The 71802-nt window shown below is 34.6% G+C and overlaps 6 protein-coding genes across 14 annotated transcripts; 3 read left to right on the forward strand and 3 right to left on the reverse strand.

The window, feature by feature from the left end:
- On the reverse strand, window positions 2664-5686 carry LOC105164315 (protein NRT1/ PTR FAMILY 5.7). The gene is made up of 4 exons (XM_011082935.2): window positions 5455-5686; window positions 5160-5374; window positions 3744-4201; window positions 2664-3670 (listed from the first exon to the last, which is right to left on the reverse strand). Exons 1-4 carry the CDS (start codon window positions 5567-5569, stop codon window positions 2818-2820), a joined length of 1641 nt encoding a protein of 546 aa, XP_011081237.1. The 5' UTR covers window positions 5570-5686; the 3' UTR covers window positions 2664-2817.
- Window positions 14780-22787, forward strand: LOC105164316. 8 transcript variants are annotated; one of them, XM_020695130.1, is made up of 16 exons: window positions 14780-15014; window positions 15102-15258; window positions 16166-16217; window positions 16330-16369; window positions 17067-17171; window positions 18225-18337; window positions 18431-18496; window positions 18573-18712; window positions 18851-18959; window positions 19026-19084; window positions 19555-19659; window positions 20197-20272; window positions 20358-20399; window positions 21851-21963; window positions 22223-22282; window positions 22373-22787. In XM_020695130.1, exons 1-16 carry the CDS (start codon window positions 14927-14929, stop codon window positions 22479-22481), a joined length of 1434 nt encoding a protein of 477 aa, XP_020550789.1. In that variant the 5' UTR covers window positions 14780-14926; the 3' UTR covers window positions 22482-22787. The 8 variants fall into 8 exon arrangements, 5 of the variants coding, with proteins under 5 accessions (XP_020550789.1, XP_020550791.1, XP_020550788.1 ...); XM_020695129.1 differs by having other exon boundaries at window positions 14783-15014; window positions 18570-18712; XM_020695131.1 differs by having other exon boundaries at window positions 14783-15014; window positions 18570-18712; window positions 18851-18944.
- On the forward strand, window positions 24585-27674 carry LOC105164317 (leukocyte receptor cluster member 1 homolog). Of its 2 annotated transcripts, none has more exons than XM_011082940.2 (2): window positions 24585-25481; window positions 27657-27674. In XM_011082940.2, the coding sequence occupies exon 1, from the start codon at window positions 24773-24775 to the stop codon at window positions 25478-25480; it is 708 nt and encodes a 235-aa protein (XP_011081242.1). In that variant the 5' UTR covers window positions 24585-24772; the 3' UTR covers window position 25481; window positions 27657-27674. The 2 variants fall into 2 exon arrangements, with proteins under 2 accessions (XP_011081242.1, XP_011081241.1); XM_011082939.2 differs by lacking the exon at window positions 27657-27674 and adding an exon at window positions 26042-26431 and having other exon boundaries at window positions 24586-25481.
- LOC105164439 lies at window positions 27730-28936 on the forward strand. The gene is made up of 3 exons (XM_011083091.2): window positions 27730-27800; window positions 27901-27982; window positions 28305-28936. The coding sequence occupies exons 1-3, from the start codon at window positions 27738-27740 to the stop codon at window positions 28511-28513; spliced, it is 354 nt and encodes a 117-aa protein (XP_011081393.1). The 5' UTR covers window positions 27730-27737; the 3' UTR covers window positions 28514-28936.
- On the reverse strand, window positions 29441-37109 carry LOC105164440 (vesicle-associated protein 1-1). The gene is made up of 8 exons (XM_020694491.1): window positions 36945-37109; window positions 36656-36699; window positions 36418-36488; window positions 36249-36330; window positions 33615-33727; window positions 31981-32130; window positions 30953-31065; window positions 29441-30241 (listed from the first exon to the last, which is right to left on the reverse strand). Exons 4-8 carry the CDS (start codon window positions 36325-36327, stop codon window positions 30079-30081), a joined length of 618 nt encoding a protein of 205 aa, XP_020550150.1. The 5' UTR covers window positions 36328-36330; window positions 36418-36488; window positions 36656-36699; window positions 36945-37109; the 3' UTR covers window positions 29441-30078.
- On the reverse strand, window positions 38385-39832 carry LOC105164318 (protein yippee-like At4g27740). The gene is made up of 5 exons (XM_011082941.2): window positions 39510-39832; window positions 39208-39254; window positions 38975-39080; window positions 38827-38882; window positions 38385-38728 (listed from the first exon to the last, which is right to left on the reverse strand). The coding sequence occupies exons 1-5, from the start codon at window positions 39618-39620 to the stop codon at window positions 38653-38655; spliced, it is 396 nt and encodes a 131-aa protein (XP_011081243.1). The 5' UTR covers window positions 39621-39832; the 3' UTR covers window positions 38385-38652.

Raw genomic sequence — 71802 nt, forward strand, 5'->3', positions numbered from 1 at the left:
GTTGATTTTGGTATTTCTTGCGACTAGTGATCTGGCATAGAAAAAGTAAGCTAAACTCTGCAAGAGAACGAACTAATCCAGCTGGGAGCTGGTCCAAGTACTACAAGGCAGATTCAGTTAGTGCATTAAGAAATAAACAACATATAATAGCATCAGTATACTTGTGCAACAGGGTTGCATTCTTAAACTCACGGATGTGCTCAACGGGACCCTGGTGTTATTGTAAGCAGGTAGATGTTAAGGCGCCCTGAAGTGAGTAAGGAGTTTTTTTGCCATGGTGTCTACACTAAAGGGAATAACACGCTCCAGTAGTGGAGCCTAGCGGAGTTCTAGCACTTCTTTCAAGATAAAACGCTAGATTCTCAAAGTTTCCTAGTTGCTCCCCTCATTGCTGGTGAGATTAGTTAATGTAGGATCATCCTATTGGAATACAACGGGAGTTGGCCCGCCAGTTCCTTGATCTCCTTGAGTGTTGAGCTTCTCCTATTGGGATGATTATCCTGCTCCATTGATAAGAAAGCCTCTAAGGGTTGAGTTGATGGTATCCAAAATAAACGCTGCTCACAAAAGATCATGTTGGCAACAACAGATTGAATTGCCAAGTCAAGAGTGGGAATGGGGTAATTGAGATCCCCTAGTGTCTCCTTTGGAGGTGGAACTATAGAACCTGCTACAGTAGGGAAGTGTTGCCCTTCACCTCTATTTTCTGAGTTGACAATCTCTCACATCTCTAGCTCAAGTTCCCCAAAGACGACGTCAATTATGTGTACCAAAATCTAGTGAGCACCACAATCGTCAAAGGATTTTCATAAAAATTATAAGATCAATGGAGAACTAACTCACAAAACAATGGTTAGTACGTTGATGTTTAAATCACTAACAGATTTACTAAAAGGATAATCCAAAAAATTGAGACAATGCAAGAGTAATGATAAATAATTGAAGTGACTCGAAAAAAGTATCAAGATATAATGAAAATAATGGCGTAGAGTGCAAAACAGTGCAAGAAACTTGCTGAAAATAGAGAAAAAAGAGTGAAAGTGAGTGAATAAGACTTGATGTCTTATTACTGTACAATAACCTCTATTTATAGGTCAATGGAGAGCAAAATCGGAAAGTGGTTGCAACTTGTGAAACACTGTTGGTTAATTGCATGAGTTAAGTAACTAAAAGAAAAAAAAGATTGCGATTTGGACTTATCTTCTTCGGTTATGACTGTTTGAAAGAATCATATTAGTCGAGCAGAGTTTTGCGGAGTCTGTTTTATCCATTGCAGCCAAGTTGGCTGCCATTAATATAACAAGAATATGTTGGAAATTATGATATGTCCCACGCAGGGGCGTAAATGAGTCGAGCTCGACAAAAAAATTCTGGCTCGAGTTCGAGTTTTTTTTTTAATTTTAAAATTTTATCATTAAAATAGAAATTATTTTAGAATTTTATTTATTATATTAAGTGACAAAATCAAACTATTTTTAACAAAAATATATTCTTAATTTTCAACTATTAGATAACTTAAAAACTCAATAATTAATATAAAATAAAATATACTATGAACTTACTAACTTGTTGATTAAGCTTAATTTTGTAGAAAGACTAGATGTATAAATAAAACTATCATATTTTATCATTAGCTAAATTAAAAATATGTGATATTACTTAATAATTATAATATTTGAGTTAAATATATTAAAAAAAATAAAAATAAGTCGCGAGCTTCTGAACAGAGTATTTTGGGCTCGAGCTCCACTCGAGCTCCAAATCGAGTCGACTCGTGACCTATACAATCAATTGTGAGCAGGGATTTAAGCGAATTTGGAGGAGTAGAAATTATCGTCTTAGCTGAGAGTTTGCCATGGCTTGACTCGTCTGCCACCCCTAGTGTCACGGTGGCAAAAGTACGTATGACGTATCATCCCCATTATCAACTTAGTCATTTTGCTGTACTGGATTTGCTTTTGAACCTACCAAGTTAGTATAAATAGATGAACTAAGCCTTGCTGGACTGTTTGGTGGTCTACCACTTTAGCTTTGAGCTTAAGAAAAATTATTTGACAGGGTATCAATATTGATTGTTGATTATTGATTTAAAATATAATTTCAACCAATTTACTCCAAAAAAAAAAAAAGAAAATCATTATTGCACACAATTATATTTCAAAAGAATCGCTAGTAATTTTTTAATTGATGTGGGAACAACTTAATTCATTCATGTGTAATTCATTTCCTAAATGTATTGGTACTACTAAATAGAAGTGGAAAATAAATTAAAAGAAAAACAAATAAACTAAAATTTGTAATTTGAAGATGTAAAAGAAAAAACAATCACAACGTTAACATTATCAACACCCTTTATAATATTTAAATATTGCATATACTTCCCATATGATCAAGGGTAAAATAGTCTTTTGAAAAACGAGGATAAGAGTTATATGATATTTCCTCATCCCCATTTAAGTGTTATATAACCATATCAAATATCAAGAAAAAATTAATAATTTTTCAAATAACAAGATTGTAATTTTAATTAATTAAAACTGTCAAAGATCTATAAACACTCATCATTTACTTTTTTTTTTCCTTCTATTTTTATTATTAATTTTTTTCTATTATAAACTATATTAATTTGGTACGAACAAGGAGCGTACTATTTACGAGTCGCCTTGAACATATTTGAAATCAACTTATAAAGAATCATAATTCATAAAGCATGTAGTAGAAAGCCATTAGGAATACAATCATGTGATGAGTACAAGTGACAAGCAGAAAAGAAATTGCTGGGATTGGAATAGGCAATCTCCTTATAGCCCTTCAAGTTTATTCAGCCAGCTGATGATCAGTAGCTTCATGGCTGTCCAAATTCTGGATTTGCTCTAGTTCTTGCTCAACAGGTGATTCGTCTTTCTCATAATAGGATTCCTTCACATAATAGGTTGCAACACCGCAGTAAAACAGGAAATTCACAAAGCATATGTAAGCTAACAACGCATAATACGTCGCCAATCCACTCGTGTCTAAGTTGTCGTTGAACAAGCCGTGGAAGATTAAGATAAAAACTAAGCTGACGAAATTCCCGATGTTGAGAGCGAATTGAGTGAAAGACGGCCCGTATTTCCTGAATGATTCAGGAACATGCCCATCAAACACTTCTTCCATCCCATCAAACACTAGCCCTTCCATGAATCCCAGTAAGAAGAACTGTGGGACTAGCCAGAAAGCACTGATGGAAATGTCGTGGTTCACATACTTGTGCAGCCTGTACTTCTCGATCCTCCAAGCAACTATGCAACATAACGGTGAAATTGCCATTCCAGCTCCAATCCTTGTAAGCATAACTTGCCGTGGAACTTTCTGACTCCAATAAGACGGAAGTAGTGAATCACAAAGACGCGAGACTATGAAGCTAGTTGAACTCTTCACTATCACAAAAATAACTATGGGAACTCTGGAAATTCGACCCAGACGACTGTCCATGTAACCGACTTGTTCATAAAAGAAAGTGTTTCCGGTGGCCTGCAGTAGACCGTAAGCGAGGAATGTCGTCCACAGAGGGACCATAGAGAGCAGAATCTTCACTTCCTGTACATCTTCAGGACTCCAAAGTCTTCCTATCCTCACTTGTTCTGCCCGACTAGGTGAAGGTTCCTCAACTGAAGCTTTATCTAACCACCTGCTCAAATCATTAGTTCTAGTTACATCCTACATGAACTTGATCAAACAAAAGAGGAAAAAGAACTGTTTACCTTAATATTGGAATGACATTTCCGGAAGGAGTACTATTGCTAAGACGTCTCTTTGATATTGCTGCACGCAGGATTTGCAGCATGTTGTTTAGCTTGCTTTGGGAGGCAGGTGGCTTGTACTTATACTTAAATGCTATGCCTCCTAAGAACAACACAAAGCCTACCCCCATAGCAATTGCCGCAATCCTTGAGAGCTCGATCCATGTAGCATTTGCAAACACATAAACAGATGCACAGATACCTAAAATATAAGGCGGACGCCACCATATCTTTCTACGACTCTCTAATTGTTCCTCGTCTACATGTGACCCCTCTTCTCTAAATTGATAGGCAAGAAACTCCTTGAGTGGGATATCACGGCCTGCTCGGCCTAAAGCTACCAGTAACAATGCCACGTACAGTAATTGTAGCTCAATACTTATTAGACGCCAAGCCGCGAAAAACAATAGGGTTAATCCCTGTCGTAAGAGGAAACATCTCAGTTGAATCAAATCATAATAGCAATAACAACACCTGCAACATGGCTGCACTGTGGTACATAATCCCTAAGTTGAGTATTTTTCATGTATGTTTGATAAGTACAAAATTAAGTTGGATGGAGTTAATTCTATCGTCAATCTATTCCAACTCTGGAACTTATCTGTTACGAAGTATCTTTTTCAGCCAAAACTTAAGACGACATTGCCCAACTTAGTCAACGTTGCTCGAGTACCAACGCACTAGAAACTAAGTGTTAGAATATGGTGGGTTCAATTGTATTCTAAATTGTGCCCTTCTATTCACTTGGATAACATCAGATTACAGGTCATGCCTAAACATCAGCTGATAAGCATAGAATTCTGACGTAGAATAAATGCAAAAACAAAATTCTAAACATCATTCTCTGTTTCTGCCAACCCTCGTTAAAACAGTCATAACTTTCTACAGAAATTTCAAATGGACTTGAAACCTGGACCATTTGAAACTAAACTCACATGCTTTAATTATGTATAAGATCCACTCGTTTGCATTCTGAAAACACATCTGTAAGTCCGCTGAAGAACTATGACCAGCTGAAAATGAGAAGACAAGTTCAATTCTCTTGGGAATTCTAAACAATAAGCTTGTCCACCATCAAAATCAACATTACCAACCGACTACCTATAACCTCTAATAAGTCCACGTAGAGTGACGAGCTCTAGATTCTAGTAAAATTCAAACTCAGTGATATGCTAGTAAAAAACTACTGATTTAACCATTAAAACCACCGTATCGCTGGCTACTATATACATTGATTTGAACAGAAACGTTTAGAAAGCCTGCCAGAGAAAAGCTTTATACTTGAACAAAGTGTAAACATTCACACAAAGACATGTTTAAACAAAAGGTAGCATATATCATCTGAGTTTGACATAGACAAAAGCTAGCAGCACTCACAATGATATAAGCAACAGTTGAGCAGACTACTGCTAGAAACGGACCCACATAAGCATCGGACACATAAGCAACAACCAGCGCTAGAACCGCTGTTACCCCATCTTGAACATTCACAATCGAAGCAGCTCTCGGCAAATGCAACCACTCGTCGGTCAGATGCGTGATCAGGATCGCAATCAATGCATACTCAACCCAAGCATGAACAAATACCAAACCTGCAGACCAAAAACAAAACCCATCATCTACAAGTTTAAATTGTTGAGAGAGAGAGAGATGGCGTAGGTCATATACATACCTGAGATGAAAGGAACAGCCTTGTTCCAAACAACGTAGTATTTGAACCACCTGGTTGCATCTGCTTGCAGTTCTAGCAGCATTCCAGGGATTTTCTCCAATCTTATGGCAACCATATTCTCTAATCAGGTTCCAATTTGAGAGACATCTGCTGCTAGTGATCTTGAAGGGAAATTAGCAGCGTTGGATGTTGGAGGACTCGTCCAATAATGTATATTGACTGTGAGGGTTGACTGGATGATTGGTTTAAAGTCTTGAATAACGTGAAGAAAATAATTAATTTATTGATTTGTAATATGACAAGAGATGCTTATATTTTTTTCCCGAAAAAGAAGTACATGATCAGTTATTTTAATCTCCCATCTTTCTTTTTCCTTGAGTAGGTTTTTTTTTTGCATTATTCAACAAGGCATGTAGACTTATGTACTAATATACTCTAATCTGTTAACCATGAGTTAGGACACAGTAATGATTCAAGAGGAACAACATAGGAATAGGATAAGGATACCCACAGCATTTTTCAGGGCAGCCTGGAAATTCCACATAGGAAAAACCCTTATGTGTTGTTTCTCCCGTGTCCTATTCCCTGTTCTTACCTTTAACTGAACGTTGTTCAAAATATCAGTCATCTTAGTGGCAGAAGAGCGAAAGAAAAATGACAAGAACGTAAATAAAAGGAAAAGTTAAAACGGGTGGGCCTTCCTTTCTGTCTCCTCTTGGTAGTTGGTACAGTACATTCTTGTCATTTTACTTCAGTGTTGCACAATTCATAAATCAGATCAATCATTCAGAGTACAGGAAAATAATTTGGAAAACTAGAAATACATACTAATTCACACACCCACACAAAACACAAACTCACTAATTATATTTTAATTTATTATAAATAAAAGATATTTTTTCAATTAAGAAAATTTTAATTAAACTTAAAGTGAAAAATTACCAAAAAAAAAATCATTCAACTAAATATTATATAGGAATAATATAAGGACAATATTGTTTAAAAATTTAATTGTGGGAGGTAAGTGTTACATTTGTTAGTTTAAGGGAGTAATTATTACATGACTAATAGTTTAGGAGGGCAAAGTGTAGTTTATCCTAAAAATTATGACAAATATTTTATCATAGATAAAACAAAATCATGACAAATTTTGGTTGATCGTGGTTAAAATTTAAGTTCTTGTATCGATTTTGTATTATCATTGATAGTCAGTATTGATTTAACGTTATTTTGATTCATGATGATTTATGGTGTATGGATCTTTTTTCCTAATATTATAAGAAAAAGTACTTTGGTCACATAAACATTTTCCTTTTTCTGCAAATATTAATTTAGAGAAAGTTCATTTTACCATCATGTATTCTAATTTCACTCCTCTGTACCATCAAATTCATCACTTGACCATTTTATTTTTCATCTACTTTTTTTACCAAAAAAAAAAAAAAACAACAACAAAAGAGGTCATGCTCTCCGACGGCTATCTCTGAGCTCCAAAAACTCTGTCCTCGTTGTTCGATGTATGCATTGGTGGATAAATCGGCGTAATCTTTATTAGGAATGGCAATTGAATTTTGATGGAGTTTACTAAATTACCTAAATACTCCTGTTATTTTAAAGGTATTTAAATTCCCATAGTTGACTATTTTGATCATCTTGACTAATTTTGATCAGGGAATAAATAAAGGCCATAGGATCATGATGACGTGGCAGCATCTCAAAGAGGACACGTGGCGCTCTCCTCGACGGTATTTATGATTATTCAAATTACGTTTTATCTCATCATTTTACCGCCATTTCGTGATCTCATTCGATCTTATTTTTATCTTTTCGACCCCGCCTTTCTAACTTAAGCACCGAAGGGCCATCGCCGAGGGCTACTCGGCTAGTCTCACGTTTATTTTGTTCTCAGGATCACTAACAGGTAGTTTAAAAGAAGGATTCAACAACCCGACTTAGCGATCCGACTCCGCGATCCCAATTTCGCGCGACCTACATCAAATTCATAACTGAGAAAAATCATCTAGGATTTGTTCTTAATAAAGTAGGTCCAAATCTAAAAAATGGAGATCAAAGCAGATAGGGTGTTCTCAAATTTAATTAGGACTTGTTCGAATTATAAGCGAGTCTCGACTTATATATCCACCTACACCCTATTGCTTCTTTGTTGTTGGGCAAAGAGATAAACTCCATCAATCTTTGTGAGCACGACCGTCCTCCATTCTTCTTGCTTCCCGCATGTTAGATGAGGAGGCTACAAAATTGATGTATATATTGTTAATACACATTCAGTTATAAGGGCAAAAAAATAATTTCTATATATATAAATCATACAATAAAAACATACACCCTACCATACTGCATAAATTCTAACACCACTATAAATACCAATAATATAATTTTTTAAAAGGGGGACTATTCATTGATTTGATCCCCCACACATAGTAAAAAAATCTTTTCGTAAATCGTATTTTTACCTAGTGTGCAGTTGTGTGTAGGTAAAATTTTCATTTTATCCTTTCACTAAAATCACAACCACATCAAAAACGATTATACTTATTATCTATATATGCAAGTAAACATTAGAATTGCATGTTCTATGGATGAGAAAGTGCAAATAAAATCTTGCATCCATGCAGGTTTGGTAACAACAGACAACTTTGGAGCTCCTCTTTAAGTTGTTTGTAGGAGCACTTAAAACTTCAGTAACTGAGGGATCTGCATTTAATTAATCAGCATGATCTGAATTAATTTTCTATATGGACAGTATATCCTGACTACAATCAGATACAAGTAGGGGGCAAGCAATGGGATCATATCATGTTTCCTGAATGAAAAGTATTTTCATGAAACACCACATCTATAGATATTATAACTTTGTGTTTATGTAGATCAAAAGTTCATATCTCTTTTGGCCATGTGCATGGCCAAGTAAACACATTTTATAGTTCTTGTGTCAAATTTAGATTTAGGATTAAATGCATTTTTCATCCTCTAACTATAGGCACATCCCGTTTTAGTCTTTTATCTATCTAGGGTTTGATTTTGGTCCTCTTTGTAATTAAATTGCTCAATTTTAGTCCTATTTTGACCGAAAAATTAGCCAAACCGTCGGAAAATTCCACGTGGAGCCTATGTGGACATTTAAATTGGGGTTGAAACCTCATTGGTTTATATTTTTATGATTTGACAATTTTTCAAATTTTTTAATGACATGGCAGATGTGGAAAAAGAGGGAAAAGGGAAGGCTCTTGTTGTGCTGGCGGCGGTCGAAGACTCCGATCTCGTAAAAAATCTGATGAAAATTGATGGGTGAGGTCTCGTTGAAAACGCCTTGGCGAGGGGAGTCCAATGGTGGTGGTCCGAGACGGTGATTCGTTTGGACGGCGGAGATTCGGCAGTTCAAAGATGGCGTCGTGAAACTTTAAAAGAACTGATCTCGTCGAGGAGTTGATGAAAATGGATGGGAGAGGTGTCATTCGACTCGTCTTGATGAGAGGAATCCAACGGTGGTGGTGCGCAACAGTCATTCATTCGGACGGCGGTTCAAAGGTGGCGGCGTCGCAAAATTTTAAAAGAACTGATCTCGTCGAGCAGTTGATGAAAATGGCTGGGAGAGGTGTCGTTCGACTCGCCTTGATGAGAGGAATCCAACGGTGGTGGTGCGAAATGGTAATTCGTTCGGACGGCGGCGTATTGACGGTGGAAAGTCGTGTCGGTCACCTCTTGAGCCCAGCGTCAAATCGCAATGAAACTTCAAATTGATGGAGGGGAAAAGTTCGCCTGATGATGGGGAGTCGACTGATATAGGTGGTATCCGGTGATTCATCGAAAATTGGTCGGAAATTTAGAGAGAAGATGCGGCGAGAAGAGGGGAGAAAAAGTGGCCATGTCATTTTTTTTTTAAATTCGAAAAATTGCCTAGTCAGCTAAAACTGACCAATTATATCTCAGCCCTAATTTAAATGTCCACATAGACTCCACATGGAATTTTCCGGCGATTTGGGTAATTTTTCGGCCAAAATAGGACTAAAATTGAGCAATTTAATTAAATAAAGGACCAAAATCAAACCCTAGATAGATAAAGGACTAAAATGGGATGTGGCTATAGTTAGAGGACAAAAATTGCATTTAATTCTTAGATTTATGTGGTAAAAGGGTTGAATTCATTTTGCCCTCTGTGTTATGCCAAAATATCAAAAAAACCCCTATGAAAAAACAAATACTAATTTCACCCCCTTTGTTATAAAAAAAAAAAATCACACTGCCCCCTGGTCAATGACAGTCTAATTTTTTAGGGGTAAAGACTAAAATACCCCTTCATATATATGAAAAAGTTGTTGACCCGTTCAGACCAGAAATCCCCACTTCGTCGACTGATTGAGAGAAAACCCTAATCCTTCCCTTCGTTAAAACTTATTCGATTTCTTTGCAAAAAATCTCTAAAACTGACCGTTAAATTCGAAGAAAACTCTACATAATCAACAAAAAGAGGTTAAAGAAGGTGAGTTGTCTACTTTTCGCTATTTTTTTTTCATTTTTTGTGGTGTTTTATGTTGCATTAGGGTTTTATAGTTTACGATTTTTATAGTTATGTTATGATTTAGGATTTTTATAGTTTTTTTTATTAAATTTCTAAACATAAAAGTTTGAATTTTTTCTATTTAGGTGTTCTTTTTTTTGTTTCGGCTGAAGAGAAATGAACGAGATTTCAGCAATATATCAGGTTAGTTTTCAGATCTACTACTTCAAGGTATTTTTTCTGATTTTTAAAAATAAATTCTCGCTACAAGAACTGATCTAGGGTTTTTCGCTATATAGGATTTTTTCTTTTGTGGTTTCTGATGGAGAGAAATAAAAGAGACTCAACCAGTATATGAAGTCAGTTTTCCATATTACTTTAATGTATTTTTTATTTTTTTAAAAAATCTCGATTAAAGAATTGATTCTTAGTTATGTTATTTTATTGTAGATTTATATAAAGACAAAAGAAAAAGGAGATTAAGACTTGGTGAACTCTGCAAGAAAATGACGGTATGTTTGTTTTATGTGTATTATTATATATTTGTGGTCCCTATTTGACACTTGTGTAATATTCACTTCTAATAGTTACTTGAGGTTTCAAATGTTGCAAAAATTGATACACGTCCATGGTTAAAGCATATAGAGGAGTTATGAAAGTGAAAATGCTGAAAATAAGATCTTTTCCTGATGCACAGAAAATCCACATTTTTATGAATCTAATTGTATAGACAGAGATATAAAACTATGGTTTATCAATCAACATCTATAACATTAATTTAGAACATCAATCCCCAACCAAAGAGGATTTTAATTTCAAATTAAAACATTTAGTTTGAAAAAATTAAATAGTAGGACATTAATCTATTATGCCATCATGAATAACTTTTCGTTTATTTAATAAATGAAACTAGAAAAGATACAACAGATATTGCATGATAAATTTCTGGAGTCACCAAATTTTCTGTTTGTTGAGTTCTTTTTGTCAGTTAATTTATTATATTGTATGTGGTTCCTATTTGAGAGTTATTATATTGCAGCTATTACCATGTTCATGATCTATTTTAAAATTTTTATAATAGTATGTGGTCCCTATTTGAGAGTTATTATATTGCTGCTATTACCATGTTCATGATCTATTTTAGACTTTTTATGATAGTATGTGGTCCCCATTTGAGAATTATTATATTGCAGCTATTACCATGTTCATGATATTTTATAGACTTTTTATGATAGTATGTGGTCCCTGTTTGAGAATTATTATATTGTATTATTATATTCTGTTATATTTAAAAAATGTGGGCCTGTTTGAAAATTGATAGTTATTTATTGACCCCCCAGTGATGATATAAATATTCAGAAAACTCCCTATGATAAACTTGTGTATCTACTTTTATAATGTGCTCCTTGTTTGAGAATTCCCTCCTTTTAAAAAGTTGTATTTTTTTTTTTCCTCCATGTGCAGAGTAATGACTTGCATGATGTTCACTTCTGGTATGGTGGTAAATTTGTGGATGATAACAGATCTAAATATGTAGGGGGTACAAGAAAGATTTTTGAAGGATAGATATTGATTTTCTAGGAATGTATGAATTAGGAGAAATGTATGACAGATGTGGTGGGAAGAAAGGCACAATGACCTTTCACTATAAAGTTCCAGGGTTACCACTAGAACTTGGTTTAAGACGTATTAGCAATGAATGCTCTGACATTTGAATATGTGATTTGGAGAATCAATATAGAGGGATAGACTTGCCTATAGAAATATATGTAGAAGACAGTGATTGTGAGCTCATTCAGGTACTAGATAAAGATGGTAATGTTGTTTCCAATGAACATGAGGAAGAAATTAGGTACTTGCTAGATGGGATTGATTTTGAAGATGATTTAGATGATAGTTTTCCTGGGGGGATGATCAAGGGCCGGGTTCTGTGTGTGAGGGTATTGGGGAAAGGCTGAATCGTGAGGGGTAGGGACAGGGTAGGGATGGGATAGGATCTGTGTGTGAGGGTGTTGAAGAAAGGCTGAATAGTGAGAGGCAAGGGGAACAAGGGCATGGTGGTAATGGTGAGGGTGGTGAAGAAGAGTTTAAAACTGATAATTTGAGAGATAAAAAAGGCAAAAGAAAAATAAACTATGCTGAAAATCAGTCCTCATCAAAATTTGATGATTCTTCTGATGAGGACTATAATCAGCCTGAGATATACTCAAGCGATAGTGAAACCCCAAGTCTTGTTTTAGAAGACCTTGAAGTGTCAAGTGATGATAACATGTTCTTGAATAAGAACCCAACAAGGGAACAACAATGGAACTTGCAAGGGAACTTGCAAGAATCCAACACACCTAAAGTCAAAGTTTTACAAGGTTTGTTATATGAAATTGTTCACTTAATATTCTGTCTCTCTTTTTTTTTTGACAATTATGTTGAGTAAAAATATTTATTTGCAGGGCATAAGTCATGAGGAAATACCTGTCGAAGGCTCCCAAATTCCCCCAACGAGCCAGAAGAATGAGTTGCAGTTTAAGGCTACAAGAGCAACCAAGGTAAGTTACTTAATATATTTTTTCCAATGTAAATATTAGCTACTACTCAAATATGAATAAATTATTTTGAATTTCAGAAACAAAAAATAAGAACAAGTGCAAAGACACTACAAACAAGCATTCCTCCATATACTGTAAGCACTATGAGTTCTGATAGTAATTAAAATATAGTTCTTTTTGCTACAATTGTTTACTATAATATTGTTGACATATTACATATTCTTTTTTCAAATGCAGGTTGAACAAATAACTGATGGAGCATTTGCAGCCACACACTCGACAAACACTCTTCCATCTATTGTAAGCACCGTAAGTTTCTTTTATTTTTGTTTTTTCTATAACAACAAGAAATTGGCTCTTAATGCTTGTGATTGTGTACAAGTGAGAAATTAAAATATAATCCTCTTGAAATGTAGAATGAACAAACAATTGTTGGGTCATCTGCGACAGCACCCCCCACAAGCACTCATCCATCTACTGTAAGTTTTGTTATTATAGATTTCCTGATTTTTATATTTTCATGCAATTGTTTTTAAACTCTTTTTATATTATCAACAACAAATTGGTTATCAAGGACGTAGAAATGCTGTTTTGATGGGAGACACTATTAGAACAAGCTCAAGAGGATCTATAAATACAAATAGAAACAAAAAGCCATCAATTTCCGAAGTTCTAAAAAGAATCAAGGAGAGGTCCAATAAAAGGCCATGAAAATAGAGTTGTAATTTTGTCTTAACCATTTTAATGTGTTGGATGTACTTTTTGGCTACTTTAAATGGTGCTACTTGTTTAATTTATTTGGTATTTTTTGGAGAGAAATTACTAGCAGCACCTTTGGAGGTAGTAATGTCTTTGAATGGGGTTGGATATACTTTTGGCTTAGGCTTACATCTTGAGAAATTTGGCAGCATAGTTGAAAGTTGTTAAATTGTTTAATTGGCAGATACAGTATGAATTGGCTTACATTGTGCTTAATGAAATCAAGCATTTTATTGTTTTGCACTTTTAGGTGTCTTATGTAGTATTTTTTAAAGTATTGGACAACATTTTAATATGATCTTATAATTTGAAAACAAAATTAAACTGTACATTTTTTTATTACAATGCAATTAGAACAATCTTTGATAAATAAAAAGAAACTACATATTTGAGAAATTAGAATACAATTACAAGAACCCTTGATTTCTACTTGGTTAACAGAATGAAAACCATCAAACATAAAACTGCACTAACTCCAATCCAAAAATTAACATTGCTAACCACTTTTTCATTGTGTTCGACATTTATATTTGATTTTTTGGAATTCGATGCTTTCGATATCACATCATCTACACAACCATCTGGTTCATCTTCATCTGTTGCAAATGCACTGTCCCCCAACCCGGTGTATGCTCCACAATCAAAGCTTACCGGAAACCCGCTTGGTGCTCATGTAGCTCTTTCAGGTTGTACCCAACGAAAAAAATTATAAACTTGAAATCTACAATAATAATACAACTTACCTCTAGAAGGTTTTCTTAAAGATTCCACTACTCTAATTTCTACCTTTAAATTGCATCCACATAATGGTGAAGCTGAAAATCTCAAATCGAACACTTCCTTGCATCCTCGATTTTTTTTCAGTCGACTTGATTGTGTAGACATGGCTTCAAAATCTGCAAAAAAGAAAAAAAAAATGAGAAAGGTGCGTCAAATTGGGGGATGGAAGGGTTAGAAAGATGCAAGAAAAGGGTTAGAAAGTGTGATAGAAAAAAGGGATGAAGCCTTCAAATTGGGGGAGAGAAGGGCAAAAATATAATTTTCATACCCAACTTCGCAGTGAGTCTCCGGATTTTTTCCTGTGGTAAAGTATAGACAACAAAAAATTCTTGAGTGAGAACACTTGACTGGTCTTTTATATAACATCTCGTAAGGTGTTTTCCACTTCAACACACGTGTGGGGAGCCTGTCTATAGGATATGTGGCTTTGAGTATGGCACTGTGCAAAACATGCTTGGAAATTAGATTGAAACATCAAAGCTCTTGCACCTGCAATATATAAATATGCTTTCTTTCCACTATTCCACTTTTTTTTTTTTTTTCTTTTTCGCGAGGGTTTTTTATTTCAGATTTTATAATTTTTTTTGCTATTTAATTCACACAAATAAGTTTTTAGCAAATTTTCCATTTCACATGGGGTTTTATGCAATTTTCCCCATCATTAAACGTAGGTAAGTCGAGGTCTATTTCTAAGTGAATGGAGAACATTTCAGTGATTGTTTTATCATAGTCAATAATTCTAAATCCATTTTGTTTTGGTACCATGAGGAATGAGAACACATTTATGTAAAGTCTCTTGTCTCTTGATGTGATTGTCTTGAGGAGACCATACAAAATAAAAAAGCATACAGATCTCTCTGTTGAGCGAAGAATGGGGACGAGAACCAATTTCTACAAGAATCCTTCTTATGCATATAACAAGCAATTCAATCTCAACTCCGTCCTTCAAAATCTCAAAAGTGATTGCTCCATAATTCCCTCTTTCTCTTTGTTCTTTCTTTTTTTTTCCCCCCAGTTTCAGTCTGTTCATTTTCTTCAATTCTCAGCTTACAACATCGCCACCGGAAATGCTTCATCCGACGAACCAGCTCCCGTGGTGCAACGGAAGCGCCGCCGCGAGCCAAAGCCGCGGCCTGATAGACGGGATGAAGTGAAAGAGAATGATGGGCCCATGTCCCATCAGGAATATATTGAAAAGCGGAGGTGAAATTTCATATCTTACTTCTGTTTTGAACATTAGATGGAACTTATTGGCTCTCCAAAACTATTGAGCCCCTCTTAAATTCAGTTGTTGTAAGTGTTTTATTTGGTCGCTGGAATAAACTGTGGAGCTCCGATACGAGCACTGTTTTGTGTGTTGAACCAAATTCCTAGTAAATTCGTTTGCTTAGTTATTTTCCCTTCCTGAACACGGAGATTTATTTTTGGGAAAAAGATTTTAGTTCGGGTTTTGGATTTTGGATGACTCTCGGTTGCTAAGAATCGGAAAGCACATTTTCTTTTATGGAAACCATGAATCACGTCATTTAGTACCTCAGATATAAAATCAACAATAATTTCAAATTAAGGGAAACGTTCAAAGTGAAAAAAATAGAACTGATATAATAAAAGTGGATTAAACCAATGGGTAGGAGAGTTCTTGGACTCTAGACTTCTTGTTAAATGGCGAGTCTGAGTTGTTGTGCTTTAAGCTTGCTGTGGGGCAAGAGCTGAATGGAAAAGGATTTAAGTGATACAATCTGAAGTAGAATTGTGTGGGAGGGGTAAATTTTTAACTAATGTTAACAAGATTTTGAAATCCAGAGGAATCAATATTTGTTTGTTTATTTTGTCCTTTTTCTGACTGATCTTTGTATCAGCAATCTTATGTTCTAAACTGTTTAGGAAATGTAAAATGCACTGCTGCAAGAGTTCCAGTATTCTTCTTGAGAAGTTCGGAGGGCAGGTTGCTAATATGTGAAGATGGCATTTTTATTTGTTTTCTTGTCCTCTCCTCCATCCATCTCCATTTTCTCATGTCTGAAGCTATGACAACTCTTTATTTGGATAAATAGTCATGTATTAAGTTGAGACTTGCACCTTTGAGTCAGTTCATACTCTGCATGAACAGGAAGGAAGCTGACTTTTCTCAACCTTACCAAGAGTTAACTGCAGATATGCTGGTACTCTCTGCTTATTACTTTACTTATGCTAGTCTTGAAGAATGTTTTTCTTCCCTCTGCTTCTAGTTTCCTATTAGGGCATGCAATGATTTCTGGGATCATCTCTTTACAGGAAAGTTCAAGTTCAGCTTTAAATTTGGTGGGGTATGAAAGTAAGTTCCTGTTGCATTGTCTTTTCTTTGTTTTAAATAAGTGATGTTTGGAGGTATTTGGTGCTCATTTGGTTGGGTGTAGAAAATCCACGGATGATGTTATATGCTAGTTTGTATTTGGCCTCAAATGATCACTGCCTAAGTGAACACACTGATGTGTTTGGGACAATGCTGCCCTTCCTTGTAAGCAAGAGATAACTTAAATTGCAAATAGATCACGGATGATTCCTTTAATATCCTCTTTAAGAGATCTGCATTGAGTTATCAAATTGGAATTAGTTGTCATATCCACCCCGGCATGGATTTTTCAAGCTTTTGTGCATACATTGGCAAATTAGTCTTGCATATGTTATGAACTTCAGTTTTGTGCAATGTTTGTGTTTCATTTCTATTTGATATAGAGTTTTACCTAATCTTGAACAAACTCTTTCTTTCTCTTGAATGCTCAGTATCCTGCTTCCAGTGGGCAGTATGTTTATCAGCCTGATAAGTAGAATTGGATGGTTCTAAGAATTAGATAGTAACATATTTCAACTTACTTCTTGCTTTCTGCCCAACCTTTCTGCAGTTATTTTGTTGTAGTTCTTTTTCATTTTCTTGTTATTTCCTGAGCAGATAACTAGCTCATACATCATCCAACTTAAAATATTTGATTAGTCGTGCTTCTTTCACCATGACTAATAACCAAAACATGCAGGTGAGACAAGTACTTCTTCAGAATGTGAAGAGGACCGAGGTGATCCACGAGATTCTGAAGAACAATTCAACTCTAGCAATGGAATACAGTACTTTCCGGTCACTGGTTTGTTTTCTGGATGCTTTCACCTGATTATTGCCTTCTTAGTAATTGGTAACATCTGCTACCTGAGACTTGCTGTATCCAGTGCAATTAAACAGCTGCAAGAACAATGAAGTAGAGGTACACGGTAAACCTGATTAAGAAATAAAAGACTCCAGAAGAGGATATATGTAATCCTTTTCTGATAGATGCTGAAATCGGAAACTGTGATAGCAATTACCAGATGAATAACAGTTTAAAGGAATTCAGTGTTTGTTGTTTATATTAGAAACGCTGGTATGTAGAAGTAGAACTCTCCTTGCAAGCTACTCTCTCATACTCTTCTATGTATTTAGGAAACTAATGACTGACATATAAGCATCTTAATAAGATAAAATACGTGAATATCAAGTTGATTACTCCAAAAGTGCATAATTATGTTTTCCTGATTTGGTATGAAGTAGTTGTTTAGGATGTCAAAGTGTAATTTTATAGCCATTTTATTACTTGGCTAAGGTGTTAACCACATTCTCCCCGCTTGGCATGGGTTTAGGGGCTTTCTCTGTTACTGTGTCTGAGGGTTTGGAGTTCATTATTGATCTATGTGGTTGACCAAACAAGGTCACCAAGTTTTCTGCTAGTTTTATATGCAGAAGTTGGTAAGGTAATAGCATCATTTGTTTTGTTCTAATGATTGAGGGGCAAGGATGTTACATCTCTGCAGACTTGGGAGTTGATTGGGTGAAACCCGAGTTTCTGCAACTACTGAATAGCAGAAATATTTCTCTACCAATCTTGTGGAGTCTCTAGTCTAAGCACTTAAACTGATAGCTAAGTGAATCTACTATTGCTTGCAGTTGACGAATGGAAGTTCTTTTATTGATAACTACAGTTGCAGAATATCATCTGCAATAAGCCTGTTTGTTGCATTAGATTTGACTTAATGTAAGATAAAACATATTTTGCTTAAAACTTCTGCATCTACAATTATTTCGGTGACCGAATTTGATGTATGATTGCTCATTATAAATCATTATGTTCTTATAAGATAGCTAATTGATTTATTGACTTTCTTAGACAGCACAGAGGAAGCTGATCGAATTAAGACCCGGACTGAGCAGAGGTATCCTGCTTCAGGAGAGCCTGTATGTGTTGTGTGCGGGAAATATGGGGAGTACATATGCAACGAGGTGAGATATCTAATGCGTGTATTTTGCTTTCCGATCTTAATGCTCTGTTTCCTTTGAGTACCCATTTTTCAGTTTGCTGCATTATTTTTGTAGACCAATGATGATATATGCAGCATGGAATGCAAAGCTGAGCTTCTGCAGAGCATTAAATTCCAACAGGTTCTTCTTTTACTTGAGTCAATAATAAACGTATTTTTTCCTTTGTTGTATTCTATTAACTCTCTTCTTCCAGAAGCCCCAAAGTGGCCAACTCCTTGTTGAGCCCTTCTCTGCACGTAGATCTACATTGGAAGTGCCTGAATCTGGGGGGAACACTTGGGATTATGATCGGAATCGCTGGTCCAAGAAGAGATCTGGGCTTTGCACTTATGAATGGTACATTTTACTATTTGTACGAGCATCAAGAGGTTCAAGCAGAAAATAGCTGTTTACCCATCAAGCCTGACAAGTTGGAATGCTGGGCTTCTGTTATTATGTCACATACTCGTAACAAAAGGTTATTTGGTGTTGCAGTTGGAAATGTCAGAAGCCTGGGCACCTTTCTGAAGACTGTTTGGTTTCGACATCTCATTGTGAAAGCAGTCCTGCTGGCGAAGCATACAACCGTGTATTCTTTCATGATGTAAATGGGAATTTTGCTATTAGACCTTTTAAGCTCCATAATTATAAACATGTATCTTCTTTACAGGTGGCGGTTCAAAATAAATCCAACACAATATCCAGAGATCTTCTAGATTTATACAGAAGGTTCCTTCTTACCTGTATACTCATATTTGCCTTCCATAAATTGTTGCTCACATTCCCCTCAGGTTTCCCTTCTGTACCACGCACTTTATGTGCATTGTTCTCCAAGTTCACCTTGTTACATGAACATTTTTCTTTACTGGTTGAATTCTGCAGATGCAGATTTATACCCCTTGCTTAGAATGCTGAATATAAACTTCAGGTTACTTTGACAAACTTCTAGGGTACACGTTAACATGAAAAAATTCATACCTTCTTAGGAGGGAGGACCACCAAATTAGTAAATAATAGAAAGGAGTGTCTTGAGAATTCTACCTCTTAGTCATATCTTCTTTGAAGTAATAGGAAGAAATATTAGAACCCTCTGTTTGCGTGACTTAAAAGAACCAAGATGCAATAACTGCTATTTTTATTTCATTGCAAGAGATCGAATAGGCAGGCAGTATCTTATTCCAGTCTTTCTGGATCTGCAGATGCCATGATATTGGAAAGAGATTCCTGGATGCAAAATGCAACTCATGTCGTGGGTCAAGCACTTTAGCCACATGTTTAAGCTGTGATAATGCTTTTTGTGACTGGTAAGCTAGTTATATAATTTAAACAATTCTTTGCATTAGTGTACTCTTACTCTTTGCTGATTTGCCCCTAGTTGAATCAAGAACATTCTGGTCCTTTTACTTGTTCTTTATTGTCTGAAGAATGCAGAAGATTATAGTAAACATGGTTTTGGATAATCACATATACTATCTAAATATGATTGGTTGACTAAGTTACGGCTTGTTTTCATCTATTGGAGCTGTTTGGAAAGTGTGTCAAGATTGTATTTTCTGGACTAAGAATCATGTAAAAGCTTCCCCCTTGTTTGAGGCTATATATATCCAAACAATCTTTTCTTTTTCCCAGGAATGGAACTTTCATTATCTCAAAAATTACCTCCAAAAATTTTCAAACATCTGATTATTACTCTAGTTATTACATACTTTGACCAAAATTTTAGACATGTTCCAATCATTGTATGATTTGCATCGAGTGTGGCTTTCGACTAGTTTCTATTTTAAATTGACTTTAATTTTATTTCAAGGTAATAGATTAACTGAGGACATGAGTGTTTCCAGTGCAGGTCATTTGAGCGAACATATCAGAGGACATCCAACTCATCAACAATATTACTCATATAAACTCAAACGACTAGTAAGGTTTAATTTTGATTTTCTTTTGCCATATCACGGATCAGCCTTACTGTTAGGAGAGATCACCGTGGGAATTATCTTTTCAGTTGATTGAGAACCATGTCTGTACAAAGACGCAGAATATTTATGTAAGGCCTGGGAAATCAACTTTTAACTTTTTTTCTTTGAGAATTAGGCATAAGTTACACAACATGCCAATTGATTATTAAAGTTTAAGGTCGATACGTTATGCATGGATTACTCCATATCAGGTTGCATTTGTAAGTTAATGTGATTATTGTCTCAACAAAAATGCAAATAAAAGTAATGGCAGCAGTGGTGTGATTCGGCAATACCCGCTGATTGACAAGTAGGCCAACACCCTCGTTGTTTAGCTAATAACTGGTGCAATATCATTTGAAGCGATAATGCTGCATTTACTCAGATTTGAGAATAGATGGGTTAGAGAAAAGGATAAGTGAGGAAGTAGGACTTGAAATGAGAATAGTACATCATCATTGACAGAGTGTTATCAATTAACCAATGCTTCATCTTGCGGTTGAATTGAGTATTGACCATATTATACCTCATACTTGTAACTTCTTATGGAGAGATATGCTAAGGGCCTCAAGGGGGATAATTAGTTAGCATGTTATATGTTTCTACAGTGGATGAAGGCATGGAAAGCAAAAGGGTCAGGAGGCCACTTAACCATCCCTAGGCTGCTTCCACTACAGTATGTAGGTGGGGACTTTTAGAGGTCAACATTAGGCATCTCTAATAAGAGAATAATTTAATGGAGATATAGCTGCAAACCCATTGAGCTTGTTGATATTGGTGTCACAACCAAGATGTGGCAAACATAACATGGTGAAGTGTGATTACAACACCATGCTATGTGATTCACATATTATAGTATCATTATCGACAACCACACCAACATCACAAAGTCATTGTATCCGAAGCCTCAGAGTTTGGCATGTGCTTGATCCTATCCTGTATGCGTTATCTGAAGCATCAAGTTACAACTGCATGTTATTGTTGCCAAAAAACAAGAAACTGACTATTAATCATGTAATTTCAGCAATATGATGGGTATCTTCTGAACTACATTACATAGTCGTGATCTTCTTCTATTAGTCGATTCAGGTTGAATATTGCTAGAAATAGCATTATAGAACCTGTTGTTTTGGAAAGTACTACTTTCCTTCCCTTTCTTTATTGACAATTCAGACTTCTTACCTTGTTAATATAGATGGGCACTAGCCAGTTGCTTAAATTTCCAGTCCCATTACGATATTAGGTGCTAAGCGCGGCTTTATAATCAAGTCGAGATATTGCTCCAAATTTACTTTCAGTTACTTCACTTTCCTTGCAATTTTTATGATCCCTTAGATGGTTGAGAATGGTTCTCCTGATCTTGATGTTTAACTTTAATTTTCCTTGGAATGATAAAAGTGTGAGCTTGCTCTTTTAACTTTTTGTTCCAATTTTTGGTTGATTGTGCTCAATTTAGTTCCAGAAAGAAAAGTCAAAAGCTAACTTCTTTGCCATTGTTCATCGTCTTTTTGCTTGAAAATAGCGCTAATACTTATTACAGGTCAAATGCAGTAAATCAACTTGCAAGGTCACGGCGATCAAAGATCTCTTAGCCTGTCATCACTGTTTCAGTAAAGCATTTGACAAGTTCTATGATATGTACACAGCAACTTGGTAAATGATGCCTATTCCTACTTCCTCGGTTCCTTTTTCTCCCATTTTTCTGCATGGAATGGATTGTATTTCTTTGGGTTGCCTAGCTAATGTCTGATTTTATGTTTTCCTATAACTTCATTCTACGACCATAGGCTTCATTTTGAACTTCTAAAGAAATTTGTAAAATCATGTTATCGACTTTCAAGCTCCTGATGAGCTGTTCATGCATGCTTTTCTCTTTCTCACCTCTCTATATTAAATTCAATTTGTGTGGTAGGAAACCATCTGGACTATCGATCATTTGGAATTCGATTTGCTGCGAAGATCACTTTGAATGGTTAGTCAATGCCCACTAATATCACAAATATATTTCGTCCGTGGTTTTCACCATCCTGATCAATAAATATCACCATGCTTGTCGCCTCAGGCACCGGATGAATTGTTTGAGCGCAGATGTAGAAGATAATGCCTATATTTTCAAACATAAACAAGCCCAGAACAAGAAATTTGTGCAGCTGAGTGACTTTATCTTTTGAAGAGGTATCAAGGCAACTGCTCCTGCAATGGATTTACGAGTTGATGGAGATTAGGTAAAACTAGTCTTGTTTTAATACGAAGAAGTGCTGCCGACCATTTTCCGCAACATTTCCTGATTTCTGCTCTATCTTGTCCGGAAGGTTAATCGGTGTGATCTTGTAATACTTTTCTGACCACTGGGGAAGCACTGCTTTAAACCTGGTTTTATACCAGCAGAAGAAATATGAAAATAACGAGTTTTCTGCAAAAGGGGGAAATACTGGGTTGTGTTGTTACTATATTTAAATAGCCCTTTGGTTTTCTTATTCCTGTTCTTGTTATTGTTTTGTTGCATGCTTTAGTACATGTTTCTCACTTAGTACCAAACCTTCTAAGTAACCATAGGGATGAAGTAAAGGTAAACTTTGAACTCAGCTCCAATGGGATACGTTCAGATTTCGAAACAAGTTACTTTTTCAGACTCATCCTTTGGGAGGTTTTGGGTTTTTCTTTTTCTCCCTAAAATTCACTTTGGATCCAAATAACATTTACGATTACTAGTTGTTATTGTACGTGATTTTTGCGAGTATATAAAAAATTATATTCTGAGATGAAGAGAAAAAAATTATAAAAAAAAATACAAAACATAGTGATGTGAAGAAAAAAAAAAGTATGTGGGAAAAACGATTAATGGGATAAAGTAAGAAAGAAAAAATAAATTATAATTGTAGATATATTAAAAATATGAAATCCTGCAAGAAAAATGAGTATGGAGAATGTTTGGAAGAAAAAATTAATGTAATAAGGTTGATTAAAATTAAGTTTTGTGAGGGTGAAAAATATAGAGAACATGTGAGAAAAATGAAGTAGTGGGGCGAGGAAAAAAAATTATAATTATAAAAAATATAAAAATTAAAATTACTATTACGAATTTTCTTTTTGAAAAGAATAAAATGCATGAAAGGGTCAAAAGAGACAATAAAGAATTATTACGATCAATGAGTTTTTTTTATAATAGTATCATTATTAATTTATTTAAAAAATTTAATTTTTATTCAATACATGCATTATGCAAACAAATAATATTGTAGCTATAAAAATGGTTTATTAAATGTTTATAGAGTGAGATGATTTTTAGGGTATAGCAAAGTTCACAAAATTCATAAAATTAGTAAATTAAAAAATCTTTAGCAAATACAATTTTATCCTTTTTGGAATCATAACCATCCTTATCAAACTCTACATTTCAAATTCAAGCATCCACCATTCCTAGATATCCCAATAAATAATTACTTTTACACCTCTTAACTTATGGTCTATTTATATAAATTACTTTTATTTTTGTATAATTATATAAAACTACCCCTGACACACAAAAAATAGAGATGTTTTGTGTAATGATGCTAATTTTGTTAGGATGTGTGTGATTTTTAAAAAAAGTAAGGGGTAGTTTGCCTAAGTAATAATGATATTCTAGTGGGTATATTTGTAATTATCTAAATAATAGAGGTAATTTGTGTAAATATACAATAAATCAAGAGGTATAAATGTAATTATCCCATAATATTAAGTAATTCCTTCATTTAGCACTATGAAAAATACAGGAACAAAGACAACTTTATCTTGTCTTCTTCTAATTATTATTATTATTATTTTAAAATGAAAGCGATGAACTACTATTCTTTTTTGAATAAGTTTATTACAATATTTAATATTAAATATTTATATTTAATAATTACTGACAACTATAATAATAATATACTAATAAATATCATATGACTATATCTAATTGATACCTACTATTAAAATAAAATTAGGATCCAAATATTGGTGGGGTTCGAATACATTACTTAAAAATTTTTTTGACAAATCACCATATCCCTATATTCCACAAACAATCATGTTTGTAACAATTTATTCTATAATAATTTTAGTAATTTATTTTATTAATTTTGATTTTTTTATTTTATTTGATTTAAATAATTTCGTATACATACAGTGTACCGAGTATGCTTAGATCTCTAATTCTATTTAGTATTGACATTTACCCACTTTAGGGTTCATAATGTTTGGGCTTTTCAATCAATGAGAGGGGGGCCTGCTATATATGGCCAACAGGTTTCGGCTGCAGCCCAAAATCTCTCATAGAATTTCACACTTTTAGAATTACAGCTATGAATTTGTTTTTTAATTTTTGGAAAATTCTATAATAAATAAAAATAATTCAATTTCATCATTGTGATCACCCTTTCCCCAATTTTTGTTCAAATTAGGGTTTTTCTCCGAAGAATCAGTTGAATTACGAAGAATCATGGGAGGTCATGGAGGGTTGAACATCCTCCCACAAAAGCGGTGGAATGTTTACAACTACGAGAATCGAGAAAAGGTTCGGCGCGATGAGGAAGCTGCCGCCAAGGAAGAGCAGCTCAAGCGCGAGCAAGCCCGGAAGCGGGATGCGGAATTACGGCTCGAGAAGCTCCGGCAAGCCCGTGGCTTGTCGACCGGAGGCTCAGTCGTCCATGGAGATGACAAGCCAGCGTCTGCCTCTGTACAGGCTGAATCTGTTCCCGAAGAACCCGAGATATCGGAATCTGGTTCCAAGCACATAAATTTGTTCGAAGGGATCAGGATCTTCGACCCTATTAAAGCTGGTGATGGGAAAGGAGATGAAAAGAAAGGGATCTTTGGTAGTGATAATAATAGGAATAAGAAGGTGAAGAGGGAGGAGGTTAGGACTGTGGGGCCTGAGGATGAGAAATATAGGTTGGGGTATGGGGTTGCGGGGAAAGGAACGAAGTTGCCCTGGTATATGGAGAAGAGAGTGGCTGATGAGAAAAATGTCGATGAGGAGTATGATGATATGAAATTTAAGGAGAAGAGAAAGAGTGGTGGGAAGAAGACTATAGAGGAGTTGAGGGAAGAGAGATTGAAGAGAGAGAGGGCAGAGAAAGAGAGAGAAAGGGCTTTGTTAATGGCGAAGTCCAAGAAAGAAGGAGGTTTTTCTTCCAGGAGGAGATGAGGTAATTTGCTAGTATAGGATTGGCACAGCAATGGATTTTGTAGATATTCTTTTTTATTTCTCCAATTCAAATCTAGTGATGTATTTTGGAATTTGATTCGGCAATGTTGGTTTCTTTTCTTGATAATAGCTTGTATTCGGGTCTCCTTAGGGGGCATGAAGTCTTAAATCTGATGTGAACCCTGATGAAAGGGTGATGTTTCTGAGGGAACATTGCTCAGTCATATCTCTAAATTGTATCTGTTTGTATAATATATTGCTTGCTGCATTTGAGGCTTAATGTGCTTATATTGCTTCTACAAGTACTATCCATGGATGCTTGAGATTATTTTAAGCAATGGATGAAAGGAATAGCTGAACTGATCATTAATTCAGAGGAAATTTCAACATGTCTTGAATATGATGTCTATTTGATTTGCTATTGGGAATTATGGATAAATGCAACACATCTTGCATTACTCTGAATTATTCTGTTGTTTGCTGCAAGCTTGGCATTCTAATACTGAAAAGAAAAGAGATAAGTAAACGAGTCATTACAGCTTGTTCACTGTTTATGCACAGGAGAACTGGAAGCTTATTTGGTATTGGCCTCACTAGAGGATAAAGGTTGGAATATTCACAGCCTAGTAGCTGCTGTTTCAACTGCTTCAAAGGATTTATGCTTAAACAATTGTTTAAGTTTGAGTGAAGATACGATCTGTTATATAAATGTAAAATGCTGGTGCGGAACATACTTGTAAAAACTGATGATGGTCCTCTGCTCCAGATGCATCTTTTTCTCTTAGATGTGCATACTGGATCTGACTTTTCCTATTGGAAGTTACTTGGTTCTGATAATTTGCATTATTCCGAAGGCAGCCTTTCTGGCATTTGGCTCAAAGTTGAAAGCTTTTCTGGGTTCTGGCTTTTCCAGTTATATTCCTTTTAAATAATAAACTCAATATTTGCCTATGCGTTCTTCAGATGATTTCAATATTTCCAGCCTCCTCTCTTTGTAATTTGTAACTGCTCGTAGTAGTATGTTCTGGAACCATGTTTTCGTGTGAGTCTATATCTTTGCTTGATATAAGATCAATGCTGTCACAGCAATGTGTGCATCCAAGGACCTATGGCATAATAACGGCTTGAATATAAGTGTTTATCTTTGTGCTGATGAGCAATGTATGTGATATTACTTAGGGTTGCTTGTATGCTGGATATCAACATTAGTGAAGGATAAATATACTTTTCTACCTATACTTTTTGTCTCGGTTGGCAAAGATCAACTACTTCTAGTCACATGGTTGTAAGCACGATATTTTCTACAAACATTATGATATTGATGGGTAATTTATAACTATTTTTATAAACGACAGTTGAATTTGGGGTATTTTGTGACCCGTGGTGGTGACCGAAATGAACCCACATGAACTTTTTTTGTACCGTGTCTTTTGCCTTACAAATCTATTGGTTTTATCCGAATTGATTATAATTTTAGCACTCTTTTCCCCTTGTAAAGGCTGCAACTTATCTTAAACTTCGTCGATCTAATTCAGTCTTAAGTTTCATATTAATGTTATTGTTTAGTTAATTTTACTCATTAACATTTTATTTATTTTGATATGTCTTAAGTTTCATATTAATGTTCTTGTTTAGTTAATTTTACTCATTAACGTTTACTTATTTTGAAAACGAAATCTTCGGTTACAAAAACTTTCTATACTTCTAAACAACATATCCTTATCACAACCATGGGGGTAAAACAATATTTCTAAGTGGTGATAATTCAGTGATGCAAAGCTAGCAATACACATCTTCAGAACAACTTTACACCCCATGAACTAATAAAATACCGTAGTTTCCATACCTCTATTCTAAAACCACTTCTTTGTTCTCTTATCAGTTGCTTTGATTCCCATCTTATCCTCAATTAAAACTAGTGTTAGTAGATAAACCACCAGCTAAGTAATATGATTAGTTAAACCATGATGCTCCAAATCACGTTATTAATTATACGAGTTCGTTAATAGTGTCCCTAACATGCCGATCCTGCCAAACGACAAGAGACGAAATCTTCGCTGCTTAATCCCTCCCTTTACCTCATAGTTAAATGTTTATTTCATACAATGCTCGCAAGCGTGCTTATTTTTTTTTAATTCACAACTTAAGACTACTTTTTGTGAATACTTATCATCAGAAATCAAGAATAAGTAGCAGAAGTGGATACGGCTAAGTCTTTTGAATATCAACAAAGTTAAAGAGGAGGGAGACATTCGAGATGAAGATGGATAGTTTAGGAAAGCAAGCTCTTCTTTTTGCTGCAAATCTTTCTCTTCCAGCAGTAGGCCTCCGGGCTCCTTTCATCTCTTTTTTTGCTCATGTTAATGAATATATAAGCTTTTCTTTGTATCTGGAGTTGTTACAATATTCATCTTCTACAGTTTCAGGTCGTTGCAGTGGATGCAAACTTGGGGTGTGCTCACTGCCGAGAGAGGGTAACACAAGTTATTTCAAAGATGGCAGGTATGTCCTGCTTTATTGTTTGGCGCCTGGCAGTAACGATTATAAAGATAATTACACAAACATTCTTGAAATTTAGAATATTACCAGATGAAGTCTCAATTTAGATTATTGTATAAACACCCTTATAGTTATATCGTTACATATTTTTCTTCGATAATTTGATCTTAACAGAGAAATTTGTAGCATAAAACATGATTGTAAGGATACAGTGTATGTTTTCAAAACTAAAGATTTTTCTGAGATATATTTAGACCTCAAGAGATTCAAATGAGTCATTCCTTTATATTAAGGGAACTATTTACGCTGTTAGCTACTTGTGCAGGATCGAAGAGATTTGCGGTTGATGTCTGCATAAAACAAGTTATCATCAAAGGAGACGTAAGATTTAACCCGAAAGCAGCAAGAAGCAACGTTCCCAAGCAGAAAACAGAGGATTCTTCAATTGTCAATGCTGTATGCAAGTTCTTCAGTAGGCTATATGGCTTTCTACGGACCAGTTGTTGCCGGTCAAATGAGAGGAAGAGAAGTTAAGAGCTGGCGAGCACATGCACGACAATTTCTTTCTTTACCCCAACACCATCTTCAATCTCACATGCCTGTAGATGATCACAACATAGCGTTGCTTAATCTTGAGAACTGCTCAGAGGTGGTCGAGAAACAACCTTAGGGTGCATTTGCATTGATAAATTTCAAATTCTTAATAACAATTCCTTGTATTTATTTGAATAATTATAACTTTAGAGGATTTGAAATCCTTCAAATCCAATATTTTGTTGAATATTAATAGATTCAAACTCTTTTAATACACAGTGGTTTAAAGCCTCAAATCCAAATGCAGGTTTAAAGAATTTCCTTTTTCGTTCCGCTCACTTTTACAATTGCCCAATTGACAGAGACCAGGGTAGGCTTAGGGAAGGCATCATTCAGGGGATTGTATTGTTTATCAATTTTGTATTAGCAGGCATAGATCATGAGATGCTACCCACTTTGAATACTATCCAACTGCTATCTAAGTTGGAAGTGTGAACTTTTAAAGTTGTTGGTTTTTTTCTTTTTTCTTTTTTTTTTAAATTGAAGTAATAAACTATTATTAATTGAAATAAATGTTAAATGCAATTTTATCCCATGTGATAAATAAACTCCTGTGAGAAAAGAATTAGCAAATTATCCCCTATATTTCAAAAAATGAAACAAATTTTCCCTTATCAGTAGTTTAGATAGGGGGAGTAATTTGTTTCATTTTTCAAAACACAAGGGCTAATTTGCAATTGTATTTTCCGTAGGGATTTTTTTGCTCATTTCTCATATCACAAGGGGATAAATTGCATTTTTTCCATTGAAATAATTCGATTACAATCATTCATGTCAAATATTATATCCTGATCAACAATATTAGATAAATAAAATCTAAACAAAATAAAACCTACTATGTAGTAGAACAACATAACAAGCCTATAGCGGGGTTCGAACTGAGCTAGGCTTCATTAGCAGTGAACTTTTAAGTTATTTATGGTGACATTAGTGCTTAATTGCATAGAATTATGATATACACATATCCAACGGCTTAAAAACCATTAGAGGATCCACTTGATTGTTTCTTTTACCTCCATCCTTAGTGCAAAGTCACTTCTACACAGAAATGTGGTTTAAGAATCTACATAACAAAAATGGAGCGTTAAATGGAGAAAAATTTTGCATAACAGAATTAATTAAGAGAAGCAAGCTGGAACTCAAGATTATCACCCAAACGAGTCATGCTATCATTGCAGCAGTGAAACTGAGGCCGGATCATTGCATAATTGTCAGCAAAAGGTCATATTTTAAGAAAATGCTAGTGCAAATGAAGAAATATGCAACAACTTGAATTGTAACCGTTTCACAATTGCTATGTGCCTTCTCACCCTAAAGTGCATACTGCATAAGAAACACGGAAACATCGCCAGAATGAGAAGCATTTAACACATTCAGAAAACCTCACTAAATTCCATTTGCAGTTCCCTGAAACATGACATATTATTACAGAAAACTAGGTTGCATCGCACATCAACATATTTAACCTGATCTTCATTGCCAATCCAATAATCCAACATTTAAAGTCAAGATTCACTTTCAGGTACTCTCTCCTTGCGCCGGAAAAGGGTTGTAAAGAAATGAATACAGACGTATAGAAGAGTCTTCACTATCCAATCTTCAACCGACTCTGAGACCAGCTTATTTATCATCTTTACTACCAACATGATGATCATAAAGATCAAACTCCTGCATGAATGCGTATACATCAATAGGAAACTTACTAAGTGATTTTTACGAACCGTGTATATGAGGTGAAGCATATGAATCAATTGAGAAAAAGTGAAGGTGAATAAGTTGTTAACTCAAGTAGGTGGGCATTCTAATGGCAAACATAACTCATGTAACATTATTATTTCGAAGGACCCAACGCTTCAAATATCCTACTATCAATATCATTTATGGTCAGTACAACTCAAATTGATAGCAATATTTTTGTATTATGTTTTAGGGCGCAATATTTTGATTTGTGATGTGTCACCAATGGCTGGAGCATGATAAGCCACCCTATGCAAAATGAGCTGTGGAAAAAAGACTTTCTAAAGCAAAACCAAGAAAAAACCTCTTGTCAGTTTGGAAATGATCAAGTGAATGTGCAAAGCTGAACATATAGAAGGACATTTTTATTTGAATTGCAATGTTTTCCATGTCAAAAAGCACTTTCAAACTCTGAGAAATTGATTAGAATGTTAAGCCATATGATGAAGAGCTATAGGATTTGACTTGATCACGTTGAATATTATGAGCCGCTCAATTACCATCATCCAATTAGCTCAAACAAATGGTAGGATGACAAAGGGAAATGGTAAAACTGAAGAAAGTATATTGCATTTCATTCGAAAAGATTTGCAGCTTTGGAGTGTTAAACAAATAAAAACGTCAGTAGTCATAGATGAATACCATATGAGTGGCAGCATCAGGTAGCAAAGGATCGAGCCAACTAAGACTACAGTGATGCCTTTCATGAACAAATCACCAAATTGAAAACCTTTTCTGTCATGCCGCTGTATTACCTACATCTCATAGGGTTACAAATGTAAATTTGTGTTGTATGTAAGCATGAAAAACAACATTTAATAAAGAACTATACAACTCTTTTTTGGTAGCAAAGTAAATAAAGCACCAGAGATACAAACAAGGAGCTTCATAAAAATCAATTATGGTATATAATTTCAAATGCCAAAAAATGTTGATGAAATGATTGATTTTACCTCCAAGTGACAGACCACATGCAATCCCCAACTAACATGTAAGATACTTTATTCCCTTATCCAGGCGTCGCAAGGGCAATACATGTATGAACATTTTTATATGGAATATGGATTGCAATACTGTATAAGTGGAAAGTCCTTGGATATATATGGATGTTATCCACTATGTATGGGTCAGTCATCCAATAAATCCATCACTATTCCTAAAATAAATATCCTCCTTTCATCCCAAATTTTTTCATCTAACTTGACAGGGGCACAACATTTTAACGGAAGATGACAAAATAAAGGTTTTTAAGGATGTTTACAAAAAGGCCCCAAAAGTAATGTGGAGTTAGTACTTTTACATTATTAGTTCAAGTAATAAGGTGTTTATGGGAAAAGAAGTTCCATTTTAAGAAATAAAGAAGTCCCAAAGAGAAAATAAGAACCGTAAATTTTAAACAAGAGAGAATAAAGTTCAAGAATGTTCGAATTGACATGCTCAACTTTATCTTTATTTATGGGAGAGTGGCATCAACAAAACTAACTCAAGCTATTGTACTACTCATACAAATAGCGAGTTGGAGACTTGGACGTCGAATTTTTAGAATTCTTCTAGGAATATCAACTTCTAAGATTTGGAATTAGTGATTATTTTTTAACTACAGATACTATACCTTTGCATAAAAATAATTGAGCAAATTAATGAAAAGAAGTTTCAAAGAAGTAAAAGACCTCATAATCATTTGAGTTTCCTCTTTGCCAAGTTGCATTTCGTAAAGAATCTGCTTCAGATCTCTCAAAATTTGATGATTGCCTGATCAATGGAGAAATGTAGAGCACTCTCAATTTGCATTCTTCAACCAAAAGCCCTCTTTCATTGAACTGCAAGAAAGAAAGACTTTGTTCAATATGTTAATCCTTAATCATTCATACAAAATGCAGTAGCAAATATGATAACAAACTCTATATGTAACACTTGGAACTATACTTGTGAATGGACGGGTATTATCCTATCTAGGCCCATAACCAATAAGTACTCACAAAAAATTTCTTCATGCCATACTCTTCATCCTACATGAGAAAAACTCATTCCGTCTTACCAAGTTATATCCAAAAAGGTCAGGTAGGGTTTGGATCTTAATCGTTATTTTTTGTGTTTTCTCCTTTGTATACTTTTTTTCTTAAATAGGTTTTAAAAAATATAATTTCTTACAACAAATGAAGCAATTCTCATGTGTTTACTGATTTCAAAATATGCAACTAATTAACTAATTAACAACATTTCATGAGTTGTTGAGATTAAAAAAAAAATCATTAATCGAATTTACAACATTTGCAAATTGACTATAATTGATCTTGACTTTGTCCAAATTCTGAGCCAATATTAATTAATTGCGAAACATATATTTCATTTTCACTTAAAATTCTTATCCATTTGAATTTGCATGCAACTTTAATTTGACGAATTTTTCACAATTTAAATTCAAATAGATTTTATCGTTCCACATATTGATCGGGTTCAACTAATTTAAATTTTGTTTGTATCTTTTCATTTTGTAAACTATTAAGTTAAGTTTTAATTAATTGAATAAGAAAGTTAAATTAGGGTTACTAGGGAAACAAAGATGAAAAACTTTGGCTAATTAGTAAAAATATCAATATGTAATAAATATAAATAAAATATATGCCAGAATAATTATAGAAAATCAAGAATGTTTAGATATTAAATGAATCTAGTTGGTAGTTTTCTTATAAACTTACAAGTTCAATTATTTTAAGTTATTGGGGGTAAATAGAGATTTTACGGCCTTAGACATACTGACACCAATAGGTATTTTACGGTATTAGACCTTACTCTCCAACTGCCTTAATTTCATAGAGTTTGGTATAGGGTAGGGTCTTACCCATTGAGTAGATATGGTTATGGATATAAAGTCATTTTTGGATACGAATAGTGTATTGTTTCCCCATTCATTGGCCTATGTACAACAAGGGTATTATGCTCCAACTGCAGTTGTGATGCTAGAAAAAACAAATGTTCAACTTCATGAATAGCCATTGCAGTCATTACTATTAGCTTCATTTACTACGAAAAAAGTTATCAATTTACCAAATGGCAAAGTGGATTGCTTTTGGGTACTCGAAGGGGGTATTGTAATTGTGCAAGTGTATTTAACTACTTTTTGGTGTATTTCAAGTGAAATAATTCAGAAGGGATTGGTCACAATCACATGGAGGGGTAAAATCACCAGAAATTCCTATCAAAATCCATACATTGTTGTGAAAGAGGAGAACATTTTGCATAAACATCTTCGAAGCATGCTAACACATGGTTATGAAGCAAAATAGTTTAGTTATACAGTTACCAGTCGCCGAGTGGCTTCTACAGTGGCACCAGGACTCGTAACAACACTCTTAATCACAAACTTGTCCTTACATTCCATGTTAGGAGGGATCTCCTTTGGAGCGCCCATAGTTACTACAAGAAAAAAAGAAAAAAAACGCAGATGAAAATTCATAAGAAACAGTTTAATCACTGATGCAGCAAGATAGAAATGGTAGACAGCATAACATCAAATCAATTAGTATCAGATATGAAACTTATTCAAGTAAAAATAAGCAATTCTAGTGCCAATCTGCCCAATGCTCCTATGATTCCAAACCTTTTGGTACTAGCAATGCAGAGAACAGTGAGGCTGAGGCTAATTGGAAGATGAATAAGGCATTTCATGATGAGCTTCAGTTGGGAACAATTATGGAGCATATGTTTAAGGAGATTATAGATTTCAGTCCAAAGTATGTCACTCACAGACCACTAGAGAAGCCTTAATACTGGAATTCACAGGGAAAGATGAGCAAGTGAGCTTCCATGATAGAAATGAGTGCATACTTGAAGAAAGAGCAGTTGCTCTTGGTCCCCCGACCACTTCCATATCCATCTACCACGATATCAAGTTTGATCAGCAGTTTCTTTACTTCTGTACATCCACTTCCTAAAGTCGAGCCCCTAAATTTAATGTTATCCTTGAGCATGGATATCGAAGTGTAGTAAGTGTAAGTACTTTCAAATTCTCAGTGCTATTACCTTATTGGCACAAAGTAAACTTATTGCAATCGTTTCAAAGGAAAAGCCTGGCTCATGGGTCCAAGCTTTGTATTAGGGAAACTGGGAAAGGATTATTCCTGGGAGCAATTCTGTGAGGCACATATTCAAGGTTTAGGAACTTCAAGTGGAGAATATTATTGGTGAACTTATCAAACAGCCAAAGTTATATGTACACGAATTAATGAACTAATCCTTATATTCAGTCTTAGCAAGTCTTGTTAGTGGTTTCAGGAGGAGATTAAGTCATTTATATCCATCTTCAAGCCCCAAAATATAACAAGACACAGATTTGGCTAATGAAGAGGTGAGGATATCACCACCAAGAAGACCCAGGCTGCTAACCTTTTACTACAAGCCACCAACCTTAATGAGGAACTACATCAGCACCAAAAGGAAATAAAGTAACTCTTCTCCAAGTTCCAGTCTGTAACCGAGAAACTTTACAACTGTTACACCATTTGCCCCCAAGGGAACACTTAATAGTTTGCAAGAGATGAGGGCAAGAAAAGAGGCCTTTGCTATTACTGTGAGGTCATTGTTGTAAGAAAAAAATCACCGTGATTATGACAAACCAAGAGGAAGATGTATATTTTCTAAATGAAATGGAAGATGCAGGAATAGTTACTGAGAGACACAAGTTGAACCCAATGGTTTTAGCTGATAGTTCAGGAGGAAAACAGAAGTATGAAGGTTAATGGGAAGCTTAGTGGAAAATACACAACTTTTTGAGGAAACTGCAATGAGGCCAACTTGTAGAATGTATTGACAACAGACATAATACATTGTATGGTGAAAAAGGCAAGGTTATTAACAGAAAAAAAGGTAATGACTAAGCAATGGTACTGAGTATTGGCTTGATGCTCCTCAGAAAGTTGATGAACAAGAAAAATGTTGTTTCCCTGAATATTAGTGGTATGCACAAATTCAGGTCCAGAATAGGCTACAGAAGAATATAGTAGTTCGAATATTAAGTAGGAATTATAATGATTAGAATTTCTTACATATTTGATCTCTTTTCAAGTTAAATTTTATTGCTTTATTAGATTATGGCTCTTTGATTGTAAGCATATAAATACATGGGCAAAATTCAGCATTCAATACCTTTAATCATTCAATGAATATTTCCTTTAAAAATCTTTAGAGTTTAGCATAATTAGTTAATTAGTTTACTTGTCCTACATAAAAAAATTTCAATTTTAATTTCATAAAACTATGAAAATTTATAGAAATAACTGAATATTATTATTGAAACTTTGATATTTATTAACAAAATTATGCATCTTTTCAAATAAAAAAGGGAGAAAAACATGTAGATATAATAAGTTTTAGTAAATGGTATTGCCAAAATTTGTTGAGGTAAATCTAAAAATAATAAAGATGACTATGATTTGAACGTAAAAGTACTGATTAGATCTCATAAAAACTTAATGAAGACAAAGCATCTATAACATTGAGCGTCTACATGACCAAACATCTATTGTCAACTGCTGCCATTTTCTTATTGAGAATACAAATTATCAATTAAATATTCAGCTCCAGAATTGATCTTTATAAAATTGTAGAACATACCAACCCATTGATTGGGAGAACATTGAAAAGGAATAGCATGATAAATGATCAACCAAGAACATGTATATGGTTGACTTGGTACAGTACTCGATGAATACTTAGCATATGACCACTATGGATATGTATTAGTATTTGAACTTGATCCATAATAATTGAGCAGTGTTTAGTACTAATACTCTTTGATTTAGAAGTACTAGTGCACCATCCCAATCATGGGGATTCAAAATGTTCGAATTAAAATATAGAATATCTTAATAATATTTCACAACTTTGCAAAAGTAAATTGATAATGTATAGCCCACAAACAAATTTATTTCTTGAGTACCTGTAACATCACAACTTGATCTGGGCAAAACAATTCCAATATTGGGTCGAGCAGAGTACTTCTGCGGATTTGTGGTCATAACCTAAACAGAAATCAAAGAATTTGACTACTGTATGTACATACATGAATGACAGTCTTCATAATACACAGAACAAAAGGATAAATTTACCTTAAAAGCAACAGGATTTCTGGAGTAATTATTCAACCGAATTGTACATGATGCTTTTTTCCTCAGCTCAACTACTCAAATCAAATATACCAGAGAAAAGGTAAAATACATAAAAGCCCAATAACCAAAGAAAAACAGAACATGACGAAATCGATACCTGAACAAATTGAAAAAATAAAGTAAATCACAATAAAAGAAAACATAAAACTATAAACAATCGAGATTAATAGAAACTTACAGAGAAATTTGAGCTCCTGAGGTTCGATATTGAGAAGCTTGTCCCTGCGCATATTGAGAAACGTTTCCATACTAATTATTTTTTCCAGAATTATCTGATAATTATTTCGAGACCAAATGATACTGAGGAAAAAAAGAAGAAGAACGTTTCTTTCCCTTAGGGCTTCTGCTTATCAAAGAGAAGAATTGAAAGTGAAATGGAGAATCATTCAGAGAAGGTGGAATCAAAGACATGGAAATGGGGAAAGAAAACGACTCAATAGTTTTTCTAATCAAATACATAGGCTGACCTTGTATAAGTGTATAAATTAATCGAAGTCAAAGGAATGTCGATGGAGAAATGGCAGTTGCAGTAGAACGAGAAGCAAGAAGGCAAAACAGCGCCAACAAGGTGGAAACTTCCTGACAGAGCACGGTGGATCCCGGGTGACGTCCGCCATAACTGGTGCACAGTCCATCAAAATGTGAGCTCCAGGGGACTCCTGCACAATGCGTCAGACAGAACCAAATGCATCCGTTCTGGTGATCCCAAAAAGAGCCCCACGCAGACAAATCCTACAATATGGCAGGGGGGAATAATTGGCAAGGATCTAAATACATGCATCCAATACTTGGGCACATAATTTTATTTAAAGAATAATTACACTCCTTCTTGAAATTTTGAGTAATTATATAAATTATCTGTAGTTTGAAAAATTATATTTAACACACTTGAAATTTATATTCGTCTAACAAATAAGTCCCTTCGTTAGTCGTTTTTTTTTGTGAATTTTAACTAACGGAGGAACTTATTTGTTAGACGGAAACAAACCTCATGGATGCTAAATATAATTTCTCAAACCATAAGGGATTTATGTATAATTACACCAAAACTCAAGGGAGTGCAGCTTATCCCTTTTGTTAATATTATTATTTTATCTATGCTCGTAATTTATTCCAGTAAATTAAAGTTTATCATTGTTTTAACAATTTGACATGTAAAAGAACTACTTGATCAATTGAATGGTACTATTGACATTATAAAAAGATAATGTAATGGTATCAAATGCAAAGTGTCAAGACCATTTTTACTTTATGGCATAGGATTAGGACTAGAGTAATGGCCAATAAAATTGAGGATTGGGTGTGATGTAATAAATTTAATTTTTGTATATATTTAGATGGACAAAAGTTAGGGTTAATTTGTGATTATATGGTCTCATGTTTATTGCAATTGTTATAACTTGAGATAATTACAATTAAATTCAACCACAAATTTATTAATTGATATTTTACTAAATACTAGGTCATCAAATCAATGCTTTGCAGTCAAAGAAATGAACCAATTAAGCGGCACCACGTGGAACAACTGCATATATGTTCGAATCGAATCAAGACAAGCAATTTGAGAAAATACAAATATTAAAAAGATAATGTCAAATTGACTAATCTTGTCATGCCAAAAAGGTGTTAAGTATATCACAATTCTACTTTTTTTGACAATTATATAAATGGGTCTCTGGAGATCATTCAAAACACACACAAAAGAAGAGATTGAAGAAGAAAGTCAGAGAAGAAGAAGAATTAAGATAAGGAATTTTCTACGAGCTCCTCGAGTTAAAGAATATTCACAGTGCTCAAAACAGAAATCAAGTCGTTCGACAAAGGCGCAACAAATTACAGTGTCTAATTCGTGATTACAGGCTCAATATTATGAACATCCTAGTAAATTCCCAACAAGATCCAAGTGATAAATCCAGTTTCAAATTCTTAAATCCTGAAAAAGAAAAAAAGCAGGGTGAAACACGATACATAGCCACGATCAGAAAAGCAAGATAGGCCTGACAGAATTTGCACAACAAGAGAATTGCATGTGATTGAGCAACTAATGAAGTCTGATCTAATGAAGGAAGGATCTATATGCCTACAGCACTTGTATTGTCATGAAACGACACAACCGCGAAATGAGTGTTTATCATTGAAGTAAAAAGTGTATCAAGAATTTTTGTGCAGCCTGAATTATGTGTGAATTTGTACAACTTCTCTTGCATCTCCATTTATAATCTGATCGCCATGTCGCCTCTGCACCTTTTCCCTGTCAATAAATTCCAAAAAAACAGAAGAAAATTGCAAGGAGACACTCATGATCATGCTAAGTCAATCTGCTGTCCGCATAGTTCTTGGCTTAATTACCTCCTTAAGTGCACCATTCCTTTTTCGAGAACCAGAGTCTCACCGCCAATTTCAATCTGCAAAACACAGCACGTCAACAACGAAACATGAAAACTAGTCAATGGAGACTAAGCCTTGAAGAGGGGGGCAACAATAATTAGAATCTTACATATTTCCAGCCCAAATTATCACCACATCCTACGCAGTTGGTATCCGCAACTGTGTGAGGACCGACCTGCCAATGATGAACAGCTTTGTCGACTTGCACGTTGATGCTGTATGTGTACATGAATCAGATGGTTAAACGTTTGCTTGAAGCGCAAAAGTATTGAGTCGTTGAGGCTTCATCGTGTTCTCAACTTCAGGTTTATGTATAATACGTATACGGCAACAAGATCTTACATCTTACGGTCTTGGAAGACAATGCCCTCAACTCCCTCTGCCTGGCCCTGCGCGCAGGCGAAACCCATCGATAAAAATGAAGCATTTTATTAAGTTGCATGCAGAACATAACACACATCTACACCAAGAATTAAAATTCCTCAGAAACAAAGTATCAATCATGAATTCTATAATTAATAAGACAAAGAATTAAATCCCTCAAGAACAGCTGATGCTGAATGTTTCAAGATCATGCAACAGAAATAATATTGTGGAAGTCTTGAATATTGGAAAAGAGACAGAGGTAGGAGACATTAATTTACTGGGTAAAAGCAGTGGAATTCTTCTGGTAAGGCAATAGGGGTTTTGCAAGACTTGCACATCAGGTATTCAGGGCTTGGCTGATCGAATTCCGTCAAGAATGGCCTTCCCATTTGCAGATATTCCAAGATTATCAACTGTTGATCTTGAAAGTTTGGATTGCAGATTAATCGTGTAATGTGGGAAAAGTTCCAAGAAATGGAATGTGTTGTTGGGATGGGAGAAAGGGCGAAGATGAGGGTTTTGCTTCAAGTTAACTGTTATAACTGTCATATAAACCGCCCTATTATGTGAGGGAGTTTGGTAGTATGATAGTAATTATATGCTGTTGCTTGTCACTCTTTTGCTAAAGAACATGCCATTGAGACCCTTAAATGCACTATATAAGATTGTAACCAACGCTGTAACAAACGTCTAAGCCGTTACAACACTTGACCAAATGCAAAAAATGAGTTTGGAGCTATTTTTGGAACTGTCAAAGTGAATTTGATATATTTAATATTGGAACGGCCACTCTAACAAATATAGTTATAAGTGCATTAATATTGGAATGGTCTTTTGAATTAACGACCTTGCATTATGTTGTAATGGTTTTTGTTACTCTCTTTGTTATAATTCTTTCAGTACTTGTTGTAACGGTCTTTGAGGCTCCTGTTTTGAACGTTGGATTTTAGTTTTGTACCGGCCTTCGTTTAGGTTTTTTTTCCTTGTTTTTGTTGTTTGAAAAGTGCTAGCACGCTTTGGTATATCTTTGGAACTGCTTTTTTGGTTATATGGTAGCAATTGTTATTCCAAAAATCGTTACAAAAGTCCTTACAAACTTAAAATAATTTTTATATTATTTATTTTTATTTATATTATTATAATATTTATTTTTGTAATAATAAATTACTAAAATTTTAGTTATAAATATATAGTTGAATTTGTTACATGTGAAATATTATATAAAAAATATATAATATAACAAGAAAATAATTTTAATTTAATGAACAAAATATAAATAATATTTATTAATTGTATTTATACAAATATAAAAAAAAGTAATCGAAGGCTTGTACCTAGCGTCTTCACAAAAACTTGCAGTATTCCAAATCAACATCGTCCCTCCAGTACAACATGCAGCTTTTTACATACATCGATCTTCTCAACGGGTAAACCCAAATCCTTTATCAATTTCTTCGTGCTGCAGTAATCTCTTAGCAGGATGTGACCCTGGGGCAATATTTTATTAGTCCATTGAGATATTTGATCATATGATTGCTTAGAAATATGGCCGTCCACCTTGACATCCAATAACTCAGCAACAGATGTTAATTAAGATTTGGTGCAACCGTTCTACAATGGCTGGTTGGTAGCATGCACTACATTGTAACGGTTTGCCAACCCTGACTCATAATCATAGGGGCCACTGCTATAATAATATGAATTAGGATCGGCATCAACAGAGCAGGACTTCGTACCATCATTAGGTGCACCATTGTGAGAAGAAGAAAATAACTCTGCTCGACTACATAAAAAATCATCCTCTACGCTCAATCCATATGTTGTTCATCACCCAATGTAAATAATTATCCTCGACATGGGCACTGGGGTTTGTTCCTCTGGCACTGGAGCGACAGTCACAGCCTCAAAGTACTCCTACACCCTATCCTCACCATGAGAAAGTACAATTATAAGATTCTGGCATAAATCCTTGCATACACAAGTGATAACTGACATCGTCAGGTGTTCTGAACTTTGTGTTTTGTATTTTCTACAAGGGCACCTAATTTTGTCTCCATCCATATGTTCACGTTGATCCTTTGCCCATTCTACGAAAGTTTTAAGCGCATCCTCAAACTCCGGTGTAAAACCTGCCCCCCCTGGGAGGTTCTTATTATACATCTATCTCCTCAATTCTCATAACATGATGATACATATATCACTGTATTCACACATAAATATACATATCTAATTAATTTTCTAATTTGACGACCTATTTACACTACACAATTTAGAAGAATACATATAATTAATATGATATAAGATTAATAAAAAATTATAAAACTAAAATAAGTGAACTACATTAATTTAATTAAACTCAATAAAGTTTAAATTAGTCTCTGTTACATGGTCAACCAACTTCAGTGATAATTAGCACTAGTTGATGGTCCAAAATCTACAAGCTAATCAAATTATATGCACGAAAACAGAGTGTTGAGAGTGTGTGTAGTTAGTATAAGAATTTCTACAACAAATAAAATGAAATGAATATATAAATTCTTTTTGGAACTCCTAAGATGGCCGTTATTTGGTAACAGAATTTGTACAGTTAATACAAAAAAATTGTTTCTAATGTTACGATTTTTGTGACAGCGTCTTTTTGTTTGTTTTCCAACGATGTTTGCCACTGCCTTTGTAATGGCTACTTATTTCACCAAAAAACCATTACAAAATATAGCAAATTAGTAACGGCCTACAAAATATAACAATTTTAGGCACACATAGATTTTATAACGGCTTTTGTAACGGTTATGGCCATTACAAAATAATTGTATTTTTTATTATCCCTCAATGACGTAAGCACGGTCAATCCGTTACAAAAATATTACAAATAACGTGTGTATAGGAACGGCCATATGATCGTGATGATCGCAACAAGAAAATTTCTTTCAAATATTGGCAACAAAATATTTCTTCTCCAACGTTAATTTGAAACTATAAAATTTTAAAATGCTTATCCCTTGCTAAATTCGTTGCTAATCACTAATAAATTTACTCTCCTTGCTAATTTTTCTAGTTATTGGTTGATTATAGTGTGTGTATATATATATGTTATGTATAATTGTGTTAGAATTGTATCGTGTTCTAATTTTTTTAAATTTAAAAAATTTGTAAAGTGATAATATTATGTATAATTTTTTGTCATTAATTATTTCTAGTAATATTTTTTTCCAAAAAAGTCACCATTTTTCAAAAATGCAAATAACTATTGTTGCAAAATAAAAATTCTTGCTACTTAACATGCACAATTAGTAATAATTTTAATGCTCATTTTTTTTTTATTTATCGCTAACCTCTTTAACTTTGTAGCAACAAAAATAAAATTAAGAATAACTAAACAACTACAGAAAAGGAATAACATGACACTTATTAATAATAGCATACTTTTAAACATTAATACATGAGGTGAAATGTTGACACCATTTATTACAAGCGACAAGTTTCTCATCATATTTTTGGTGTCCCAATTTGAACAAACATGAAACTTGCAGCATTATTTATTACACACATGTTACATAGAAAATATTACTAGCATCCACAAATAACTTAGTAATAATTGGACATCACTTTAATTTCCACCAAATTTATTTGAATCCAAACTATTATGTGTGAAATAGTGAGGATTCGACCATCTATTTGTTTTAACCGAGAGTAGGCACCCATATCACGATGCCTTTTTTATCAACGAAAACAAATACTCGTTCACATCTCAAATCAAAAGTTGGAGCCGCTGGTGGAACAAGAACAGCAGTGACTAAAGGGTTCTCTTTTTCGATCGTTTTTACTGCGATTTCTCCACACACCCCAACTAACTCAGGCCACGAGTTCTTACCTGCACATACCAATGAATTAGGATAACTACATTGAATCACACCCAAATTAGGTTTAATTATACATATAGCTCGTACGTTTGTAAAATTATGAATACACCATACGTTAAAATTGTAATTTTATTTATAAGTATACTCCTCAATAAAGACCAAGGTGGAAACATGTTTGCAATTAACTCAAAAACATTTTCATTTCAGTACCCCGATAGGGTCTAATTATACAAATATTTCATGTATTCGTAAAATCACAAATACACCTTTTAAAATTATAATTTTATTTATAGGTCTACTCCCCCATAAAGAGCAAAATTTGATATGTACCCTAAAAGAAATTGTATCGAGGCAGTCAATGAAATTTACCAGGTATAATTGAGCTGCATGAAGTCATCCTTAGCTTTTGCTCCTTCTTTGCTCTTGTTGTAATCTTTGTTGAGTAAATGTCTGTGTGGTTTCTAAGAGTTCTGCAAAATGGGGTATTTATAGGAGAATTCTTGTAGTTGTGATTGTGTTTTCATTCTTGAGGGTAATGAGATTGGTGGGCCAGGTGGGATTAGGTTGTCTTTACTTTTCTACTCTTAAGTTTAACTTTGAAAATTTTTAATTAGCCCCTGTGTGATATTTATAGACAAAAAAAATCATGTTATCTAGAATACAGCAAAAAACTGACTCTCCTTTATATAAAATATAAATATTAAATAATTATTTCAACTTTTTAAATATTTATATAAGTATAAGTTAATTATTTTAATTATATATAGATTATATATTTTAATATATACTTACATATTTTAATTATTTTATTCTATTTTATTTTTAAAAAATTAAATAAATTTTTACCCCTGTCCTCGTTGCCGGCGGCCACTGCTCCCATCGCCCTAAATTTGGGCGACAGCGGTGGCCCAAAGAAGTGGACGACCGCCATCGCCCAAACTGAGGGCAAAGCCGTCCTCTCAGCGGCTGCCGACTCTATTATATATATATATATATATATTGTGCATGATTGTATATATATAGTATATTTTTAAGTTATTTCAGATTTGGACCTTTAATTTTTTTACTAGTAAGATCAAAGGCTATCATTATAATGGTATAACGAGTAATTTTGTAGAAAATTTAACGTTGTTAAACAATTAACGAAAGGGAAAAGTTTGCACAATTTTTAAAAATACAGGGTTTATTTTGCTTATTTTCTTAATACAGAGAATTTTTACTAAATTTTTAAATCTAGAGGGGGTTTTATGCAATTTATTTTTTTTTAAATCTAGTTCGATTTATTATGACTTTCTAACAATATATTTCATAAGTTATTTTTTTTTTTTAATTTGCTCATCACTTAACTATTCCGTCCAATAATTAATGAAGAAGTCACTTGAACACTAGCAGGTTGGTTTTGCGGGAGAATCCAACATGTTACATGTAAGGGCCGTTTCTTATAATTTATGTAAAAATTATATATTATATATTACTAAATAAAGTAAATAAATTATGAACAACTACAAGAAAATGGATGAATAGTGATGAAAAAAATGAGCCTGATCTAATTAACAAATAAAATTCTTTCTGTTAATCTACATTATTAACAAGAAATTTACTTCCTAACGAATTTATCAACAAATTGTTCAAATATATATTAAATAACTTGATAATTAGCTTGACACTAATTTTACTTCAAATTTTCTTATAGCTATTAAATTATTTTTTATAATAAAAAATATATAAACAAAAACACAGCAGCCACCACGACAACACTCCACCAAAAAAGCATTCAAGTGTATACATAAACATAGCAACGACAGGCTAAAGGTACTGTCCAACATCGGCAAGAGGATGCATCCATGGATGCGACCCGATGCCAGACATTAACTGGTCACGCTAGCGAAAACTGTTGCAAAAGGCTATCAACACAATGCGTGAAACAACCAAGATGACCGCGCTTCAAACTAACATCATCCTCTCACGCACACACGAAGAAAACAAAAAGAAAAACAAACTTATGAAAAATACTGTGCATGAGAAATCTTTTTCTCAGTGACAGAGGTATGAAAAATGTGTGTTATTTGACAAACAAATCTTGAAATTAGGGACCATATTCACTAACTTGGCATGCAAAGAATTTTTGTGTTTTTGCGAAAATGTGGACCCTTTTTTCTGATATGTTATGGTCGGCAAAACTTGAGTGATAGCTTTAAAGGACCACATCGATTTATAAACATGAAAAAAATGATATGGCACATCATTTGTTCCTACAATTTCTGCAAAATCGGGCATCGAAAAGACTAAAATTGCAAATCTCCAAAAGTTACAGAATCTTTTTGCAATTCTTAGAATAGTAAAGGATAAAAATGTCAAAATCGCTAGGTGCACATGATTTATTCGATAACTTTTACAAAATCCGATACCGGAAGGACAAAATCACCAAATATGTAAAAAAATTATAGGACTATTAATTTTACAACCCTAAAAAATTAAAGGGCAAAAAATATCGAAATGTTGAAATTACGGAATAAAAAATATATTTAAGTCTATATTTAAACATGATCACTTATTTGTCACTAAATGTTTTTATTGTGTAGCGAGAAAAATAAAATTTAGAATAACTAAAACAACTAAAGAAAAGGAATAACATGACAATTATTGGCATGAACATTTTCATTTTAATGGAAAAGTAACTTTAATCCATATTACAATTATGGAAAAGTAAACATTACAATTATTAGAATCCACAAACAACTTATTAATTTGACATTATTTTGATTTGCACCAAATTTATTTTTATCCAAACTAATACTTGTGAAGTAGTGAGATTCGACTATTCGTTTATTTTAACCTTTGAAGATCATAGACACCCTTATGATGATGCTAGACTAAAGGGGACGATAGCCGTCTCCAGGTCAAAGGGGGCGATGGCCGGCCCCTAGTCTTCTGGGTGAGTACATATTATTTATGTAGAATATATTATATTTATTATTTATATATTTTTTTTGTATATTATATAAATATAAAGATAAAAAAGATTATAAAATATGGACCTTTGATCTTTAAAATATTTTGATCTATTTTCTGTTTCTTTTATCATTATTATATATTTATAAATTTTAAAAAATTTCAAATTGTGACCCTTCATTTGTAAGATTATCCAATTGTTATTTCTAATTGATCACATCTAACCCGCACAAAATAACTCCTCATTTGTTGGAAAATTCAACAAGTTCCTCTTAAATGCCCGTACTAGGTTGTGTTGCACAATTAATTCAAATTGCACGTTATAAATCCGAGTGGTTCCTGACCTTAACAAATCCGGAAAAAGGGTCCACATTTTGGCAAAAACACAAAATTCTTTGCATGCGAATTTAATGAATATGGCCCCTAATTTCAAGATTTTTTCTCCGAAAATCAACACATTTTTCACACGTCTGTCTCTATCTGCACAATAATTGTACCAACATAGATAAGAGTAATGAGGATTGAGGACCCAGTTTTTCAGGTATGGCCTTCATGAATTCTAGACCACAAATAAATAGTTTTTTTTACACTTTTGATTTAATTCCAGAAAAATTTCAGTTTTAAGGATTAGAATTTTATTTGAATTGCAAATAATAGAATTAAATAATTTTAAAATAATTACTTTCATTTTTCTTTTAAAAATATAATTGTATATACTAATGTTCAATGATAGAAATATGTGTAAAATTATGAATTTAATATGTTTCGTAGCTACGTAAAAAATATATTCACCTCTAAATATATAGTTCTACACGTACAACTCCTAAATAAGAAACAAACAAAAATAATACAAAATAATGCAAACCCTCTAAACATTAAAAAGTTAATAAGATCAACAATAGAGAAACATTATTAGAATCCACAAACAATTTATAAATTTGATATTATTTTACTTTGCACCAAATTTATATTTATGCAAACTAATACTTGTGAAATAGTGAGATTCGGCTACCCGCTTGAAGATCATAGGCACCCTTGTGATGATGCTAGATTAAAGGGGACGATAGCTGTCACCAGATCAAATGAAGCGACGACTGTCCCTATACATATTATTTATGTAGAAGCATATTGCTGATATTTTCATTAGAGGTAAAATTCAACTAGTCCCTCTCAAATTCGTTTACTAGTTTGTGTTGGACAATTAATTCAAATTGCACGTTTCTAAATCCGAGTGGTCCTTGAAAGCTATCACTCAATGCTGACCCTAGCGAATCAGAAAAAAGGGTCCACATTTTCGCAAAAACACAAACGAATATGGTCCCTAATTTCAGGATTTGTTTTCGGAAAATCAACACATTTTTCACACGTCTGTCTCTAAGAAAAAGACTTCTCTGCACAATAATTGTACAACACAGATAAGAGTAATGAGGACCCAGTTTTTCAGGTATGTTCATGAAATCTAGACCACAAATCAATAGGTTTTTTACACTTTTGATATTTCAAAATAAAAAAGGGTAATATATCCATTATAAAAAAATAACGGTAGAAAAATAAGTGATAATTTAATATTATTAATATATATTACTATTAACTGTGTAAATTTTGGTCTAATAGTTTAGTTTTATTTCCCTCTATGTGCATGAAATGACTATGTTTTCAATCAATATGATATTATAATCTATTTTATCGGCTAGATAGATGATAGGGGCAGTATTTTTTGCCCATCATTGTTAGGTTTATGTTTGTAATTGAATGCTTTTTCAGTATGGTGATGCTATGGTAGTTTTTATATATTCTTTAATTTATTTTATTTTGTTATATATAATATATAAATATATTTATTTTATTTACTTACATAAATTTAAAGAGCCCCTCACATGTTCGATTCTCCCCCAAAACAAACCTGTTACCAGCATGATTTTTTTTTTAATTATTGGATGAAAAAGTCATGCGAGGACCAAATTTGAATTATTTTTTAATTTATAAGATGTAATGTGAGAAAATTAATAATAACAGAAAATTAAAAAAGATCATAATATAGGAAAATAAAAATGTGATTTTCCCATAAGATTGGTTTTTTGGAATAAAATTGTGTTAGATAACATTATGGGGCTAATTAAATTTTTAAAATTAAATGGTTTCTTGATGTTAAACTTATAGGAGGAAAAAAGTAAAGACAACCTAACCCCACCTGACCCACCAATCTCATTACCCTCGAGAATGAAAACACAAACACAACTACAAGAATTCTCCTATAAATACCCCATTCTGCAGAACTCTTAGAAACCACACAGACATTTACTCAATCAAAGATTACAACAAGAGCAAAGAAGGAGCAAAAGCTAAAGATGACTTCATGCAGCTCAATTATACCTGGTAAATTTCATCGACTGCCTCTATACAATTTTTTTTAGGGTACATATCACATTATGCTCTTTATGGGGGAGTAGACCTATAAATAAAATTACAACTCTAAAAGGTATATTTATAATTTTACGAAGACATGAAATATTTGTATAATTAGACCTAATCAGGGTCTAACTCAATGTATTTATCCTAATTCTTTGGTCCATGCAGGTAAGAGCTCGTGGCCTGAGTTAGTTGGGGTGTGTGGAGAGATCGCAGCAAAGACGATTGAGAAAGAGAACTCTTTAGTCACTGTTCTTCTTGTTCCACCGGGAATACCAGATCGTGCGCTCAGATGCGAACGAGTAATCGTTTACGTGGATGAGAAAGGCATCGTTACCTCGGTGCCTGGGCTTGGTTAAAACAAATGGATGATCGAATCCTCACTACTTCACACGTATTAGTTTGGATTCGAAAAAAATTGGTCCAAGTTAAAATAAGGTCCAATTAATAAGTTGTTTGTGGATACTAATTGTGGTTTCTATGTAATGTGTGTGTCAATAAATAGTGCGGCAAGTTTCTTGTTGCTTCAAATTTGGGACACTTAAAGTGTGACGAGAAACTTGTCCCTTGTAATAAATGATGTCAATATTTCATGTCATGTATTAAGACGTGAAAGTATGTCCGTACCAATAAATGTTATGTTATTTCTTTTCTGGAGTTGCTTATTTATTCTTTAATTTAACACAATTAAAGAGGATTGCGAGATTTAAAAAAAAATGATGGTATTCAAATTATTACAAATTGTATGTTCGAAAAACTAAAAGTGTTTCTCTCTTGATAAATCCACTCAAAACATAAAATAAGACTCAAATAATTTTGTTTTCAGACCAACATATAGGTTTAAGAGACAGACTATTCTTTTTAAAAATTTACACCATTGAAGATTTATTATTCTTCATAGGTTTGATTAGGAAGGGCAAAATGGATTAAGGTTCATGAGTTCAACCCAACTCAACTAGTTTTGGGTTGGATTAGATTGTTTATATTTTAAAATGAATTTTTATGGATTGAAGTTAAATAAAATTATATTTTGTATGAGTTGGATATGGGTTGACAATGGGTTTAATCAGAATTTTAATAAGTTCAACCCGTAAATTAAAATAACAAAAAAACTAAAAGAAACCACCATTTCCTCACTCACACACACACACACACTCTCTCTCTCTCTCACACACATACACAAATATGCTCACAACTCTTTTTGGTTTATACACACACACACACATACACACTTTCACATCTCTCTCACAACAACCCTCTTTCTCGAACACACACACAAAAAAAAAACTCTCACAACTCCTCTTTCTTTATATACACACGGGAAAAAGATCCGAATAGTCATCTATTTATATCTTAAAATCATTTTGGTCTTTCAAATTTGATAATATTAATTTTAGTCCTCTATCTTTTCATTTTGCTTAGATTTGGTTCTTTCAGCCAATTTTATGACCATTTTGCCCTTTTTGATAAATAAGCTTAATAGTCCATTTTAATGCTTTAAAAATAGACCAACATGCTTGCGAAATAAATTAAGACCCCATCAATTCATACCTTGCTTTGACTGTTTTGTTTTTGGGTTCTCCAAGTCCTCAGTTTTACGAACTTTCTCCAACCACATTACCGCAACAAATGGTTTGCAGGCACTTGGCTCCTTCAGTAACAAAGCAGCACATCCCTATTTCATTTCCTACCTTAGGGCGTAAAAGGGACTCCAATATAGGGATTTAATAGAATTTTGGACAAACAATTTGAATAGAAATCTAACTTTTTATTGATGAAATATATGGAATATTACATAGATATTATTCCTCCGTTGGGGGAGACAACTGTTTAGCTTCTTATATGATAGAGGACTTGACTCGTTGGGGAAACTCCCATAAACTGAAAGATTAAAACACTACAAAAGATTGAAAAGACTTAGAATTCTAATGCTCTGAAAAGCAGGAGAAATTTTCTGATGGTCCCCTTTTGCTTCATTGCATCTTTATTTATAGGCATCCGCCGACTTTAAATTCGGACTCCAAATTTATTTTTTATGACGTCATTGCATTTTCATCCTCTTGTCTCTTTCAAATGACGTCACTGCGTTCGTCATTGCCTCGTCTTTTCCAGCTGTTAGTTATAATGGCTTGCTGGCCATGTGATTTCCAGATGTCTTTCTTGCTTTGCTGACTGTTGGCTTTTGTCGTTTTCCAATCGACAGTCTTATCTTTGATCTTTTACATCCTTTAATTTTACTTCTTTTTGTAAAATTTTTCTTTTTCCCTTATCCTAGTCTGGCTCGGATTTATTTTACGTGACCCGAACTTTTGTCCTGAACAAGGGCTTTTCTTATTTTTCATTGTAAGGGCATCAATGGTTATGTCGTTGCCCAACATGCAACATGTTGCACGTCTTTATTCTTGTTGCTTCGGTCGCCGGCAGCTTATTCTCCCAAATTAACATCCTCTTCTTTTCAAATAAACTTTCTGCGAACTCAGTATTTTTTCCCATCATGGAAGTTAACATGAACGATCCATTCACTTTGTTGGAGAAAATCTTGAATGGATACTTGACTTTGTCCATGTTCGTGAGACAGATCCATAATTCTCAAACTCTTTTGGTAGAGATTCTATCTTTATTAATGTCTGATACTAGGGGAGCTTCTCCTGAGGCGGCTTTGATTTAGTTGAAAGCCACTATATCTGGCCTCTGCAGCTTTATGAAATGAAATGCTGGATGAGACTCTTTTCCTGCAATTTTTGGAGCAACTGATACAAATTTTATCTCCAAAATATCGTCTCTCTTTAAGTGGGGGTTATTTTGCCACGAATCAAAGACCGCCCCATTAATCCATTATGAAAGTTTTGAGATTTTTGAAAAACTTGGTGACATAGTATGAACTGAAGCAAGAGTTCCAAAATCATACCATTCTCGAACATCTTCTGGTTTTGACCCGTCTAACATCCAGACCCTATTATATTTTCCGAATGTTTCGATAATGGTCTTGCTGGGTTCACTCTTTTGCGAGAAATTAATTTTTTCCACATGCGCTGATAGTCCTGCCAAGCAGAAGAAGATATCAACTTGTTAGTATTAACCATAGAAGTGCTCGTCATCAATCTAAGACTAATCTCCCCCTCTTTTATCCTAGAGGTGTTGGGTTGACTTGAATTTACAGGAGTTTGCACTTTATGTGACTCAATTGTTGCCGTTTCACCAGAGTCTGGTCATGACTTTGTGCAATCGGTACTTGAATCCGACGCTACAGATCTAGAACCCCGTTTCCAGCACATGAGGAGTTATTTTGTGTGAAATGAGAACTGTTGGATGTGATCAATTAGAAACAACAATTGGATCTCAATTTCAGGATTAACCAGATTTTAAAAATCTTACAAATGAGGGTCACAATTTGATTTTTTTTTAAATTATAAATATATAGTAAAATAAAATAACATAAATAAATAATAATTATAATAACAGAAAATAGATCAAAATATTTTAAATATCAAAGGTCCATATTTTATAATCTTTTATTTTTATATTTATATAATATACAAAAAATATATAAATATAATATACTTCTACATAAATAATATGTACTCACCTAGAAGACCAGGGGCAGCTGTCGTCCCCTTTAATTTGGTGACGGCGGTCGCCCCATTTAGTCTAGCATCATCATAAGGGTGTCTATGATCTTTAAGGGTTAAAACAAATGAATAGTCGAATCTCACTATAGTTTGGATAAAAATAAATTTGGTGCAAAGTATAATAATGTCAAATTAATAAGTTATTTGTGGATGCTAATAATGTTTCTTCGTTGTAATGTGTGTGTCAATAAATAGTGCAGCAAATTTAATATTTGTTCAAATTTGGAATATTTAAAGCTCTACTAATAAATGATGTTAATATTTCGTGTGAGGAGCATAGCTCCTTAGGTGGTTCTGTTGGGGAAGCCATTTTGCCTTACTCCCTATTTATTCATCATATGGAATAAAGTTACTTTTCCATTAAAAAAAATATTAATGCCAATAAATGTCATGTTACTCTAAATTTTATTTTTCCCCCTACACAATAAGAAAATTTAGGGACAAATAGGTGGTCATATTTAAATATAGACTTAAATACATTTTTGATTCTCTAATTTTGACACTTCGATATTTTTATTTTTTGATTTTCTAGAATTGGGAAATAGTCCTGTACCTTTTTCATATATTTGGCGATTTTGTCCTTCCGATATCGAATTTTGCAAAAGTTATTGGAATAAATCATATGCACCTAACGATTTTGACATTTTTATCCTTTACTATTCTAGGAGTTGCAAAAGAATTCTGTAACTTTGGACATTTCGCAATTTTGGTCTTTTTGATGCCCAATTTTGCAAAAACTGTATGAACAAATCATGTGCCATATCATTTTCTTTTTAAAAAATTTCATCCATATTGAAATATGTGAACCAATAAGAACAAAAAATGAACAACGTGAGACCCATATTGTTTATTTCGGCAACTTCTCCAAAATCTTGCACCAGAAGGGTCAAAATTATGAAATATCAAAACGTTATCGGATTCTTTTACAATTCTAAAAAGATAAAGGATAAAATACCAAAATATAAAAATCACAAGCTCATGTAAGGACAGTTAATACAAATTGCACGTTTATAGATCGATGTGGTCCTTTAAAGCTACCACTCAAGTTTTCCCGACCATAACATATCAGAAAAAAGGGTCCACATTTTCGCAAAAACACAAAATTGATTGCATGCGAAGTCAGTGAACATGGTCCATAATTTCAAGATTTGTTTGTCAAATAACACACATTTTTCACACCTCTGTCACTGAGAAAAAGACTTCTGTGCACAGTAATTGTACAACATATTTGAGGACCCAGTTTTTAGAGAAATGGGAAAATTGCATTTCTGATTCTAAATATCACGATATTTTTTTTAATTTAATCTTATTTGTTTTTATTTTTTCAAATTGTATTTGATAAGTTGAAATTTCTGTATTTTAGTTTTTATGTGTATTTTCCATCAATTAAGTAATGAAAAATGTACGAAAAATGCATGCAAGACTAAAATAAAAAAAAAAATTAATTTAAGGAATGCAATGTGAGTAATTAAATCATGATAATCGGGACCAAATTAAAAAGTACTCTAACATATACAATAAAAAATGCAATTTTCCCTAAATATGACGTTCATGAATGCTAGACCGCCATAAATTTTTTTTTTCACATTTAATATTTCCAAAAAAAAAAGTAATATATTCATTATAAAAAAATAACGATAGAAATATTAGGTGCTAATTTTAATATTATTAGTATATATTATTACTAATTTTAAGTTTTTCGAGAGTGTCAATTTTGGTCTAATACTTCAGTTTCTTCTACTTTTTTTTTTTTTTTTTTTTTTTTTTTTTTTTTTTCGTGTATGCGTGAGACGACGATGTTAGTTTGAAGCGCGGTAATCTTGATTGCTTCACGCTTTGTGGCGATAGTCTTTTGCAACAGTTTTTGGTAGCATGACCAGTTAATTGGCATTTAAACTTCTTTTGTATCATGTTTTTATTCATTTCTTGGAAAAAAAGTTTCTCCAATTCCGAAATTAAATTGGCATGAAAGGACTAAAAGTCGGAGAAGAATAAATTTCTCATGGAGTGAGCACATTTGTACGGGACAAAGCAAATAAGTATCTTCACCGATCGTTGCCTATGTTTGTGTATATAGTTTAATGCTTTTCCGGTGCAGTGTTGCTATGTTTGTGTTTATATATTTTTTGTATTTTATTGCAAGAAAATAACTCAATAGCTATTAAAAAAAAAATTAGTGTTAAAGTAATTATCAAGTTATTTGATATATGTTTTGAATAATTTGTTGATGATTCATTAGTAAGTAAATTTCTTATTTTAAATAATGTAGATTAACAATGAAAATTTTATTTGTTAATTAGGTCGAGGTTGATTTTTTTTCGTAACTATTGAGCTATTTTCTTTGTAGTTATCCATAATTTATTTATTTTATTCAGTAATATATAATATATAAATTTTTTTTATATAAATTTAAGGAACCCCTCACAAGTGACATGTTGGATTCTCCCACAAAACAAACCTGCTAACGTCGAAGTGACTTCTTCATTAATTATTTGATAGAATAGTCACATGAGGAGCAAAATGAAGAAAATTTTTTAACGTATAAAATATATTGTTAGAAAATTATAATAAATCGAAATAAATTAAAAAAAAGATAAATTACATAAAATCCCCTCATGATTTAAAAATTAAGTTAAAAGTTCTCTTTGTAAAAAAAAATAGATAAAAAATTCTCTGTATTTTTAAAAAACCGCCCACTCATTTAGGCGGCCACTATCTCCCAGATCCAGGGCGACAATTGCCCAAATGAGAGGACGACGTTGCCCTCAGTCTGGCGGATGGGCGCAATGGCTACCGTCAGTGGCAGCCGGCAGTGAGGGGAGGGGTAAGAGTTTTATTTAATTTTTTAAAAATAAAGTAGAAATAAAATAATTAAAAGATGTAATTGTATATGTTATATATATAATTAAAATAATTAATTTATATTTATATAAATATTTAAAAATTTGAAATGATTATTTTAATTTATATTTTATATAAATATTTAAATTTGAAAAGTGAATTTTAGTACATTATATTTTTGTATTATCAATTTTCAATTTAAATTTAAATTTTGCAAATTTCTATTAGTTCTGGAATTTAATTAATATATTTTATAAATAAATATAATTTATTAAAATATATATAGATTACATAATAATTTAAATTAATTAATAATATATAATCTATTAAAGTATATGTAAAGGGCAAAAAAGAGGTAAAATGGACATTTACACACCTAGAGTAACTCTAAACAAGGTAAGAAAATAAAGTCTACTCGCGCAATCGGCGAGTGTCAAACACTCTTCGTTAGTTTCTAACAGAGATGGGATTTTGTTACTGTATTTTAGATAACACGGGGTTTTTTGCTTATAAATATAACACATGAAGGTTACGGCGGTATTTTCTTAAAACACAAGGCGTGTTATACAATTTACCCTAAATGAAATCCTAATATAGAAATAAAAGTGCGATTTCCCGTGAGATTGCTTTTTTGGAATAAAATTGTGTTAGATAACATTATGGGGCTAATTAAATATTTAAAATTAAATGGTTTCTTGATGTTAAACTTACAAGAGTAAAACAGTAAAGACAACCTAACCCCACCTGACCCACCAATCTCATTACCCTCAGTAATGAAACACAAACACAACTACAAGAATTCTCCTATAAATACCCATTCTGCACAACTCTGAGAAACCACACACAGACATTTACTTAATCAAAGATTACTACAAGAGCAAAGAAGGAGCAAAAGCTAAGGATGGCATCCATTTGTGAAGGTACTGAAATCAAAATGTTTTTGAGTTCATTGCAAACATGTTATTTGTATTCATAATTTTACGAACGTATGAGTTATTTGTATAATTAGACCTAATATGGATGTGATTCAATGTAGTTATCCTAATTCATTGGTCCGTGCAGGTAAGAACTCGTGGCCTGAGTTAGTTGGGGTGTGTGGAGAAATCGCAGTAAAAACGATTGAAAAAGAGAACTCTTTGGTCACTGCTATTCTTGTCCCACCAGCAATACCAACTTTTGATTTCAGATGCAATCGAGTATTTGTTGTCGTTGATGAAAAAGGCATCGTGAGAGTGTTGCCCACGATCGGTTAAAACAAATGGATGGTCGAATCCTCACTATTTCACATGTATTAGTTTGGATTCAAATAAATTTGGTGCAAATTAAAGTAATGTCCAATTATTAATAAGTTGTTTGTGGATGCTAATAATGTTTTCTATGTAATGTGTATGTAATAAATAATTCCGCAAGTTTCATGTTTGTTCACATTTGGGACACCTAAAGTGTGATGAGAAACTTGTCCCTTGTAATAAATGGTGTCAATATTTTGCGTCATGTAGATATTTAAAAGTATGCTATTATTAATAAGTGTCATGTTATTCCTTTTCTGTAGTTATTTAGTTATTCTTAATTTTATTTTTGTTGCTACAAAGTTAAAGAGGTTAGCGATAAATAAAAAAAAAGTGAGCATTAAAGTAGCAAAAATTTTTATTTTGCGACTATAATTATTTGCATTATTGAAAAATGGTGACTTTTTGGGAAAAAATTATCACTAGAAATAGTTAATGACAAAAAATTGTACACAATGTTATCACTTTATAAAAATTTAAGTTTATATAAGAATAATTATATAGTTATATAGTTATTCAATTAAATAAATATATCATGAATAATTAAATGGGTAATAGAAAGAGTACAACATAAAGTGGTGAATTTGCATGTACATCAGGTAATTACTATTAGATAATGCTTGTCCGGACCAGGTTTGCCCAAATCAAATCAATCGCATAGCAATTGTGTTACACTTATTTTGTGATTGGTCACTTTTTCTAAACTGTTCACCAATCACATGACAAGTATATTATACTTGCCATCAACGCCCACCACCTTCATACCAATAGGCTGTTCTGTTAAAGAAACATCAACAAGCTGAGGAAGCTCCAGAGAGATCTCAGCTAGTGGAGATGACTGTACTAATTTCCCCTTGTTACTAAATAGAGTGCAAGTTGCAAGAGGTGAAGATTGTGAGAAAGAATCCAGACCAGTCGTTTGTCCCCCAACAGTGATTTCCTCAATAAGTTGCACAAATGTCCCATTCAAGCCTTCAAAATGAACACACCAATGCGATAAAAGACGACGAACCACCACCAAACGACAAGAACTATATCCTTTCTCCCAGTCCTCCATAGTGACTATTCACTGATTTGACCTCACACACGTGTAAAAAAAAGTCTCTCAAAATCGCATTGATTTAACCTGATGCGCAATCGTGTCGTAGACAAAATAAATAAAGACAGCACTTCGCCGAAAAAAGCTACAAACAAAACATGATTAAGTTTACTAAATTAAAATTTCTTATAAAAAATAAAAAAATGAGAGACTTCGACTAATTAAGTTTATTTTAATATTGAATGTTTTATATATTATATTTTACTTTCGTACTAATTTATTCCAAAACTAGATCGTCATATGTAACAATTTGTAAATACAAAATGAAAAAGTTTGTGTTGGACAATTAATTCAAATTGCACGTTTATAAATCCGAGTGGTCCTTGAAAGCTATCATCAGAAAAAAGGGTCCACATTTTCTCAAAAACACAAATGAATATGGTCCCTAATTTCAAGGTTCGTTTCGGAAAAATCAACATATTTTTCACACGTCTCTCTAAGAAAAAGACTTCTCTGCACAATAATTGTAGAACATAGATAAGAGTAATGAGGACCCAGTTTTCAGGTATGGCCTTCATGAATTCTAGACCACATATAAATAATTTTTCACACTTTTAATATTTCAAAATAAAAAAGGGTAACATATCCTTTATAGAAAAATAACAATAGAAAAATAAGTGATAATTTAATATTATTAATATTTATTACTACTAACTATAAATGAAGAAGCGGGTTTTCAACGGTGTAAATTTTGGTCTAACAGTTTTAGTTTTTTTCCCCCTCTGTGTGCTGAGATGATTATATTTACAATCGATACGATATTATATTCTGTTTTATCGAGTAGATAGGTGACAGATATTACATTGGTGAGCAGTCCACTTCTATTTTTATTCATTTTTTTTGCGCAAAAACTTTCGCCTTTAAAAAATTAAATGGTAAAAGTAGGAACGGACAAAACAATAAAGAAGAGAAGAATAACAAAACAAAAAAGAAGAATAAAATTTCTCTTGGGATAGCACGTTTGTAGGGGACAAAGCAAATTGAAGTGATGAGGCATATATACCCGCGTCGGGTCGTGTTCATGGATTTGCATCCTCTTGCTAGTGTTGGACAGTATTTTTTGCCCATCATTGCTAGGTTTATGTTTGTAATTGAATGCTTTTTCGGTATGGTGTTGCGGCGGTTGCTATGGTAGTTTTTATATATTCTTTAATATTCATAAGTTATTTAGTTTATTTTGTTATATATAATATATAAATATATTTATTTTATTTACTTACATAAATTTAAAGAGCCCCTCACATGTTGGATTCTCCCCCAAAACAAACCTGTTACCAGCATGATTTTTTTTTTTAATTATTGGCTGAAAAAGTCATGCGAGGACCAAATTTGAATTATTTTTTAATTTATAAGATGTAATGTGAGAAAATTAATAATAACATAAAATTAAAAAAGATCATAATATAGGAAAATAAAAATGTGATTTTCCCCATAAGATTGCTTTTTTGGAATAAAATTGTGTTAGATAACATTATGGGGCTAATTAAATTTTTAAAATTAAATGGTTTCTTGATGTTAAACTTATAAGAGTAAAAAAGTAAAGACAACCTAACCCCACCTGACCCACCAATCTCATCACCCTCAGTAATGAAAACACACTAACAACTACAAGAATTCTCCTATAAATACCCCATTCTGCGGACCTCTGAGAAGCACCACACAGACACTGACTCAATCAAAGATTACAACAAGAGCAAAGGAGGAGCAAAGCTAAGGATGGCATCCATTTGTCAAGGTACTGAAATGAAGATGTATTTCCAGCTTGACTTCATGCTGCTTAATTTCCTTGGGTAAATTTCTTTGGTAGTACATATCAAATCTTGCTCTTTATTGGGGAACAGACCTATAAATAAAATTATAATTCTAAAAGATGTATTTGTAATATTGCAAAAGCACGAGATATTTGTATGATTAGACCTAGTCAGGTGTAAATCAATGTATTTATCCTAATTCTTTGGTCCGTGCAGGTAAGAGCTCGTGGCCTGAGTTAGTTGGGGTGTGTGGAGAGATTGCAGTAAAGACGATTGAGAAAGAGAACTCTTTGGTTACTGCTCTTCTTGTTCCACCGACAATACCAACTCGTGATTTCAGATGCGATCGAGTATTTGTTTACGTTGATGAAAAAGGCATCGTTACAGTAGCGCCTGGGATCGGTTAAAACAAATGGATGATCGAATCCTCACTACTTCACACGTATTAGTTTGGATTTGAATAAATCTGGTCCAAGTTAAAATAAGGTCCAATTAATACGTTGTTGTGGATGCTAATAGTGTTTTCTATGTAGTGTCTGTGTTAATAAATAGTGCGGCAAGTTTCGGGACACCAAAAGTGTGATGAGAAACTTGTCCTTTGTAATAAATGATGTCAATATTTCATGTCATGTATTGAGGCGTGAAAGTATGTTCATACCAATAAATATTATGTTATTCATTTTCTAGAGTTGCTTATTTGTTCTTTAATTTAGTTTTATAGCTACACAATTAGAGAGGATAGCGAGATTAAAAGAAAAAGTGATCGTATTCAAATTATTACAAATTGTATGTTCGAAAAACTAAAAGTGTCTCTCTCTTGAAAAATTGACTCAAAACATAAAACAAGACACAAATAATTTTGTTTGTAGATCACCATATAGATTTAAGAGACAGACAATTCTTTTTCAAAAATTTACACCACCGAATTATTATTCTTCATAGGTTTGATTAGGACAATATTGTTTTTTAAGATTTAGGAGTTCAACCCAATTCAACTAGTTTTGGGATAGAATATGTCGTTTATATTTTAAAATGAATTTATATTAGCCGGATTTATATAAATTTATATTAATTTGTATGAATTGAATATGTATTGATAATGAGCTTAATCTGAATTTTAATAAGTTCAACCCATAAATTAAAATAACAGAAAAACTAAAAGAAACCACCATTTCCTCAAAAACACACACACACACGATATCACATATCTCTCTCTCAACACAAATACGCTCACAACACATTTTTGCTTTATACAAGCACACACAGACAAAAACTCTTTCACATCTCTCTCTCACATACACAGCCTTTTTTCTTCACACACACACGCACACACAAAATAGAAAAAAAATCCTCTCACAACTCCTCTTTCTTCATACACATACACACACAAGTTTAGTCGTATTACATAACAAGTAGTAATTATCTTTTTCAATATTTCAAGCATTACTTTTTTTTTCTCTCTATTGTGTGAAATTTTGAAATCTTTAGAATTAAATTAATAATATAGTTTATATAACCGACCCAATCTATTTGCAATCTGACCCAATTTGCAACCCGTTCATTTAGGCTCATTTTGTACCCAATCCAAATCCGGTCAAACCAACCCATTTGCCAACCCCTAGGTTTGATGTTCACTTTTCTTTTTTTTATTGTTATGAATGTATTGCCATGTTCTTTTGTATCTTTTTTTAGAAATTTAATATTTGATCTTTGGTTTGATTTTTCTTAAATGTAATATAAATTTTATATCCGGCCCTAATTAACAGAAAACATTATAATTTAGGTTAAGCTCAATTGGAGGAAGGAATGGTTTTTTCTAGTAGAATTATATTGATGAACATCTATAATGGACATGGAGGGCGATACGACACAGTTGCAACAGCACAAGAAATTTTAAGAAATTAGATACAGCACAATACTGACACAGCTATATATAATTATACATATATATATATATACACTATATGAAAATCAACCAATAACTAGATAAATTAGCAAGAAGAGTAAATTTATTGGTGAGTAGCAACTAATTTAACAAGGGATAAAGATTTTAAATTTTTATAGTTTCAAAATTAACGTTAGAAAAGAAATATTCCGTTGCTAATGTTAGAAAGAAATTTTCTTGTTGCGAACACTACACAAAAAGACATTTTATAACGGTTTTTTTGTAACGGCCATATGGCCATTCGAATATACACAGCCTTTGTAACATTCTTGTAATGGAATGACCGCGCTGACGTTGGGGTAATAAAAATGAAATTATTTTGTAATGGCATAACCATTACAAAAGTTGTGTGTGCCTAAAACCGTTATAATTTGTACACCGTTACTAATTTTTTAAGATTTTTGTAATGGCTAGTTATACTTGTAACGGCTTTTTGGTGAAATAAGTAGTCGTTACAAAGGTAGTGGCAAAAATCATTGCAAAACTAACAAAAATACGGCGTTACAAAAACTATAATGAGACGATTTTTTTTAATAGTCGTCATAAAATTTGTTATAAAATAATGGCTATATTTTCTAATGGCTAGTTTAAAAGGCTATCTTAGGAGTTTCAAAAGCCGTTACCAAAATTGTTATAAAAAAATTTATATATTCATTTCATTTCATTTCATTTGTTGTAGGAATTCTTATACTAACCACACACACTCTCAACACTCTGATTTTTGTATATATACATTTGATTAGCTTTTAGATTATTACTCGAATTTTGGACTATCAACTAGTGTTGATCATCACTTAAGTCGGTTGACTAGGTAATAGAAACTAATTTAATACTTTATTGTGTTTAATTAAATAAATTATAGATTACTTATTTTAGTTTATAATTTTTTATTAATCTTATATGATGCTAATTATATGTATTCTCCTAAATAGTATAGTGTAATATCAATAGTGAAGAGCAACAACTGTCATGTATTCATGCAGAAATTGATCCTGACTGCCTTTCGTGAGATGCTTCCAAAGCATGTATGGAGTGCATTAAGGGAGGTTAGTCTTTAATTTCAAAGCATATACTCGACCACGCTTGATGTTGCCAAGGTACATGAGTTAGAAAATAGCGTTGCCATCATATTGTGCAACCTTGAAAAGATATTTTCTCTAGCATTCTTTGACTCAATGAAGCTCCTCATTGTTCACCTACTATATGAAGCTCGCATAGGAGGACTAGTGCAATACAGGTGGATGTACCCATTTGAAAGGTTTCTACATGAGTTGAAGAAAAATGTGAAAAATAAAGTACATGTCGAGGCATACGTTATCAAGAAAATCAGTTTGTTTTCTTCAAAATACGTTGTACCTGACGTGCTATCCAAGTGAAGCATGCCTCGTAAAAATGATGAGTGCACGAGCAGCGATGATGGGAATCCCAGTGTCTATTTTCAACTATCCTAGTCGGGCTAGTGGTGCCTTGAAAAAGAGATGGCTCAGTAGACTGGAACGGCACATAATCGAGACGTACACTTTGACCAACTGTGAAGTAGTCATGCCAAAGCTTCACAACAACGATTCACTAATCAGATTGGTAGGCTGTGAGACGAACGGGGCCAATGGTGTGATGATAAAGAGTCGGTTCAAGAGATCATCTAGCGTTATTTTCATAATATCTTTACATCAGCGAACCTTTCCAATGGCGAGCTCTAAAAAGTGATTAAAACAGTACCTAAGCGTGCGTCTAAAGATGAACTAGGATATTCTTATGTACAATGCGAATGAGGTAAAATGAGCCCTATCTCAAATGTTCCCCTATAAATTCCCTATCCCCACCTTTTTATCGTTTCTGGCATATTGTTGAAAATTCTACTTTGAAGTGTGTGTTTAATGTGCTTTACAATCATTCATTTAATCCATCTCTAAATGTTACTCATATAATCTTGATCCCCATATGCTCTAAGGCTGAGTTTGTGTCCCAATTCTGGTCTATTAATCTTTGCAATGTTGCCTATAAATTCATTTCTAAATGCATAGCTAATCGGCTTAAACCTCTGCTCAACTTAATTATTTCACCTTTACAATCGGCATTTGTCCCAGGGAGACTGATCACGGATGGTGGTCATGTAGCGATTAAGAAAGATATGAGTAAAGCCTATGATAGAATTGAAGGGAAATTTCTTAAGCATATCCTCTGTAGGATTAGATTCCCTGATGCCGTTGTTGATCTTGTTTTGAGTTGTGTGACATCGATTTCCTATTCATTTTCATGCTTAATGGTTCTCAATTTGAATTCCTCCAATCGGGAAGAGCCATTCGATAAGAAGACCCTCTCTCCCCTTATCTTTATATCCTATGTGCAGAAGCCAAGTACTTTCGAAGAAGCAATTTCCTACCTGCCAAAAAAAAAAAGAATCAAGTTTAAGCAAGAAAAGTTACAGGGTGAAAATTATTTTGTTAGGTTCAAAAGTAAAATTGCCATTTTTCAACATTTAACGTCAAATTTGTAAGCAATTAATGGATAAAACATGATAATGAAGAACCCTAAAACAAAGAATTCTATTTGACATGTCATCCCTATTTCTACAGCCTGTCTCCCGCTTTTCGAGGAGGCAGTTATAATCTGTCTGAAAGGATCTCAAGTTTCTCAATTCTACCACGTCTTCCAACCATTGGAGAGTATGCTACTAGCTTTCCATCTTTCTTGGCCATGCTGGTAACACGTTATTGAACCGAGTGGCTTTTGTGTAGCCAACATATGTTCTTTCCTTACTTGGGCCTTCCCAATTATGCTTGGGTTTCCCTATTTGGCCATTTCTTAGACAACATGGCCATTGCTTTCTGGCTACTCTAGGCACGCTTAGTGTTTCAAATTGGACTTGCCTCTAACTTAAAAAATTATCAATTTTCAAATTAGTTAAACAATTAATTACATTTAATATTAATTAACAGTTGTTTTGTTGGATGTATATTATAAATATATACATTCTTCTTAATACAATGCGATATGATAGCAGTCGAAAAATTAAAATTTGAAGTCACAATTTCTACCATGGAAAATGTTGCCACACCTTTCTAAAATGGTGACCAAATGGAATATACCTCCCCTGAAATTACTAATAGATATACAATTTCTAAACTGTAATGTATTTATCTCTGTAGTGATGAGCCCAAATAAACATACCTTAACCAAACCATTGCAGAAAAATTAGCGGGTTACAAAAAAATGCTCAATACAGCTATGTCTTTCTTAGTTAAATCAACCAACAGACAAACCAAGTTGCCGAGATACGTTTCTCCAATGTTTGAACTTGCGAGCGGAAGTCTGCTGCAATCTTCTTCATCTTCATTATTATGATTTTGGTTTCATCTACTGGGAAGGGAAAATCAATTATCGGTAAAGAGAGGTGAAGAAAGGAAGTGGCAAATCATGGTAAAAAGTCTACGGAATATGGACTCTCCTAACTCTCCTCTCACACACACTCCTACACCTCCAAACACACACATACGCAACAACGGACAACATGGTGGCAAGGATGGCTTCGCGGTGGCAGAGGAAGCGGATAACAAGGCGGTTGCTATCGATAACCATGGAGAGGGTGTTCTGTTGATCAATGATGGGGCTGGCAACTCCATTATCGCGCAGATTCGAACAGAGTTTAACCTTGCAGAACTTTTGCCCTTGTGAAAAGGGTGATCGGAGATGGCGATAGGGAATCAAAGGCAGCACTCGCTACACTGATGCAGAAGTTTGTCCATGTGCCTATGTCAGAGACGGCTGGTTCAGGGACAGAAATTGGGACGAAGGCGGACACAGGTGGCGAGTTGGCGGAACAGCAGGTAAGGCTATTGGTTTGGAATGGGAGAAACAGGCCTCACAGTCCGTGCGAGATGGATGCCCCGGCTGAGCGGGGTGCTCTCCCTAGCCCCGACTCATGGTCCGCACGGGTGGAGGGCATTCCGTCTGCGAGAATGGTTGGTCCCAATATTCTTGATGGCCGAACAACATGGGGACCAACCACGGAGCCTGTACCCATGCATGGTTCACCTACGGGTGTTTTCATTGGTAACATTCCTCACTTCTTCTGTTATGATTGATTCCAACGATAAATTTGTTGATGGCTTTATTAATTCTACGTGAAATTTTTTGTCATATGTTTCTCCGGATCCACAACATGGTGAAATTATTGTGCGTCCTTTGCTGGACATGATTGATAATGGTTGTCGCTGTTGGAGGGCAATTACTGATGGTTATTTTCTTGGCAGGAAGCCGTACTTTAAACACCTCAGGGCCTATGTGTGTTCGGTGTGGCCGCCGATTCGTGAGGTGATTGCCACATCCAACGGATTCTATTTCTTTTGTTTTAAGATGGAAGCGGTGATGGAGGAAGTTATTGAAAGTGGTCCGTGGCTATTTCAGGGCCAGCCGATTGTGCTGTAGCATTGGGAACCAGGAATGGCATTATGAAAGCACAAACTTACACAGGTGCCTATTTGGATTAAGCTCAGACACCAGTGGAGTTTTGGACTGATGAGGGGCTCAGTGTAGTTGCCAGTGGCGCTGGTCGACCACTATACCAAGATGATATTATGAAGGCACGCACGAGATTGGATTTCGCTCGTGTATGTGTCATGGTAGATATCTCATCCCGCCTACCTGATCATATTGTTCTAGTAATGCAAACGAGAGAAGGTGGTGAACGACCGTGTCCTGTAGATGTGAAATACGAATAGGTTCCACCTAAGTCCAATACATGTACCAGCCTGGGGTATAAAACGGTGGCGTGCTCGACCTCCAAACCTTCTACTAAACCACTGGTGCCGGTATATGTTCAATGCAAAAAAGAGGAACCTAGGCACTTAGAGGTGGTTAACTCTGATGAACCACCTCAACCTAAACAAGAGGCCACTCAGCCACGGTCTTCGATAGATAAAGGTAAGGAGTTGGTCCTGTTTAACTCGTTTGATCTCCTATGAACTAACGTTGATTATGCAGAGTGTTTCACACGGTGTCCTAAGCCATGCAGCCCCTATGTTCTCAGGTGTTCTTCCGCGAAATAGTTAAACAGCGCATCACCAAACCCTTTTTGCAAATCAATTATGCACAAGGGCACATGTACATAAATCAGGAGGAGATGGTTCAGGAATTTATCTCTTATTATCAGACTCTCCTGCGAGGGGAACGATGCACCAATTACATTGATTTAGGCTCTCTCCATCCATGGGCGAGATATCTAATGAGGAGGGTGGTTGCGAGCTTACCAAACCGATAACCCTATTGAAGTTAAAAATGGCCATCTTTGATATTGCGGAGGATATGGCTCCGGGCTCGGCTTGTTATTCTTCAGGATTCTACAAAGCGGCATGGTCAGTTGCAGGCAACGAAGTTACTCAGGTGATCCTTCAGTTCTTTGCCATATGGAAACTCTTGAGCAAGTGAATACTATGCTACTTGCTCTCATTCCCAATATACACAATCCCACTCTTGTTGCTGATTTTCGTCCAATTTCGTGTAGTAATGTTCTCTACAACGCTATCACAAAAACACTTGTACAGCGATTGAGCAGTGTGTTGGATAAGACTATTAGCCCCTCCTAGAGTGCTTTTGTCCCTGGTCGCTCTATTGGGGATAATATTTTGCTAGACCAGGAGTTATTCACAAGTTATAATCAGAAGTGGTTTCCACTAAGGTGTGCCTTGTTAAAATTTGAGGTGTGGGGAACAGAGTATATTCATGGCAGTAAATTAGGGAAGGAAAAACTAGGCTTTATTCATTTAAAAACTCAAGTACTTTATTCATCTAAAATCTCTCATGTACTAAAGTTACAGAGATGTAAGACTATATATAAAGAACAGAGTTCTAACTAAAGAAGAAAACTAACTCACTTTGAACTCTAGTTGGCAACAGACTCAACAAAAATTAAATACTAGAATACTAATAAAAAATAAATACTGAGAACAAAATGAGAAGTACGAGCAGAACTTGATACGTACAAGCAGAACTTTCAACAGCCCCCCTCAAGATGGAGCCGAGGAAGTGAGGCCTAACTTGCAAAGGAATCGTCCGAAGTCAGCAGTAGGTTGTATCAGGATGACAGCATTGTTATCGCATCAGAAGGGAATGGGTAGCGGAACGGAGACATGGAACAGAATAAAGGCTCATGAGTCTAAAAACCCAAGGCCTACTAAGACCAAAGGCCACAACCATTTCACGATTGCACTAATCACTTAAAGCCACAAAGACTTATAAAACCATAAAGGCTCCACCAATATTCAAAGCCACAAAGGCTTATGGAACCACAAAGGCTCCACCAATATTCAAAGCCACAAAGGCTCATAAAACCACAAAGACCCTACCAATATTCAAAACCATAAAGGCTCATAGAACCACAAAGGCAGACACAAAGGCTCATAGAACCACAAAGACCCTACCAATATTCAAAGCCACAAAGGCTCAACCAATATTCAAAGCCACAAAGGCTCATAGACGAATTTCAGAGAAGGAAGAAGGAGATCATCAGCGTTCGGTTTTGTCGAAGTTTAATCGATGAATGCAGTTTCATGCGGCGGCGCTCTAGGGTTTTAAAGGCAGCGAGCAAGTATGCCGGAGGCGGTGAATTTAGTTTCTTGCATTTTCACCTCATTTTTTAACTCTTCTATTTCTCTAGTTTTTATGATATTTTCTTACTTTGCTTTTTATGTGTTCTTCCATTGATATGTCCGACTAAATTTCTTATTTTCTGGTTAAGGTATGGTGATTGCTTGATTCGTAATACGTTGTGAGATCTAATCTGCTCCTTTTACACTTCTTAAATGAATATTCATGCTATTCTCTGTGCTTTTATTACAAACGTCTGATTTATGAATGATTTTACCGGTTATTTAGAGTCTTTGTTGTCCCTCAAAACAGTGCCTCGAATACACTCGGATTGATCTTGGAACGATGAAGTGTGGTCCCTGCTGCACACACTTTACACTCTCTCCCCCACTCGAGGTGTCGAGACCCGCTCCTGTGGTAGACACACTTAGACATTTGCAAACACACAATGGGCCCGCCTGTCCAACTGTTGGAACCACGCCGCTCAACCCACCATGGAAATGGGACCCACCTGTCCCAAATCTGGTTGAACCAAGCTCCTCCTAGCTCGACCGCAAAACTCAATCTCTTGTCTCGTCCCGAGCGCCTGACTACAACTACAAAGATAGGATCTCTGAGTCCCCGTCCGACAGCAAACTCACACGCAAGGCCCGCATCAGTCCGATCACGAACAAGAATGGGATGTTCAACTCCCGTCTCGACTGCCATAAATAGGTTGGGGTTTGTCGCTCCCCCGCCCGATCGTACTCTGACTTACGCGCATGAAGCCACACTCGAGTCTCAACCCAAGTTCATCATGCCGCTCATGGCGTCAATGGAACCTACTGTTCCTGGTATCGATGAAGCCTACTGCTCCCCTCAATAGTCCCCTTCGAAAATCTTAGACCTAAGAGCCCATAATATGGTGTCAGAATCCCGTCGAGGAAAGTTCTCAAACTCGTGCTCCTAATGAGCACCCAACACATGGCTTAGTAGGCTGTTCCCACTCAAGCTCCGGACAAGTTGTCTCTATCACCTAACGGATGCCTATGTTCCTTGGTTGTTGAAGCGTGTCGTCTCCTGCTAAACGCACCCTCATCTACCACAATAGCATTTCATCCCATAAATCTGCTCGGCCACACACGGCTCGCACTGACAACTGCCCACAAAGGAAGGGGTCTTAATGTCCACCTCGCAACCCCAAGGGTGACTTGTTCCACGCACCTCATGTGCAATTGTGCTTCGGCTCCTGAATATTCAGCACATCCTTCTCCGCACGAAGGTTCTTCAGACTGAGAAGATGGCCCTTCATCCACCCCTCTCAACTCTAGGTGGTATCTCGCCCACCAAAACCGTCTTGTCGCTCAGACCGCCTCTTGACTTGCGGCACTCCGCACACATTGTTGCTACACTCTCTCACAAACTTGGCTCTCGCAGTCCACCCGACGCATCGGCATGTCCCCCTCCTGCTCAGGGAAGCCAAGTGAATTCTGAAGTCTGGATATCAATCTGCTGAAAAAGAAATTTTGAACCACAGTTGACATATTGCTCCACGCTTCTGCTCCGCTCACACCTTTGCCAACCAACAACAATAAAGTTGGACCGTAGCCGCTTGCTCTCTGAAGCAGCCTAAATGCGCACAAAGGACTCTACACAACATGATCTCTGCAGTAGACGTCCCCCAAAATCATCTCGTTGTGAGGAGGGGTGATTTTGTCTCAACTGATGGTCTCAACTGATATCAACTCGCCTCTACCTCGTAAAGCTCATATGCCATTCGTCAACTGGAAGTTCTCGTCCTCCAGACTCGCAATTGACCTTGCCCTAATGAAGGAAACGAGGCTCTGATACCAACTGTCACAAAGGCTCATAAAACCACAAAGGCCCTACCAATATTCAAAGCCACAAAGGCTCATAGAACCACAAACACTCTACCAATATTCAAAGCCACAAAGGCTCATAGAACCACAAAGGCTCTACCAATATTCAAAGCCACAAAGGCTCATAGACAAATTTCAGAGAAGGAAGAAGAAGATCATCAGCGTTCGATTTTGTCGAAGTTTAATCGATGAATGCAGTTCCATGCGGCGGTGCTCTAGGGTTTTAAAGGCAACGAGTAAGTATGCCAGAGGCGGCGTTCTAGGGTTTCAAAGCAACGAGCAAGTATGTCAGCAGAGGCGTGCTAGGGTTTCAAAGGCAGTGAGCAAGTACGTCAGCTGCAGCGTGCTAGGGTTTCAAAAGGCTCTTTTTTTTTTTTTTTTCCAGAAACCTGCTCTGATACCATGTTAAAATTTGAGGTGTGGGGAACATAGTATATTCATGGTAGTAAATTAGGGAAGGAAAAACTAGGCTTTATTCATTTAAAAACTCAAGTACTTTATTTATCTAAACTCTCTCATGTACTAAAGTTACATAGATGTGGGACTATATATAAAGAACAGAGTCCTTACTAAAGAAGAAAACTAACTCACTTTGAACTCTAGTTGGCAACAAACTCAACAAAAATTAAATACTGGAATACTAATAAAAAATAAATACTGAGAACAAAATGATAAGTACGAGCAGAACTTGATATGTACAAGCAGAACTTTCAACATGCCTTGACAGTGGATCTGCATAAAGCATATGACACATGGGTTCTTCGAGGCAGCAAGGGGATTAGGGTAGGGTGATCCTTAAGCAATTAATTGAGCAGAATTTGCGATTCACATTCCATTGGAAATGTGAATCATTACGACTATTTCAGTTGGGCTTTGCTGATGACCTTCTATTATTTTGCAAAGCAAATGTGGCATCTGTTTGTGTATTTAAGCAAGGATTGGACCGCTTTTCTGTGTCATCTGGCTTTCGAGTTAGTGAGCAGAAGAGTATCGGGAACAACTACTTGAGGTCCTTGCATTCCAAGAAGGGCACCTACCAAAGAAATATTTGGGAGTACCATTTCTAGCGTCACGCTTGACAATTGACGACTATCACCCTCTGCTGCTGAAAATTGAGAAGCGTATCAAGGGTTGGGAGGGCATAACTCTGTTATATGTTGGGCAACATCAGATCATCAAATCTGTTTTTATGACGTTGAGTGTTTATTAGGCTTCTGCACTCATATTCCCCAAGGGCATTATACGGGACATTGAGAAACATCTCTGGGGCTTTTTATGGAAGGGAAGGATCGCTAGTGGCTATGCTAAGGTTGCTTGGGCAGATGTGTGTCGGCCGGTTCTTGAATGGGGGCAAGGACTTCGTGATGTTGTCACTCTTAATTGTGCATTGATTTGCAAATGATTGTGTGATCTTATTCGATGTGATCGGACTTCCATATGGGTGGAATGGATTCATCGTGTTCAGTTACATGCGAATTCCATATGGACAGTCGCTGAACGTGGAGGTTCGTGGGGTTGGAGGAAGCTTTCTTCTCCTCCGTCCCTTTTTACGAGCTCTTGTCGAGTATCGGATTGGTGATGATGCTTCATTCTCTCTTTGCCATGATCCATGGCATAGTCTGGGCCCACTTATTTTGTTATTCCCGAGGGGGCCTACCCTTACTAATACGCTACCTAGCACTACTCTTAACTTGGTTATCATGGATGGGCAATAGTGTTAGCCGATCATCACTACGTCTAGAAGGGGCGTGGAGGTTCTACATCAGCTAACAATTGTGCATGGTTGCTCAGAGCAAATTTTGTGGCGTGCTGGAGCACGCCTGCCGACTATATCTTCATTTCATCGCATTTTCTCCCCACCAGGTTTCATGGTAGGATGTCTTCACCATTCTTGGGACCCTTCAAAATTCCACGACACACCTTTGTGCTTGGTTAGCTATCCTCGACAGACTGTCCACATTGGACAAGCTGTAGCAACCTCACTTGGGCACCTCTTGTAATTTGTCTGATGATGACTCTCTGGAAACGCACAACCACCTATTCTTCCGATGTCGCTATTCTCGATACTGCTTGGCAAGGATTCGACATCATATGCGGGTTCTTTGGTCTATAGATGTTACATGGGCGTCAGAAGAAATGGAGAGGGAAACATGTTATTAATGCGACCTACAAAAAATTACTTGCTTCTCTGGTCTATCATATTTGGATATAGTGCAATTGACGCTGGTTTGAGAACGTGCGCCGCTTTGCATGTACTCTTTCTAATACTATTCTTGATAATCTCAGATAGCGGATTATTAGTGCTGAACTACCATTTTCTATTAGCTCATGTGGTCTATATCGCTTATGGCG

Source organism: Sesamum indicum, linkage group LG6, assembly GCF_000512975.1.
Source record: "Sesamum indicum cultivar Zhongzhi No. 13 linkage group LG6, S_indicum_v1.0, whole genome shotgun sequence".
Lineage (NCBI taxonomy): Eukaryota > Viridiplantae > Streptophyta > Magnoliopsida > Lamiales > Pedaliaceae > Sesamum > Sesamum indicum.

Bases quoted from the DNA above. Each gene is read 5' to 3' on its own strand.
- LOC105164439 (XM_011083091.2), top strand. From the start codon at position 27,738: ATGAAGATGGATAGTTTAGGAAAGCAAGCTCTTCTTTTTGCTGCAAAT. The intron at 27,801-27,900 runs GTAGGCCTCCGG...CATCTTCTACAG, and splicing joins CAAATCTTTCTCTTCCAGCA to TTTCAGGTCGTTGCAGTGGA. The intron at 27,983-28,304 runs GTATGTCCTGCT...CTACTTGTGCAG, and splicing joins AGTTATTTCAAAGATGGCAG to GATCGAAGAGATTTGCGGTT.
- LOC105164440 (XM_020694491.1), bottom strand. From the start codon at position 36,327: ATGACCACAAATCCGCAGAAGTACTCTGCTCGACCCAATATTGGAATT. The intron at 33,728-36,248 runs GTACTCAAGAAA...TTTTTCTTGTAG, and splicing joins ATCAAGTTGTGATGTTACAG to TAACTATGGGCGCTCCAAAG. The intron at 31,066-31,980 runs GTCTTTTACTTC...TATGAGATGTAG, and splicing joins GAAACTCAAATGATTATGAG to GTAATACAGCGGCATGACAG.
- LOC105164315 (XM_011082935.2), bottom strand. From the start codon at position 5,569: ATGGTTGCCATAAGATTGGAGAAAATCCCTGGAATGCTGCTAGAACTG. The intron at 5,375-5,454 runs GTATGTATATGA...TTTGGTCTGCAG, and splicing joins GGCTGTTCCTTTCATCTCAG to GTTTGGTATTTGTTCATGCT. The intron at 4,202-5,159 runs GTGAGTGCTGCT...CTCTTACGACAG, and splicing joins CAACTGTTGCTTATATCATT to GGATTAACCCTATTGTTTTT.
- LOC105164318 (XM_011082941.2), bottom strand. From the start codon at position 39,620: ATGGGAAGGCCATTCTTGACGGAATTCGATCAGCCAAGCCCTGAATAC. The intron at 38,883-38,974 runs GTAAGATTCTAA...TGTGTTTTGCAG, and splicing joins ATAATTTGGGCTGGAAATAT to ATTGAAATTGGCGGTGAGAC. The intron at 38,729-38,826 runs GTAATTAAGCCA...ATTTATTGACAG, and splicing joins GGAATGGTGCACTTAAGGAG to GGAAAAGGTGCAGAGGCGAC.
- LOC105164316 (XM_020695129.1), top strand. From the start codon at position 14,927: ATGGGGACGAGAACCAATTTCTACAAGAATCCTTCTTATGCATATAAC. The intron at 17,172-18,224 runs GTTTGTTTTCTG...TGACTTTCTTAG, and splicing joins ACAGTACTTTCCGGTCACTG to ACAGCACAGAGGAAGCTGAT. The intron at 19,660-20,196 runs GTAAGCTAGTTA...GAGTGTTTCCAG, and splicing joins GATAATGCTTTTTGTGACTG to TGCAGGTCATTTGAGCGAAC.
- LOC105164317 (XM_011082940.2), top strand. From the start codon at position 24,773: ATGGGAGGTCATGGAGGGTTGAACATCCTCCCACAAAAGCGGTGGAAT.